Source organism: Sphaeramia orbicularis, chromosome 1 (assembly GCF_902148855.1).
Source record: "Sphaeramia orbicularis chromosome 1, fSphaOr1.1, whole genome shotgun sequence".
Classification (NCBI taxonomy): Eukaryota; Metazoa; Chordata; class Actinopteri; order Kurtiformes; family Apogonidae; genus Sphaeramia; species Sphaeramia orbicularis.
This window is the reverse complement of record NC_043957.1, coordinates 16,633,697-16,701,069: the sequence shown is the minus strand read 5'-3', so window position 1 is coordinate 16,701,069 and position 67,373 is coordinate 16,633,697. Positions and strand designations below refer to the sequence as shown.

The 67,373-nt window shown below is 37.9% G+C and overlaps 6 protein-coding genes across 7 annotated transcripts; 3 read left to right on the top strand and 3 right to left on the bottom strand.

Annotated features, from left to right (window-relative positions):
* Positions 1 to 6,880: 6,880 nt before the first annotated feature.
* Positions 6,881 to 12,420, bottom strand: atf4a (activating transcription factor 4a). 2 transcript variants are annotated; one of them, XM_030163125.1, is made up of 5 exons: positions 12,255 to 12,420; positions 10,777 to 10,956; positions 9,712 to 10,032; positions 7,745 to 8,807; positions 6,881 to 7,714 (listed from the first exon to the last, which is right to left on the bottom strand). In XM_030163125.1, the coding sequence occupies exons 2-4, from the start codon at positions 10,823 to 10,825 to the stop codon at positions 7,792 to 7,794; spliced, it is 1,386 nt and encodes a 461-aa protein (XP_030018985.1). In that variant the 5' UTR covers positions 10,826 to 10,956; positions 12,255 to 12,420; the 3' UTR covers positions 6,881 to 7,714; positions 7,745 to 7,791. The 2 variants fall into 2 exon arrangements, with proteins under 2 accessions (XP_030018985.1, XP_030018929.1); XM_030163069.1 differs by having other exon boundaries at positions 6,881 to 8,807.
* A 1,372-nt stretch (positions 12,421 to 13,792) lies between these two features.
* rps19bp1 (ribosomal protein S19 binding protein 1) lies at positions 13,793 to 21,797 on the bottom strand. The gene is made up of 4 exons (XM_030122788.1): positions 21,620 to 21,797; positions 20,221 to 20,394; positions 17,466 to 17,563; positions 13,793 to 15,265 (listed from the first exon to the last, which is right to left on the bottom strand). Exons 1-4 carry the CDS (start codon positions 21,672 to 21,674, stop codon positions 15,113 to 15,115), a joined length of 480 nt encoding a protein of 159 aa, XP_029978648.1. The 5' UTR covers positions 21,675 to 21,797; the 3' UTR covers positions 13,793 to 15,112.
* A 578-nt stretch (positions 21,798 to 22,375) lies between these two features.
* On the top strand, positions 22,376 to 29,767 carry LOC115410249 (3-mercaptopyruvate sulfurtransferase). The gene is made up of 2 exons (XM_030121844.1): positions 22,376 to 23,035; positions 29,197 to 29,767. The coding sequence occupies exons 1-2, from the start codon at positions 22,459 to 22,461 to the stop codon at positions 29,493 to 29,495; spliced, it is 876 nt and encodes a 291-aa protein (XP_029977704.1). The 5' UTR covers positions 22,376 to 22,458; the 3' UTR covers positions 29,496 to 29,767.
* On the bottom strand, positions 29,336 to 37,907 carry LOC115410323 (EPM2A-interacting protein 1-like). The gene is made up of 2 exons (XM_030121967.1): positions 35,766 to 37,907; positions 29,336 to 29,469 (listed from the first exon to the last, which is right to left on the bottom strand). The coding sequence occupies exon 1, from the start codon at positions 36,580 to 36,582 to the stop codon at positions 35,767 to 35,769; it is 816 nt and encodes a 271-aa protein (XP_029977827.1). The 5' UTR covers positions 36,583 to 37,907; the 3' UTR covers positions 29,336 to 29,469; position 35,766.
* Positions 37,908 to 39,057: 1,150 nt separating this feature from the next.
* Positions 39,058 to 67,172, top strand: LOC115438401 (uncharacterized). The gene is made up of 11 exons (XM_030162040.1): positions 39,058 to 39,172; positions 53,488 to 53,602; positions 55,646 to 55,843; positions 55,939 to 56,035; positions 56,135 to 56,237; positions 57,612 to 57,696; positions 57,783 to 57,910; positions 59,586 to 59,802; positions 61,656 to 61,746; positions 61,831 to 61,897; positions 65,621 to 67,172. Exons 3-11 carry the CDS (start codon positions 55,741 to 55,743, stop codon positions 66,581 to 66,583), a joined length of 1,854 nt encoding a protein of 617 aa, XP_030017900.1. The 5' UTR covers positions 39,058 to 39,172; positions 53,488 to 53,602; positions 55,646 to 55,740; the 3' UTR covers positions 66,584 to 67,172.
* On the top strand, positions 48,813 to 50,683 carry LOC115417500 (zinc finger BED domain-containing protein 5-like). The gene is made up of 3 exons (XM_030131460.1): positions 48,813 to 49,596; positions 49,741 to 49,829; positions 49,934 to 50,683. The coding sequence occupies exons 1-3, from the start codon at positions 48,813 to 48,815 to the stop codon at positions 50,681 to 50,683; spliced, it is 1,623 nt and encodes a 540-aa protein (XP_029987320.1).
* Positions 67,173 to 67,373: the final 201 nt, after the last annotated feature.

Genomic DNA, 67,373 nt, shown 5'->3' with positions numbered 1-67,373 from the left:
TCAACTTATTTTGAGCTTTATGAACATCTACAGTATTAAGTGTTGGAAAATACCTGATTTTTACTGAAAATGCAAAATATAGAGGAAGATAGTAAATGTTGGTAAATCACTTTAGAAAGGCTAAATAGAGACAAAAATTCATTTGAGAGCTGCGTCCAAAGTAGCACTGGGTCTTTATGGTTAAAATGGGGGAGGGGGTCTATGGGGGTTTAACTCTCCTTGGAACACGTGAACACGCTACAAACTGCAGATCTTGACGCTTCCACTCCAGCTTCATATTTCAGTCCCTGAGCTGCCCTTTGTGCTTGAGCATAAAACCATGTATTGACAATTTCTTGAGCCCAGAGATTTACAAACCTCCAATAAACTCTGAGTTTCTGTGAGCAGTTTTTAGCTCTCCCACACTGGCTTCATGTTTCAGCCCTGGAGGCTTTGACATAGTTCTTTTACAGAACCTGGACTTCACATTCATGCAGACCTCAGCTGTAGCTCAGATTCTTAACATGTGAGGATGAAACTTAGACTGTGTTCAAGGCAGACACACATTAATATCTATATTAACAAACAAACAGCTACAAGGCTATAATTACATACACAATCAAGAATATTCAATTATTTTCAAAATGTATCCCCTTAATATACTGATACAATTTTTTTTTAGATAAAAACTTAGTGAAATGACCACCACATATACATTGCTGCACAATATGATCATTAGGAGACATTACCATACTTGTGGTGGTACAGCGGTCTATTATTTGCAGTGACATGTTGAAATCACATTTGTTTCCACTTTCTTGTCTTTCTGCTCAGGACATGTTTTTACTGTTAACCCAAAAAGACCCAAGTCCTACTTTTGAAGCAGTTCCAAAATATTTTTTTTCCCTCTACATTTAACGTTTTTTAAGTAATTCATCACTATTTATTCTAATATTATCCTCTGCATTTAGTGGTTTTTCAGGGAAATCAGGTATTTTTCTATATTTAATTGACTGATGATGTAGATGTTCATAAAAGCTCTTATTAAAGTTGAGGGTTATTATATCAAAAACTGAAGAAAAAGTGACCTTTTCATTGAAGATATCAATACCTGAAAGTAAAAACAAGTGTCTTCATCCGCTGTTATTGATCCAACTCCATGAGTTTTACTGGTGAATCAATGTTGTAGAAGATGACAGTGTTTCCATCAGTGGCGGCTGCTCGTCTTTCAGACAGGGGAAGCTCATTGTCGGCTTACATTAAAAAAAAAAAAAAAAAAATTGTCAAGTTATTTAAACATAAATTTGGCCCTCCATTCCTTTTTAAGAAAATGGTCAGTGACCTTATCGTGCCAAGTAGGCGTCTTTCCAGGGACTTGACCAGTATACCAGTCAATGTCCAGCAGAGCTAGGCTGCTTAGATTGCTTTGGCCCAGTGTGTTGTGGGTGTAAGACTTCAGCCTTTTTAAACAAGAGATGCTCCTTTGACTCCGACCTAGCCGACAGGTTGATTGATTTAACTATCTACAAAACATATTAAACTCGAACAAGAAATGATTATATTATGTAACTGAAACAAGAAAATGCTAAAATTATGTTAAATTGAAACAAGGAAGTACAATGACTGTGTTTTATTCACAATGCAAGAAATGAATGAGTAATTTCGAAGTGGTTTCTCTGATTTCACAGCATAATGCGCGGCAGTATTAAACTGAACTGTGTCAGTGAAGGAGTCAATCTGAAAATAGCTGTCAATCAAGCGGGATTCAACCTTTTGACTGATCCTCCAATCAGCACGTGGGATTCTGGCGTCCAGCCCGGCCGACCTCCGCTCACAGCTCCATTCACCCCCAGAGACGCCCGGCGTCTGGGGGCGGGACAACATCGTGGGATTTATCCAATTACTGTCCAGTTTTGAGGCAATGAAAAAAACTGTTCCACTCAGTCCCATTGAAGTGCATGGACGCTGAGCGTCTACGGGCAAATGCACTGAGCAGAGATCGAATGAAAAAACAGCGCAACGGGAATGTATGAGAAGTGAACAACATCGCGTCCGTTGATTTGTGATAAAGCTGATTCTGAACAAACTCATCCTTGAGATGAACGTGTTCTAACACATTTGTAGTCAATAAAATGTCAACACAACCGTACATATTTAACCATTTAATTTTCGTAATTTTAGGGGAAGCCGGGCTTCCCTTGCAGTTTATGAGAAATCGCCACTGGTTTCCATGGTAACTATGGAGCCTCTGAACGTCCAAATGAAAAGATGACATACTGCATTTTACACCACTTATTTACATGTATTGATAGAATTACTGGATCATCAGGTATTAAACATTTTAGATCAGTATATGCTTTTGGTCACCGGTGCCTGTTTGGGTCTCTGTGGGTTAATTTGGACTAAGAAGAGAAAGTTGCAGATGGGAGGTGTGTAAATTCTAGTTTCAGGCTTTGGTTCATGCACCTTTAATGGAATAAATTCATATTTAATTTTTGTTAGATTCACCAAGACTGGATGTTCAGGAACGGATTTAAGTTTCTAGTTTTACCCACAAAAATGGTTTTGAAGCAAAACCACTGAGTTCAACATTGTGTTCCTTTACTTCAAAACATTTGACAAAGAAAATGTACACCAGCAGATTTTGAGGACACTCTGAGGTTTGGATGTAGTTGACATATGGTTGATAGAAGAGACTGAACATAACATGCTGCACACTTTTAATACCCCTCAGCCAAATATAGTATAGATTGTGTTGAAAGGTACTGCCCTATAATTAAGATTAGATTGTCTTTGTGTAAAACTTATTACATACATATTTATATTTGAAAGTTCTCAGATATTAAAACTGCACAAGGCCATATAACCTTGAAAAAGTAAGTCAAGGTCACCTGTTTTCAATATAGGCTTCTGCTCCATACTGAGATGCAACCACAGTATAAATTTGGTACAGATTTGTCAATGCATTCATCAGATAATGTGATTATCTGACAAAACTATTACAATACCCCTTCAGCCTGAAGTTGGACGAGGGATTAAAAACTATCAGAACTCGGGACAGAATAGTTAGAACCAGCTATTACATGATGATTTTCCATTCCATTCACTTGTTTCTAATAACACTGATCTACTTTTTTTTTTTACTTATTTATTTTTATAAATCATCTGCCTTACATTAAATGTATTAAATCTTACATACAATAATCAATAAGATAAATTGAAAACAAATGACAAATGTGCTGGTTAGCTGATATTTTCAATGTATATGATAAAGTTTTATTGGCTTATTTACATTTATCCAATAGATTTATAAATGTTTCAGTATAAAGACCCTGTAAAGTGAATGTATTGTAATGTGCAGACAGTGTTTTGAAGTAGATCTGGTCGCTCTGATACAAACATTCCTTTGGACTAAAACCCATTTTATCCTTAATTCTTACAATTTCACATTTTTGCCCAAGACTGTATTGAAAACTACAGCCAACCAGCATTAAGACTTTTTACTCATTAGTGACACAAACTTGGCAAAGAGTCACTACATTTATTCTTTTTACTTGTAGACCAGTGTCATTTATTTGGCATCTCATCTGTAGTCCATATTAAAGCAGCTTCTTTTATCTCTGCCGGCTCTTTATCTGTCTCCTCAAGGCGGTGAGGCGTCGCTACAATGGAATCTGTTGGGGAGGAGTGTGTGTGTGTATCTGTGTACTTAAGTGGTTTTACCGTCATTACTAAATTTACACAGCTGCTTGACACAAGTCAGGACATTAGGATGACTCTAAACTACACATCCTGGTTTACTTTCAGAGTTATTTGACTTTACTGCCAGGAACCTGCCTTAACTAAGACTTATTATAGAACACTAGATATTTGTATGAGTTTTGTGGTAGTGAATCGGGGGCAATATTTGTATAGTGTGTAATCCTAGCAGAAACACACAGGAAGACAAGCACCTCTGCCCAGTGTTAGATTTCCTCCTTTCCCCTCCCCTATCACCCACACAACATGTGAAGTGTCGTCTGCTTTAGAAATTACAAGGTCCTTCCCATGAAACAGTCACACAGCTGTTTCTCAGTTTCTTCACCCTCCCCTCTGACTTCCGACACATGGCACCTCACCGCCTCTATGCATGTGAAAACTGATCCGTTCTAACTTGTTTGGTGGGGCAAATGAGGACAGATAAAGATAAAGCCCGGGAGTGATTGTATTTATGTGGAAGACGCGTTAACAGGTGATGAATTTCCAGTCCTGGATCTCTACTTCTGCCCTCACAGACCAGATCATCCTTCTTAAAACGCTGTGTAACTTAAAGGTTAGCTTTGTTTATTTGTGTCAGTCTAACTCTAAGTACTCAACCCACTGTCATTGTTGAGTTACTCTGAAATATCATGTACAGTGTTTAGAGCAGGGGTGTCAAACTCATTTCCTTTCAGGGGCCACAGCAGTAAAATAATAACAAAATAACCTATAAACTAGAAGCACTCGGAGAGCGCAGACCTCCGCCAAGGCTGATCAGTACCCCACCCCACGCCAAGGAGGTTATGTTTTTGCCAGGGTTTGTTTGTTTGTCTATTTGTTTGTTTGTCTGTCCGTTAGTGTGCAACATAACCCAAAAAGTTATGGACAGATTTTGATGAAATTTTCAGGGTTTGTTGGAAATGGGCTCCCCCGTGGGCCCCCCCACCCCCGATCACCACCAAAATTTAATTATTTCTTCCTTATCCCATTTCCAACAAACCCTGAAAATTTCATCAAAATCTGTCCATAACTTTTTGAGTTATGTTGCACACTAACGGACAGACAAACAGACAGACAAACAAACCCTGGCAAAAACATAACCTCCTTGGTGGAGGTAATAATGACAACTCCAAATGTTTCTCTTTGTTTTACTGTAGAGAAATAACATTGAATTAGGAAAATACTGACATTTACAAACTATCCAAACAAAAACATGTGAATAACCTGAGAAAACTTACATTTCTTGAGAAACAACAGAGCAATTTTAACAATATTATGCTTCAACTTATCATTTATACATGTGCATTACAGAGGCACAAAACATTTAATAATAGGCAGAATATTGTTAAAATTGTGTTTCATTTTCTTTAGACATTTCAGGTTGTTTATATTTGTTCAGGTTATTCACTTTTAATTGTTGAAGGAAAGTTTGTTTATTTAGATATTTTCATCATTTAATGTTTTTTTTTTTTTTTGCACTAAAACACAGCAAAAAATTTGGAGTTGTCATTATTTATAGGCATAATGTAATATTATTTTTTTCACATTACACCAAGAAGGAAATTTGGAGTCAGTATTTATAAGATATTATGTTATTATTTTACTTGAGATCATATTGGCCTGTATGTGAAACCTGAACTAAAACAAGTTCAGTACTCTTGACTGTAAATATCCTCATTGTATTTAACTCTGATGGGCTAGATTGGACCCTTTGGCGGGCCAGTTTTGGCCCACGGGCCGCATGTTTGACTCCCTGGCTGAGAGAGAAGAATTACAATCTCAGACATGATTTTACAAAAATATGAGGGCCTGTAAAAAGTTCATGTTTTTATAAGATGGGAAGTGAAAAACATCATCACTGTACTTCAATAGTTTTCAAGTATCTGTACTTAGGAATGTTCCTTTAAATCCCAAAGACAAATATCTACTTTCCACTCCTTATATTAAAAATTACTCTAGTTTTGATACATTTGAGGGCAATACTTCCCAACATCAGTACTAACTTCATCTTAAATGACAAACACCTGAAAAACAGTCCCTTAGTGTATCTAATCACACAACTACAAAATACTGGGAGCAAAAATAATAACACTGGTCTACATGTTTAATAGAAATGATCCATGAGACAAGCATTCCTTTGGACTAAAACCAATTCTCTCATTAATTCTCACTGCATTTTGACCCCAAACTATTTCTTGGAAATTAAAGCCAAACAGTTCTAAAATGTATCTGTGACACAAACTTGGTTGTTGCAATACTTTTATTCTGGTGGTTTTTAACTGAGACCAGTTTAAGAAATTAAAAAAAAAAAAAGTTCTGACAAAAAATAATCTTGGCATTATTTTGTTTTTCAGTAATAAAATGTGTTTTTGTAAGATATTCCAGCTGACACCATGTTTAACTGAACTTTTTTTTCTAGTAGTTTCTTCAGTGCATGATAAAAATTAGTAAAAAAAAAACTGAGCACATGGAAAGTCACGTTTCTGACTCTAGATCAGTGGTTCCCAACCTTTTTTGGTTCGTGACCCCATTTTAACATCACAAATTTCTGGCGACCCCAGACGTTCAAAACAGACTTTTTTTTTTTTGGCTAAAATTACAGTTTTTGATCCTGTAATAGTTTGCTATACTTTGTTGAAAATAAATGTTAATTTTAGACATTTAGACTATATAATGTACATTTTTAGAAGTTTTTTATTTATAAATTATTAGAAATTTTTGACCACCCCCAACATTCAAAACATTCTATTGTTTAAAATTAAAGTTTTTGATCGTGTAATAGTTTGCAATGTTGCAAATAAATGTTAATTTTAGACATTTACACTACATAATGTAAATTTTTATGTTTTTATTTTCTAAATCAATGACTAGAAATCTCAGGTGACCCCATTTGAATTCCAGGCAACCCCATTTGGGGTCCTGACCCCAAGGTTGAAAAACACTGCTCTAGACTGATTGGGGTGATGTTATCGTTCATACTTTATCTCTAATTTTATGTTGGAATAATCTGGGGTTTACATTAAAATTACAAGATGTCCACTCCTGCTGAACCTAAACTAAATTTGTGAGATTAAAATGTGATCTATCAAAATGGTGAATGTATGGTTCTGTAGTTTTGTCATGAAAAGAAAATCCCACATGCATTAACAGCACTTCACAGGTGTCACTTGAGTACTGATAGATATTTATTAGAAAAGAAAAGCAAAGCATTTATACAAGCCACGCAGTTGAGCTAACAGGCTGTGAACTATGAGACATGATCAGGTTTTCAGTCTGGCATTAAATAACAAAAGCTACAATCTGCAAGCAAAAGGAGAGAAAACTATGTACACACACAAAAAAGAAAAAAATGTTGACAGTGTAACATCAAGAATTCAGTATTAGGCTGAGGCCCCTTTCTGGACTTGAAGCGGTTGAGAAGGTCAAAACAGGGTTAAAAAGTGTGGGTAAAAACAAGTTTGGAGTGTATGTGGCTCAGGAGTCGTTCTGGTCTGGCCATTGGCTCATCAAGTGTGGTCATAGTCTGAGGGAATATTTGAGGATTACACATACTATCAGGACCTACAGTGACTCATGTACTGCATGCCTAGTCTACAAGAAGAATACACACTCTACCTGTTTACACAAAGTACTGTAGTAAGACAGGGAGTACACATGGGGCCTAACAGGGGACTGAGAGACAAGCATGTACAGATGCTTCACCTGACACCTCCCAGCCCCCTGCACTACACTAATAATCTCATTAACCTGCACAGGCTTTCTGCATTTCATCCAGACGTTCCCTCTTCACAGCTCAGTGGCATGTTTCAAGCCCCGCCCCTTCCACTGGACCACCACTGCACTGTACTGTGGAAACAATACAAACAGCAGCCAATGATGAGAGAATTTTTTTTTGATCCCAGTTGAATAATGGTCAAAAGTTGTCCCATCATTGAAGGCTGTATGCATTGTTCCCAATGTCAAGTCCCATGGTGGACCATGTGACTGGGCAGGACACCCCTCGATGAAGGTACTGGCTTATGGGCACTGGAGGAGAAACCAGCCTATCACAATGCCTCATGCACGCTCTGGGCTCTACGCCACTGAGCTGGTCTTCCCGCGGCGGTGTTTCCGAACTTCCTCCATCAGGTCTTTCAGATACTGGATCTCCCGGTTGATGGACTCCGCCTTTTCTGTCAGTTCACGGTTCCTCTTCTCCAGTTCTTCGCACTCGGTGTTCAACTGCTCTTGCTCAACCCTTTTCTTCTGTCGGTAGCGTGTGGCCGCCGTCTTGTTCTGCTCCATCTTCTTCAGCTTCTTCTCCACCACTTTGGGAGCGCCTGACACCGATTTGACCCTGGGGGCCTTGGCTGAGGGGGAGGAAGTGGCGTCGGGCTCCGGCTTAGAATAGGGTTTGGTCCTGGAGGAACCAGCTGTTGGGGAGGGCGCCGATGGGGAGGAGGGGAGGTGAGATGGCGAGCTGCCCGCGGACTCAATGCCTGAGTCGCTGTCACAGTCGCTTGAAGGAGAAGGGGTCTTAATGGACTGTTCAGAGAGGGATATGAGGGAGGGCTTCTCTTTGTTGGTGAGCACAACCACAATGTGACCAGAGGTAGGAAGGGAGAGCAGGATGGGGCTTGTGGTCTGGAAGCTTCCACTGGGATCTGGGATAATGGTGGCGGTGAGGGATGAAACCGTTTTCTCTCCATCCAAAACATCCACTTCACTCCCCAGCTCCAGGGTGTAGGTCTGAGAAAGGGGGGCAGGAGATGGAGCTGGGGAGGGGGGCTCGGACTTCGTGACAATCTCCATTTCCTGAACGGGAGCCGCCTCGGTCTTCTTGGCCTCGGCTTCACTGGTGAACGGGACCTCCAGAGGGAGTGGGGGGATACTGGGCAGCGGCAGAGCCAGCTCGAGGCTGTCGTGTGGGGCGGGGATGGTTGAGTCAAAGGCGTCCAGATCCAGATCCATGTGGGGGTCGAGGGAGGCCAGGAGATCCTCAGGGGAACTGGGGGACTCGTCGGATGAGCAGGAGCCGATGAGTGACTCCAGATCAAATTCACTCAGGTCAATCTTCTCTGACATCCAGTCCATACCCGCAAAGGCATCATCTGTTAACAGAGATTTCAATCATTTACAATTTATCAACAGAAAGAAACACAAAAGACGGACTCAATGTACTTTAAGGGCTAGGTATTGAAATGTAAGACGCAATAACTCAAATGTAAAAGACACACCAACATTACATTTAAAGCCCCCCCCCCCCCCCCCAAAATGTTGTCTTTCATTTTGTCCTTCTTTCATTTTGTTTACTTTTAAGAGCTTGTGCAATATGCTATAAAATAAAAGGAGTGTAATCTGATTTTTTTTTTTACTCAAGTCAAACACTGTATGATGTGTGATTATTTGTGGATTTAAACTAGTCAATGTGGTCAGAACATGAAATGTTGGACATCCATAAATGTAGAAACTATTAAACTCCTAGAAACACTTTGAACAGACACCAATGTGCAAAACAAGTGCCATTACCAAATGATTAAGTTTGACATGTGCGTCACTGTAAGAACAGATAATGTAACCAGTCTGAACCAGTTTCAGCTACAATTACAACCACACCTTCACCCCACCTATTTCTTCTCATTCTGCAGCAACACATTGTCTGACTCATCTCCTACACTGCAGAACTGTGCAACATACCCCTACTTACGCCTTGCTACCCACAGGGAAACACTTTACCAGCACAAACCATCCACATAACTCATTTACTGCCTGGCTGTGAGCAATTAACATTCCAGACCTCACCATTACATGGAAACACTTAACCATTATGAGAACTTTCAGGGAAGTGCTGTGTTTCTGGCTTAACTTTAGTTTGAACATGAATCTCCTTTTTAGATAGATTTTTTTAGATTTTTCACTTTTCATTCATATTACTTTCACATGCACTTTACTCCTTTATTGATTGTGTTTGTGAATCACTTTCGTGTAAATGCGCTTCGTCTCATTTCCTCCCACCTTTGCCATCATCTGCGCCAGCGTGGCCATTGAGCAGATCGTTGGCGGTGAGCCAGGAGAGGGACGACGCGTCCGCGGTAGCCTTGGTTCCCAGAAAGTAGGAGGGATGATCAGGGGGAGGGGATGGAGGTGGAGAGGCAGAGGAGAGAGGAGAGGAAGATAAGCTCTGGTAGGGAGACCAGGATGATGCGTAGGTGGAGGAGAAAGAAAGGGGGGGCGAAGCTGGCGCCTTCTCCTCTAAAGAGGAGGAGGGAGAAAGAGCTTCTTCTTCATCTTGGTCCAGAAGGGGCCCCATGGGGTCAGCCATCAGAAACGAGGACCCTGTGGACATGACATCCCCAATGAGACTCTGGTCCGTATGTGAAACCCCTGATGATTTTAACTTAAATAACACAGATCGGAATATACCACATGGAATCAACATCTGATGCTGAGCAGCACCTGGAAATCTGCCATACAACCCTGAAGATATGCAGTATTAAAGCTGAATGTTGTATTTAGCATCCACAAAAACTACAGCAGAAATAAGGCTTAGTAATAATTTCAATATCTAGTCCAGAAACGGTTCATTTTGCAGTTTATCCCATTTCTCCAACTGTGTGGGACATTTCATTATCAGGCAATGTCGGTCACCACATCCCAGATCTAAACGAGTCATCAAAATCTATGACACAGGTAAAATTACATATACTCAAATGATATGCTAATATGATATATGGGTGGGACAAATAACGGGTGTAGTTGGACTGGAGAGCAATTATGCAGATCAACCAACCTAATATCAGAATAGACTGACCATACAGTGTAACCATTAGATATTCTGTTATGTACATACCACCCCAGATTACATATTACCACCCCTTCTGTGAACGTAGGTTGCAGGTAATTTCATGATTGTGTTGAAAAATTAAACAACGGTTGAGGTTATCAATAACAATTATCTTAAAGTGGTCTTTTCCATTCAGACGAAGGAGCTAAACTTTGTAATTTTCAGTTTTTAGAATCACTGAGCGCTCTCTTCTGTAACTCCTGTGATTTGATAACATTTATTGCCCCAACACCAACCTAAGTACAGGGCCCCCACGTCCTCCAAGGCCAGCTGAGAGAGTGCCATGACTGCTGCTGCTCAGTGGTATCCGTGAAAGGGTGAACAGAAACAAAGGCGAGTCTGATGACGTTAGCAAGTCGAGGGGTTCGGTACTGCTGTCGACGGCAGCAAAGCTGAGGGTGGTTGCCGAGAGAGACCTGAAGAAAAGAAACAAAAGAAAATGGAAACATATTTTAGGGTGTAATGAGGAGTTAGAGCATTTTTAGACCTGGTGAGACATGAGGAACTTTCAATATACCATTGAATATTGAAGATCTTGGTCGGCACCACAACAGACATAACATATTCTTGAGATTTCCAGACAGATGTAAATATGGTGCTTTATACTTCATACTGTATCATACCATGAGGTCACATTACATGACTGCAGGGGGATTTTAATGTGAAAGTGCGAGACAGAAAAGGGGGGTTAATTAATGTAAGTGTGGCAGCTTTAAATGGAAAATGTCAGGTTGGGCAAAAGTGAACTTCGATCAACATCCTCCATCTTCTCTGTATCAAAACCTAAAGCGTGTGGTTTGTTAAAGGTCTTTTCTGATTTAACAGCTAATTTACATGCTGATACTTTTGTCACTTACACAAAAACATGCTCAAAAAACTACAGATTATGCTGCATTGATAACTCTACATTACATTGCAAATGTATATTGTTGATGTTGACATGTTAAGTTTATTTGATTTAGCATTTCAGTTCCAAAAATATTCAAAAGCATTCTTAAATATCTTCACATGTGGGTGGCAACATCTTATCATTGTTACTGGAAATGTCGCCTCAGTGAATGTACTTCCTGAAACATGTTCACATTTCCTGATTGTAAAACAAATAATTACACCTGTACACTGCGGGAGGAGCGGAGGCTAATTTTAACCAACACGTGTCACTCAAGTGTCAAAACTACGCTGACAAGAAACACCACGCCCTCAACCGGAGGATAACATTTCCTAATTTGGTCATACTTTGGCCGTTAACCCCGCCCCCTCCTCTGTGAGTCACCGTACGACGTGGGCGCCATTTTCACAACAGAGACGGAAAAGGAGTGAAAAGAATAGTGCGCGCCATTTTGGACACGCCACGTTGTCGGTAGTCAATGTACACAAACACGACATTTGTTGATAGTTACCGAACAACTCTCTTTTAGATTGCGAGTACAGAAAGCACCATAAAATGGGGGCGAAGTTTTACTGCAACTAAGAAGCATCACCGTGTCAGTCCAAACGGCTGCTGTATGTAATCCGACACCGGCATTCCAAACCAGGAAATCTACCACCGCCATTTACCTTTTAAAGTTATTAGTGTAGTTTTAAGGTAATACAAAATACACAATATAAGAGTGTAGCAAACAGGTCTAACTTTACCAACATCTGTCAATAGTATTTTCGGCGGTTGAGGAAGAAACACTAAACGAGAGGTGGAAAAAGGCAGGAAAATACTTACGCCATTTTGCCAGAAATAGCCAGTGCACTTCGCCGTTGCACTGCCAGGTTTTTGCCGCTGCAGGGATCGCCGCCGCACGCCTTCAGACTGCCATGTTAGCGCGGGAGAGCTGCCACAGAGTGTCGATATTAAGCGTGAATGTTATGGCAAGGAAGAACAAATGTAAAGCGGCGCCGAGGTATATAAGGAACCAAAGCACCGCCGATTGTATCCCTCCGCCGGCACGCCCCAGGGAGCGCTTGTTTCTGTGTGAAGTGGCAGTCCGGGTGGGAGGCGCTTCATCCACAGGCATTAAACAAACACTACGAACCGCGCTGTAAAGCCCAGCTGTAAGAAAAAAATAATAAATAAACGCACTGATGTGAGCGTTTGGTCTGATCGTATGTGTGATTGGTTGGATGCATACGTCTATACCAGATGGAAAAATAGGTCCATATGGAACTTTAAGCACGAGGCCTCCTACGTCAAATGTAGGTCAAATACAGAATGTAAACATTGGGGAAACACATGGCTGTTGTAGGTGTGTAGCAGATGTCAGCTACTGAAAAACTAAAAAATCCAACTTTGTTATTACATAATAGCTTCCACGTTGACAAATACTTACGTTCAGCTCCGTTTATTCACGGATTTGGAATCATATTTAATACATTCATACCTCATGCATTCGTCTGCTTAAGTTTATTTGGGTTATTCGACAAAAAAACTATCACTTTTGAGGATGTAAAATGTCTTAATGTATCTCCTCTTCTAACAATGGAAGATCACCATACTGTACAACTCACTGGCCGAATAAATACAAATAAATAGACACACAGATATGAATTATTATATATTTAATGGTTTTTATTATGTTATTCTATTATTAATTCAACTGTTGTAGTTTTATTTTGAAGCACTTTGTGACCATTGTCTGCGAAAGGGGCTATATAAATAAATCTTACTTATTTATCACTATATGTCAGAATAAAGCAGGTAACACCAATGACTTCAATATGAAAATAATAATAATAATAATAAAAATAATAATAATAATAATTCTCAGGGCTTATAGAAGACATTGAACTTAATTTTCTTCAACGATCTTCAGGAAATATGTAAAATTATGTTGAGTGATGTGAACAAATGTCATTTTTATTTCTAAAAAGGAGATTTTTGTCACACGTTAACACCTGTTGTACAACTAGAGGCGAAAACTGCATTTACATCGGCTGCATTTTATTATGTCAATTACATCTTATACTTCATGAACCTGGTTTTAAGGTCACATGGTAAGACCAGGACTGCCCCCTGGTGGTCACAGTGAGCATTGAAATCCCCATAAATGTCTTTCATCAAACTGAACATGATCAGGAGTTTTAATCTATTGGATTATTGAACAGTTTTGGAAAAAATTAGTGCAATACTGGTAAATACATATAATAACCCTTGTACATTAACTCTGGCCTTGTTTTTGTAATGTAGTCTCTAGTCTGTTTTTCCTCAGATATTCTTAATTTATATCACATGAAAAAATTGGGTTTCTGCAGTCATTTAGTTTTTTCCTTTATTACATTTGTAAAGCAAACTCCTCATTCATTTTTATTTTGTTTTGAAAGAAGGATCAAAGGACCAGAAATCTTTAAAAATAATTGATTTAATGTTACAGCTAGAGTCACTTGAGGAGTGGCGCTGTCATTTTTCTGATTTAGTTTTCATATTTATATATAAAATGAAACCTTATTTCTATCAGAGTTCCTACAAAACTCAGACCACAACTTTATTTTGAGAAAAGGCACCAGTTAAGCCTTTTAACCCCCGACCATTTAATACACAACAGTTCTTCCTTTCCCAATAGCTGTACAAGTGAATTTCATCATATATTTTTCCTTGTGTTCCTCATTTAACTTTCTTTATCATAAATGTTAGATTATTTTTTCTTTCTTACTGTTTGGATAAAATTAATTACCATGACCTTCCCTTTTTTATTAAAATTACCTCTAATGAACACACCCCTTTACATACCTTGTTTCTAGTTACCAAAAATCAATAGTGTGTTTTTCTTGATTTAATTAAATTATTAAACTTCATAGCTTAATATGATAAACGTCACATTTGCTAGAAAAAAGTCTGAAGCTCTCTGAGACAAAAGTGGTGATTATGCGTGACAAAAACCAACAAAATAAGAAAAAAGCTAGAATGTTCTTTGACTAGGATGTTGTAAATTTAGGAAAAAACTCATTGATAAAAAAAACTCAAATATTCTCTGAAATGATAGTCATGAACTAATTTATGAGGAAAAAAAGAGATCTGAGTTGTAGGTGATGCATTTACTAGAAAAAAAACATATTCCCTGAGATTAAGACTGTATATTTTTAAGGAAAATGTTGTTTCAGAGCGACACAAAACAAAACAAAACATAAAACATGTTCTCAGACAGATTCATAACGTTCCCATTTTCTGAGATCTGGGGAACAGCCATGTATGAAATTAAAAAAACAAAACAAAAAAAAAACTGGGGTCTTGTTGTGCAGCTGAAGCGTTTCATAGTTTGTGTATTAAAGAGTTAACCAATCAAATTTTGGACCATTGTTAAAGTATCTCTGCATATTTTGTGCAACATGTAAATATGATGTGGATAAACAAATGAGTTTAATAATTTTTCTGCAAACAAAAACTGCTTATGTCTGCAGCATAATCTGGATTGTTCAAGAGTATAAACACACATCTCTCCATCCTTTGTTCTCATCTTGTTCCACTGATGAATGAGTTCTGTGAAGTGAAACCAACACGCAGAACAAAAATCCACTTTCATCCACAAACAGCGATCCCGGCGCTTCCACTGGTGGTCAAACTGTTCTGTCTGTGGGTTTGTGTGAGCTTCAGTTCTTCTTCTCCTCCACAGTCCGACCAAAGTACTCCTTCTGAAACTGCTGGAACTCCTCCTCGGTGAAAAGAGACTGCGGCTCTTTGGACTTCTTGGTTGGTCGTTCTGGTCGATTCCTGGACTGTCTCCCTGGATGGTGGTTCAAGATCTAAAAAAAAAAAAATAAAATGAAAACAGGTACATATAGGTTAACTCTCCTGTCAGTGCCCCTGACCTGCTGATGAAGATCTGGAGTTGGTCCCCGAGCGCCTTCAAGGGCAGCTCACTACTCCTATTGTCTGCTAATGCTAATGCTAGGTACTGTGTGTGTATTATGGACAAAATGCAGACAGAATTTCCATAAAGGATAGAAAAACAAGGTAATCTTACAGAGAAAGAGGTTAAACCAACACTGTTGCCAAAAGAAAAAAAACAAAAAACAAAACGCCAATTAAAAAAAAGACCTTATAAATTCACTTATAAGTACATTATAACAGAGGATGTTTTCTCCTTGTCTTGTTTAAGTTTAGAACTTTTTTTCTTATTTTATGCATCTCTTTTCATGATTTCTTTCCTGTTTTTTATATTTCAATGTGATAGTTTGGAAAGAAAGGCTGCATCTGTCACTTATTTACAAATATTAAATACAGAGAGGAGTGACATGAGAATTTAACAAAACATTTAGTAGGCTTTGATAAGAAGCCTATTTAACGTAATTACCAAGGCTTTACTGTACCTTCATTTTTTTTTGTTTAAGGACAAATTTCCATGAATGTGTTGACGACATTTATGTAAATTTCGACTTGTCCGAAACAAACTAAAACCATGAAATTTGCATAGTTTTTACGGGAAGAAAAAGAAGGTGAGAGGAACAGAGGGAACATGTAAAACATCAGCGATTGTTCACTTTTCCAGGCCATGATGGTGATAAATTTTGACTCTGGACCAAGAGGAAAGTACCACTAATAAAAGTGTGGCCAATACACAAGTATTTTGTGTATGTAAATGTAATACCACCAAATGTTTGACAATTACGTGTAAAATAAAATGGTATCGCTTGGACAATCTGCATTTAGCATTCTGTTGGACTTTGAAGCTGCATCTTAGGGCAAAGACACACCAGTCAGATTTTTGGCGGTCAGACGTCATCGGGCAGTCTAGCAACGTCGGTGACACGAGTCTGTTTTTTGTGTTCTGTGTGATCGGCTTTCGTTAATGCCGTTGCTATTCTTTTCATTCGATTCAACATGTGTAATCATGTGTAATGTGTAATTACCCAGTCATTCAGTCTGACCAATCTGATTGGTGGAGGGATAGCCCTTGACCAGTGAATCAGTGAACGAGAAGACCAGAATCTTTCTTCTTCCACAAGAAGAAGCTGATAACGCCAGTATCTTCTTATTACAAGCCATCTGTTCAATGAGTACAACAACAGTCCTTCTTGACTACTCAACACTCTCTGCTGACAACGACAACTGATGACAGTGAGCTCTGTGTTTTGGTCTAGAGAGATGTTCTGTCATTTTCTGTTTTACATTTTTTGGACCACAATACAGAATAGCGCCGCCGGCTGTTATGGAGATATTACGTCTCGCACAAGCGCAGAACATACGCTCAAGTTAGTAGTCGATTTGGTGTGTTCTTCACACTTTTTTGACCGTGTTGAGTAGACTGGAGCCGACTGATCAGTAGGGCTTCCTTTTCTGGTGACAATCAGCAGTCGATTTGGTGTGTCTTGGCCTTTAGAAGTTTTTGGAATGTACAGGGTGGGGAAGCAAAATTTACAATGAACATTTTGTTGTTTTTTCTCAGCAGGCACTACGTCAATTGTTTTGAAACCAAACATATTGATGTCATAATCATACCTAACACTATTATCCATACCTTTTCAGAAACTTTTGCCCATATGAGTAATCAGGAAAGCAAACGTCAAAGAGTGTGTGATTTGCTGAATGCACTCGTCACACCAAAGGAGATTTCAAAAATAGTTGGAGTGTCCATAAAGACTGTTTATAATGGAAAGAAGAGAATGACTATGAGCAAAACTATTACGAGAAAGTCTGGAAGATACTATTAAAGAAGAATGGGAGAAGTTGTCACCCGAATATTTGAGGAACACTTGCGCAAGTTTCAGGAAGCGTGTGAAGGCAGTTATTGAGAAAGAAGGACACATAGAATAAAAACATTTTCTATTATGTAAATTTTCTTGTGGCAAATAAATTCTCATGACTTTCAATAAATTAATTGGTCATACACTGTCTTTCAATCCCTGCCTCAAAATATTGTAAATTTTGCTTCCCCACCCTGTATAATATTAAGCCCATCATTGATGATAGTAAGTAATGATAAGTGAATTTCTTTTTCTTTACCTTCAATGTGTCAGAATCTGTTGCTTTGCTGACATTGGCCATGAAGTACCGGAGGTTTACGCTCATCTGGCTCTTCTTTTGCTTCTTCCTGAATTCATCTATGTTTAAAAAAAACAAAACAAAAAAAACAAGCAGATCAAATCCAGGTAAAATGTTGCTGATGTAATGATGCTGGTGTAGACAGGAGGCTTTAGTGCAGTTCTGTTGGTTCCTCCACTGATGTTTGAAACAATATTAAACCACAACACACAAGCACGTATGGAGCTAAAGCACAAAAATATCCAGGAGCAGCATGAACCATGTCAGCGCTGCCGTGTTAATACAATGAAGATAAAAATACAATTTGTGAAAAAAAATATGTGCATCTGTAATGAAATAAAAAGGAATTGATATGTATAACTTATGTTGTGCTGGTCATTACCTCCGCCAAGGAGGTTATGTTTTTGCCAGGGTTTGTTTGTCTGTCCGTTAGTGTGCAACATAGCTCAAAAAGTTATGGACAGATTTTGATGAAATTTTCAGGGTTTGTTGGAAATGGGATAAGGAAGAAATGACTAACTTTTGGGGGTGATCGGGGGTGGGGGGGCCCACTGGGGGCCCACTGATCAGCCTTGGCGGAGGTCTGCGCTCTCCGAGTGCTTCTAGTTCTTTCATAATTTACCATTCAATTTGTTAATGAACTATACTATTATCATTATTTATGCATCTACAAACAGGCAATGTGACACAACAACATGATTTTTCACAGTAAGAGATTATATAAATACAGTTAAGACCAGCTTCCGTTAAAACTGAAAACAGATTTTACACATAAATTAACAGTGTGTGCAGTGAATTAATAGCATCATTTCAATTCCAACATGTTGACACTGATATATTCACAATAGTCCTGTATGACATAACAACCGTCCCTCATTCCATCATATTTAATCTGTCAAGTGTTTGATTTTAATTATTTTATTTAAAAAGAGATTCACTGTGTTCATCGACATTTACATTTGAGGTGAACTGTCCTGACACGATGACTCCTGCCCTGATGACTAGACTATTAAAAATCCACTTGCAAAAACAGAACGAAAAAGCACAGATTTGATTCTGAGGTAAAAGTAAATGTATGATGTGTTATGAGTGAATGTGATGACTGGAGCTCAAACTAACTACAGTACAACGAAGCTAATAAACTAATATAAAAGAAGCTTTAAAAGTGAGGGTGATCTCCCTCCTCCACTGTCTAATGACTATGTTTGGATCATGATGTCTCTATGGATTGGATATGTACCATCTATATTATGAAAGCCAAATGGTGGATGCTTGTATGAGTGTCTGGTGATTCACACAAAATCCAGAAAGAGCTGACTGCTGCAGTTTGGTATATTTATGCATTTTTGGTCAAGGAACAGACTAGCAAAAACAGCAAGTTGATAGGATCAATATTTCGGGAGATATTAGTAATTCTGAAATACAATAGCCCAGGGGTGTCAAACTCATTTTAGTTCAGGGGCCACATTCAGTTAAATTTGATCTGAAGTGGCCCGAAGCAGTAAAATAATAACATAATAATATATAAATAATGTCAACTCCAAACTTTTCTCTATGTTTTAGAGCAAAAAAAAAGTAAATTTACATGATGAAAAGGTTTACATTTACAAACTATCCTTTCAAAAGATGTGAATAACATGAACAAACTGAAAAAATAGTGTAATTTTAACAATATTATGCTTCAGTTTATCATTTACACATGTTCATTATAACTTACAGATCACAATGGATCAACAAATACATAAAACATTTAATAACAGGCAGAATCTTGGTAAAGTTGCACTTCAGATGTTTCAAAATGTTCATATTTGTTCAGGTTATTCATATTTTTGTGAAATTATACTTTGTTTTAGTGTAAATACATGAAAATATTTACAAATACAAACAGAAACATTTGGAGTTGTCATTATTTATATGTTATTATGATAGTATTTTACTGAATCCTGCCCACTTGAGATTGAAGTAGCCTGAATGTGGAACCTGAACTAAAAGGATTCTTAATATCTTCAGTGTAATTTTTGCATTTTACAAATTAATCCCAAGGGCCGGACTGGACCCTTTGGTAGGCCGGATTTGGCCCCCGGGCCACATGTTTGACACCTGTGCAATAGCCCTACAATCACGTTGCTATACCCAGAACGCTTTGGCGGTGACTAGTGGACAAATGAGGTACAGCATGCGTGAATACACAACAGCACAAAAACTACCACATCTAGAACCCGTGGATCCCCCACAGGTCAGCGCGTTAGTGATATTGTATGAATAAAGAACTGAAGTGGACTATTAGATGAAGAATTTAGGAAAATGTATTAATTAACATCAGCTGAGATTGAATATTACATACATACTGTACACAGAACTGCATATTCTGTAATCATTCCTCACCAAAGGCTGCAAAGTTAGCGATAATTGGTTCCTAATTTCAATATAAATTGTCGAGTTAGAACTGAGCAGACTAACATTACTTTCTTTCTAGTTTGGACATTTCCCAGACACATTTAAACACAATACAGCTAACAAATTTATGGCAGCGTAACTTAAGACCTACAATATCAAATTTTATACCTTTTAAAGATTTTTTGTAAATTCAAGACTTTTAAGACCCCACAGGAACCCTGTAAATGTACTTCATAAAGCACCCTCTTCTCATCCAGTCTGATGGTTTGGTCCATGTCCAAAAGCAGAATTAAAACACAAACACTACAAACACACTGACCCACTGCAGATCTGATCCTCTTGTCTTTGACGGTAGCTTTGCTTTTTCCAGGACCGAGGCGACCCTGCAGCCGTTTCACCTGTTTGGTGACCCCCTGCCTCTTCGTGCTCACCAGCTCCATCACAGAAGCCGAATTCGGGGTTGACTGCTTCTTCTTCTGCACTTTACTGGCATCTGGATCACAGAAAAACAGAGTCTTTCAATGAATCTATGGACAGTTTGGATAACCAACATAGAATCTTGAAATACAAAGTCAGCAGTTAAATATTATTATTCTCACATTTAGTAGTATACATTTCAGCTAAACAAATACAGACCTGGTTATGCTTCTGTGTTTGGATGTTCTTGGCTTGTTTTTTACCACAAGTCAAAAATCATAAATTAACCTTCAAGATCTGTTTAATCATCAATAATATACACTAACCTAGTTTTGTTAATCCACAAACATGAGCTCAGACTGATATCATTTTTAGAGTGATTTAATGGTAAAAAATTAGGAGTGCAATAGTGGTGGTTTTTTAATGCTTTCTCTGTATAATATTTTAATGTCTCAGACTTATCATGCTCATGCCTTTATGAGATGCTTACAAAAAGGGATTGAATTTAATGTTGGACGTTCTGTTTCTGAAATGGAACACTGATTTGCACAGTGGAGTAAATTTATGTTAAGTTGTTTTAATGTTATTTGAAGTTAAAACTGTTTAACAGCATATATCTTGTATCCGTATGATGTGGGGTTCAGTTAACTTTGCACTGAAACAGCCCGTAAAATGTCTTTAAAAAGCCTACTTTGAACTCACATTTAATAGCGTGTAATTTATCATACTTGTGTATCGGTAGTGTTATGTTGAATCAGCACTTACTCCTAAAATCAGTCTTTCTCAGGCAAGTCTGCACTTCTATTGGAGCAAAGAAGACTTCTGATTGATTTTCCCATTTTTTCCCGACATAAAAATCCCTCATCACATAAGAACATTAGACATGTGAAACTATGCATTTATTAGTGTGAGGGAGTTGCATTCTAACAATGTTGAAGGCCAGTACATGTAACCTGCATAGTATGTTTTTTTGTATATTTTTTTAGAAAAAGTTAGGCAGATGTTTAACTGTATGTCTGACACGGCTAACAAGTCAAACAAAATCACACTCCTTCCCCATGTGATTTGATGGGATCTGCTCACTGTAGTTCAAACGAACAACAGTAAAGGCATAAATATGACACAACGATCAACAACAATGACTTTTCTGTCATCGCCTGTTTGTTTAAAGGAAAGAGGGTCAGAAATGTTTCAAGTACGGCACTGATGCTCCGAGCTAGCATTAGCCCGGCTAACGTTAGCCGGGCTAATGCTAGCCGGGAACCGTCACCAGAGCAAAATGAGTCAAAAACTAAACTGACCTTTAATATCATCACTGAGCAGCTCCAGACCTCTTCTGATCAATGCCGCCGACATCCTGAACAATCAGTTTATACGAAATTATCTTCAGGTATCTACAAGTTTCACCGGCAACAGTCTACTTAAAGATCCTGCACATGTGAATCTATCAACATCCGGCAAAATTAGCATGTGCACGGATGGAAACGATCCGACTGGAAACACCCACTGTGAGTATATGTTTCCTACTGGGCAATTTAGAGACAGACCGTCTGTCCAATAGTCTAATGTAGTAGTAGTAGTAGTAGTAGTAGTAGTAGTAGTAATAATAATAATAATAATAATAATAATAATAATAATAATAATAATAATAATAATAATAATGTAAAACTGTATTTACTTATTACATATTTACTCATTAAATAAACAGACAACTGAAGGAAGAAAACTGGATAAAGTAATGAAAATAAGATAAAACCCCGTCAACTGCCTATAACCAAACGCAACATTTAATTTTGATAGATCTGGTCTGTGTTGGTGCAACTGAAGATCTCAATTTCAAGAACAGCACATGTTTGACTCTGGATAACATGAAATATTTCTTTGATCAAAATAATCTATAATCAAAAATAAATGCTGCTGAATATTAGTTGCTAGTGGGAGGTGTAGTCCTGTTTGTGTTCTTGTGCTCAGGTCACTGCCCCCTTTCACTTTCAGCTGTTGTACGTTGAACTGGGGGCGTGTTGTTACGCGTTATAAACCCCGCAGCCTCTTTCTGCTCTTCAACCTTTGGTACCGTGTCAGTTGGACCATCTTAAACTATACTACTCTTTGTAGTCTTTCTACCTCTCCAGAATTCCCAATGGCACTGCAAAGAGCTCTGGTCACCTCTAAATGGCTCGCAGGAACCTTAAAGGCGCACGGGAAAATGCGCATCTTGGACAGCTCCTGGTATTTGCCCAAATTACGGCGCAACGCGAAGAGCGAGTTTAAGAAGAAGCACATTCCTGGAGCAGCTTTCTTTGACATAGACCAATGCTGTGATAAAACTTCTCCTTTGGACCACATGCTTCCGTCAGAGAAGAGTTTTGCGGATTATGTTGGAAAACTGGGAATAGAAAGTGATACGCATGTGGTGGTGTATGACGCCAGTGAATTCGGCGCGTTCTCTGCGCCGCGCGTGTGGTGGATGTTCCGGGTGTTCGGCCACAGATCGGTGTCGGTCCTGAACGGCGGTCTGAGGAACTGGGAGCTGGAGGGTCAACCTACGAGTGACCAGTACACCAGACCTGCACCCAGCGAGTTCAAGGCCTCCTTAAACCGCTCCTGGATCAAGACCTATGAGGACATCCTGGACAACCTGGACACCAAGAAGTTCCAGGTGGTGGATGCGAGGCCCACAGGCAGATTCCGAGGACTGGACCCGGAACCCAGAGACAGTGAGTAGCAGTGATGCTCTTTTATGAACAGATGCTGATGTTCTGGGACTGTGAGGAGGATGCGCAAGTCACTCACACACTTTGTCATTCATTCACTTTATGTGGCAGGAGCTTTCTTCAATTTAGTGACAAATTAACAGACGTCTTTGCATCAGTGTGTTGAATCAGTCATCCATAGAGGACAACAGCTTATATAAGTTAAGGCACATATGAGACATTTTAAAACACAACAAATAAACCCATGTACAACCACTTAAAGTGATCAGTCAATATATTGGTAATTAATCAAAGTTTATTAAAGCCATGCATGTGCTGGTGCTATGGATGCCACAATAGTTTATGGCTCTGGACAAATTGCGAGGATGCTGCAGAATGTAAAAAAAAATAACTGGTATAATTTGGTAGTAAAAGCATGTATTTATTAATTTATTTATCAGTGACATAGTGGACATATAGAACATCTTCATTAGAGTATATAGCATTGAGCTAGTTTGCAGCTACTGTCTAGAGGTCGACCAATATGGGTTTTTCTAAGGCCAGTGCTGATTTAAAAAAATTTAGTCAGGCAATGGGCGATATCTACAACCAATTTTTGAGGCCGATTTTTTTTTTTTTTTTTTTAAAGCACACTGGCTGTAAAACACAATTAAAACACTCAGGTAATTCCAATTTTTATGCAGCAATATAAAATGAATTAATAATGCACATGCTCATAGAACTCTTTTAACATTTATTGAACTTCAAGTGCAGCCCACACAGGAGCTTGATCAAATATCTTGTAACATTTTTACTACTGATCAAATATCAGCTTTAAAAAAAAAAAAAGAAAAGAAGGCCGATATTGAAAAAAATCGATATATCAGCCCGATATATCGGTCTATCTCTATTACTTTCCCTGGTTGGACTTTTCAACAGAGAAAGACATTTGCAGAATAAACAACAACAATATAAAAACAGTAAACAAACAATATAGAAGCCTATGCACACCACGCACACTCACACACATTTACTCAAAAACATTACATTTTAAGTGGGTACATTCTTGTTTTGTTCTCAGCCAATTTTTAACCTCTGCTGTTAATATTTTGAAATTTGTTATCATGAAACTTTATTGTTTTTATTATGAGATACCTATGAGTACATCAGTATCAGTGCAGGCAGCACATGCAGAAGAGTTTTATACATTTTTATTAATGATATTGTGTTATATGAGTTTATTCCTTATACTGTGAAATGGTGCTATTCAGAAATATATAGAATATTTCCCTCCGCCAAGGAGGTTATGTTTTTGCCAGCGTTGGTTTGTCTGTCTATCTGTCCATGTGCAAGATAACTCAAAAAGTTATGGACGGATTTGGATGAAAATTTCAGGAAATGTTGATACTGGCACAAAGAACAAATGATTAAATTTTGGTGGTGATTGGGGGGGGCACTGATCTGCCTTAGCGGAGGTCTGTGCTCTCCAAGTGCTTCTAGTCATATATAGAATACTTGAGTCAACAGAGTTTTGGCCTCCTGGAAAAAAAAAAAAAAAAAAAAAACAACCAATCAAACAAACAAACAAACAAACAAACAAACAAAAAAGCCCAAAATCATAAAATCAGTACTGTTCCTTTCCAGATCTTTGTTGCTCTGCAAAAATTCCAGAAGAAACACATTTGTTTGTTGATAATCATTAAACTTAAAGTGTTATTAAACTCAAATCCTCCATAACACTGAACAAATCAAGATACATTTTTTAGGCTTTTTTCGGCTCAGCTCTTGATAAGACACTTTTCAGTACTCAGTCGTATCCATGTAAATTGATTGGACTCATAAAAGTATTCAAATTCAGCACATACACTTACAGCACATGTTTTCATTGTGCTTGGTTTCACTTGTTATATTCTTTAAAAAGAAAAGCAGGAAAGAACTGTGAGAAAGTCAGACTCCAGATTACTGTGAATAGAACTCTGAGTGAAGAGTTTAACTCGATTTGTCTTAATAAGTGAAGTATTTGGCTGTAGCTAAATTAACTCAGCCTTCTTGATTCAATCAATCAAATGTATGAGTGGATGTTGGTTTTAGGCCTGATGTGCAGACACGGTATGATTGAAAGAAGTGATATGAAGGTCAAATGGTGATGACACAATAAGGCAGAGAAGAAAACTGGGACGACTGAAGCACAATGTAAACAGTGGCTGCCATGTGATAACAAATACCTCTGTAGTCTAGTCCACACAAACACAAACAGTGGCTTAATGGTCATAAAGTCACTATTGGTTTGATTTAAGGAGGTGACTGATCACTGCTGAAAACTGAAAACCTGGAAACTAGCTCTGTGTTATGATACTTTATTTATATATGTTGATTCATGTCAGAGACTTAGTTATGAGAATAGTCACTGTTTAAAAGTCAAATATAACCTTCCATGCACATATATAAATGGAAATTATACATGATAAACCAGTAAAAAAAGCATTAAAAAATAAAAACTTCATTATAAGTTTAGTTTAATTATTCCAATTCCAAAAGCTGAACAACTTTTAATCAGACATGAATAGCATGTTTTATTTTGAGTTTGTCAGTGTCTACAAATTAGAATAGACAATAGATAGAATTCCATTATAAAAACTATAATTACATTATAGTTTTAGAGTATGACTTGAGCTCTGTCTTTATTGAAAGTGGATTCAGAGTTTCCTCAAAATGGAGGTCGGTGCATCCAAAACTTCACACATTTTCATTTATCCGGTAAATAATAGACACTTATCAACTATCATAAGAGTGTCATAAGAATGAAGTGCAGTTCTTGGATGTTGTAGGTTCAGTACAGTGCAGGCATGTAATGGTAAAAACAGACTACCTCACTATATCCTCGGCTTCCTTTGACGTTAGCTTTGTGTAGAGTTTACTCAGGACAAACATGTTGGGAGTGCAGGTAGGTAGGTCATACTCACTTAGCCAGGCATTTTTTCTGCAGCCACTGAAGCATGTGCACAATTGACTGCAACAGGTCAGCTGAAGACAGCGGCCATTTTCTTCTGATGTCATACTCGGTGTGGGAAACTGAAATGTTGTTACCAAAAGCATTTAGTGAGCCAAAGTCCCGCCTCTTCCTGTTGTGACCCAGGGGACATCAGTGGTGATGAACAAATAATTTGTTCACATTGTTGATGTTTTTGGGTTTAAAGGATCAGTTTACAAGTCAAGATTTATTATTTGGTTTCATCTGGCAGGTTTTTGTCATAGACCTTTATCTATCTATCTATCTATCTATCTATCTATCTATCTATCTATCTATCTATCTATCTATCTATCTATCTATCTATCTATCTATCTATCTATCTATCTATCTATCTATCATTATTTTTTTATGTTGTTTGTCTTTTGCACCATCTTTATGCTTGCACATTTGTTTCCCCCTGCGCTTTCATGTGTTGTTGCCTTGACCTGTGAATTTCACTGTTGTGGGATCAATTAAATCTAATCTAATCTAATCTAATCTAATCTAATCTAATCTAATCTAATCTAATCTAATCTAATCTAATCTATATGCAGTCCATTGAGCTGCTTCACACAAAACAAGCTGTCACTTTTCTTTATCAAATGTGGCAGTTTTCTGGACATGTAAAACTATATTCTGATTAGACAAACATCATATGTAACATTAGCGGCACAAGTAAAATGGAATAAAAAACAACAAAAAAAGATGTGTATCTGACCTTTGATCCTTTGATCCATATTTTCTCCAAAATGAGGTCCCATGGGACACACCAGAAGGGGCAGGACTTTGGCTACCTATGGGGACATAAATAAATACTGGGACATCAATGTGTTTAATTGAGGAGCTCACACACTATCTGTAATGAAGCTACAGTGAAGGAACAGGCCGTAAAACAGACAGATTCTAAATAATAATGTTAGCCAAGATGTGTTTAAATGTTAATGGTAGTTGTTGCAGAAGTTCAGTGGTTATTAAATAATCTTTTAATATGAAATATCATCCCATACTACATCCACTGTGTTTTCAATTGCTGATTAATATGGAAGCAGTGATATAGTGTTATATCATTTGAACGCAGTGACGTAACATGCATATCTTTTGGATAACAGTATTTTTTTTTTTTTTTTTAATTTCCATTATGTTGAATCATTTATTTGGAAGAGACAGTGTACATTAATTAATTTCAACCAATGTAAATTTACCAAAGTTAGCTGAGGGCTAATTTTCACTGTCAGGCCCTTTCCCTATATGTTAAAAGGCGTCCTAGAATAAATACAACAAAAATACTACATGTGAACAGAAAACTTAAAATACAATAATATACAAAAATACATTTAAAATTACATTACAGGACCATGATCAGTAAGAAAAGCCAAAAAAAAAAAAAAAAAAAAAAAACTAAACTGGGCATCACGTAAATAAGTTCTGTAGTCTGTAAATGCTTGCTGTCTACTCTTGTATATATTTTTGACCTCTACGGATAGAGACTCTATGTGCCTTATCGTATTCCACACACTCCTGCAGACGTACAATAGATAGACATAATTACACACAGACAAAGGCAGCTCATGCACACAGGTGAAACTCCATTTGTCAGAGCATGATCAGCAGTAAACTTTGACCCCATTGAAAAGTACAAGGCTGAGGAAAGTGACCGTCAACATACCATGCTGATCTTTAAAGATATGCACATATATGATGTTTCATAACATAAATGTTAAAGGAGCTATGTGTAGTATTTCTACTGTCAAATAAAAAATAAAAAAATCTAAATTACTGTTACAGTGTTTAGAATAAAGAGCTCTGAAGTTCTACTAAAGACACCAATGTATTGGATTAAAGTGATATGAAATGAATTTATTTCCACTGATGAGCACAGGGATTTATGTGACCACTAGAGGAAGTTGTGGTGGTGAAGAAAAACAAAAAGAAGAAAAGAAGAATGCCACAGGAACTTTGACCAAATTAATAATATTAGAGATGTAACGGTATGAAAATTTCATATCACCGTTATTGGGACCAAAATTATCACAATTATCGTTATTATCGTGGTATTGTTGAAATATGCCCAAAAAGTTCAAAAAGTACTTATACACACACTGAAATAATGTAACCGAATTGTATTTGGGAAAAAAAACAAATAAAATAACACACACAATGTACTTTCTGTTGGCAGACACATTAAAATATTAACATGTAAACATCAAGCATACAAATATGCATTAAAGATGGCACCTTTTGGCCATAAGAGATATCTGCACTAGGGATGGGAACTGATAGGATTTTATCAATATCAATGCAATTATCAATTCTTCTTCTCAATCCAATTCCTCATCAATTCTCCTATTGATAGTTTGTAGATTTAAACATATTCATAGTGTAATTTTACTTTTTTCCACTCTAAAACATGGAGATATGTTTGGAGTTGACATTATTTATAGGTTATTCCAGTGTTTTTCAAACTTGGGGTTGGGACCCCATGTGGGGTCGCCTGGAATTCAAATGTGGTCGCCTGAAATTTCTAGTAAGTGATAGAAATAGAAAATAACAGCTTACTAATAACAAATATATGGTGAGTTGAGAGAGACAATCACAATACATAAAAGACATGACAAACTGTGAAGCTGAAACTGAAGCACTGTGGTACTGCTTATCTTTCAAATGTTCATTATGGTCGGTTTCAGATGCTGCAGCTCTTTCATAATTCAGTTTGAGTTATTGTTTGTTCAGTATTAATTGTCAGCCTTGTAAATCCAAGCCGGACTGACTGTACATATCCTGACCAAAGAAAATAAAATCGTCATTTTGCGCAGTAATTTCTGCCTCCATCCATAATAACATATATTATATAGACTAAATGCTGTCTAAAATTAATGTTTGTTTACAACATAATATAGTTATTACATTACATGATCAAAAACAAATTAATTTTTAGAAAAAAATGTCTCCATTTTGAATCTGGGGTCACCAGAAATTTGTGATGTTAAAATGGGGTCATGAGCCAAAAAAGGTTGGGAACCACTGGGTTATTCTCTTATTATTTTACTGGTGCTTCCCATTTTAGATTATATTGTGCTGTATGTGGCCCCTGAACTAAAATGAGTTTGACACCCCTGGTTTACAGTATTTATTTAATTGGGTCAAATCTCTGAAACTCTTTGTTTTTTCTGTGCAGACACAGAACCAGGCCACATCCCCGGTTCCATCAGCATTCCCTTCCACTCCTTCCTCTCCCAGTCTGGCCACTTTCTGCCCAAAGAACGTCTCCAGGCTCTGTTCTTGGAGGCCGGTGTGGACCTCAACCGGCCCATTTGCGTCCTGTGCGGCTCAGCTGTGACCGCTTGTCATGTGGCCCTGGCGGCCCACGAGTGCGGTCACCAGGGGGTTTCGGTGTACGACGGCGGCTGGTCCGAGTGGTATACCCGCGCCGTGCCAGAGAATGTCATATCTGAAGGACGAGGGAAACATTTATGAATGGAAAGAAGAAGGAGGAGGCTGTGTCAGAAGGGACTGGATGACATGTAAAGAAGCATTATGGTCATTATTTCAGAAAGTCTACAAAGGCTTAAAAAAGAAATCCAACCATGGATCACTGAGGAACATGTTTTCAATCCAGACGCATAAAAAGATCTCACTGAAAAGGGCATTTTTCTGTAAACACTGAACTTAACTTTTTAATCATCTGTGAAACTGTCTGTTTACTATGTTTATTATAATGTCAGAATAAAGTAGAACTGCACTTTAAACCACAATGAGAGTTATTGTATTCTCACACATACATATTACTGAATAAAAACATTTTCAGAGCTTCAAGGAAAACTGAGAATCCAATGTGCTTTCTTAGTTTCCTGTACACTGAATATGGAATTACTTAAAAATACGATATGCGTCAGGAAATATGGATTTGTGTCCAATGTAAATTAATAAGCACAAAATAGAAATAGTGCACTTGACAGTATCTGCACTTATATAACCTTATAAGTAAATGTAAATAAAACCTTGGTTTAGTGGAATGAGGATGTGAAACTCGTAATTGTTTCCTTCCTCTTTTGGATGAAGAGACTTGCTATACTAAAGTTATGTCTGAGTACTATTCACCCACAAATTTTCCTCTATGGATGATGCACAAACTAGACAGAAAGGAGTTTACCATGTTCATCAGGGAGTAGCCGTGTCGTGTTGGCCCAAACTGGTGAGTGTGTTGATCAGATAATGTCATCATTTCTGTTATCTCACTTTGAACATGCAGTTTGTCTGTCGTTAGGATGAACTTTGAAGGCATCGCATGGTAGAGTCAACATTTGTCATTCAGGTCTTGAACACTAGTTTATCAAATTAACTGTAAATCCTAAAAGAATCACCTATTTTTATGTACTGCCACAGTTTACTACTGTCCTGTTTAGATAGAACCTTTCAGCTCAGAAAGCTATCGAACATTGTAGAAGATTTTGTTTCATTTTTAATTTTTTTTTAAAAAATGTTCTTATACAGGTCAGGTCCTAATTCCTAGTTCAAGTACAAATAATCAAATTTCATGTCAGCAATGATAGTGAACTTTAATAATTGAACAAAGTCTAGATTTTAATACTGAAATGCCTGAATAAAATCTGATTACATTGGCACAATTTCCACATGAAGGCGCTAAAGGACCAGACAAGTTCATTGTAAGAGCAAACGTGTTTCCAGTTGTGGCAGTGTCTGTGTTAACATGCGCTGAAAAAATAGTAATTGTTTAGTGGAACTGTTAGAACAAGAGTCTTACATGTGTTGTGCTCCCATTTGTATTTATCCAGGTTGTGACAAAAGATGAGCACATACTTTGCCAAACAAAAACTTTACCACTGAAATCATTCATCTATGTTTTATTCAGAGTCCCTGATGCCAATGCTAAATCAAGGTATCATAAAACATTTCAGAAATGAAAGTAAAAGGAAAAAATATGTTAAGATGTAAAAAAAGTACAACACTTTGACCTCTGATATACCTGAGTTAGCATTCTGTCACCCCCATGTGGTTAGTTTTTGCCAAAAGTTTAGACTGGTTTAATGTTGAAATTTACATCACGCCACTGTCGAACATACTCATAATAAGACACGGATCATTCCACAACTTCAGCATTTTATCAAACAACTCAGTCAACAGGTGTATCTGCTGATGTACAGCGAGAAAAGCGGTGAAAGAATGAGGCTTTGAGGGATTCTAGTGATGGAGGTCTGTCAACCACAGACATGCTTTCTCAGCTTCAAGTGCAGTCAGACAGGTGCACTGCAAAAAAGGGGTGTCTAAAAACAAGATAAAAACACCAAATATGAAAAAAAGTACTCAAAACGTGAAATTAAAGGTCCATGCAGGAAGGTAATTTCACCTGACAAGATTTCTTGAATTAAGATTGATACATCTAGAAATACATTTGTCTACAGATGTATTTAAAAAGCTCAATGCTGGTTTTAAGATGAAATTTCTTAAAAAATAACTCATAAAATAAGTGAAATATACTAAATATAACCAACTACATATTTTGTTTTCTTACTTTTAGCAAGTTAACTTGAAGATTAAAAAAAAAAAAAATAGAGAAAAAATACTTAGCATTAGTGAAGAATGACTTAGCTCTGTCTTAATCCAAGTTGGTTTATCTTGAAACAAAGCTTACTTCATCTTAAAACTAAACCTTAAAACCTAAAGCCTGTCCTTATTTCTAGAATATACATCTGAATGGTTTCTACATAAATCACAACCAGAATGACATGTAGGAGCGGTCAACATTTATTTAACACATCATCAGCAGTGAGTCCGGGTTGCTATGCATTCTTAAAAATCCATCAATCTAACAGGTAGTGTACAAGATGGAGGACCCAAATGTAACACGCTCAGATAAAAATCAGAGATATTTTCTATCATGAGTTCAGTGGATTCTGATACAGCACTCTGACGCAGACAGGAACACAGACTGGAATACAACTCAGGGAAACAGAAAGCGGATCTCTTAATCGTATAGACAGAAGTAGTGATGTTTTGTCTGACACTCTAGCCCTGAAGCTCGCATCGAGCAAAGGGGGCATGTCCAAATAAAGCCTGTTTCAAGGCCTGTATTGTTTTTCAGAGTATTACGTGACAAAAGACAAACAAGGCCCCGTTTGCTGAAATCACATGACTGCCTTGTTATGGGATTCACTTTGCTTCATCAGTTCTGTGAGTGAATGTTTTCAAATTCTAAGGCTGGGGAAGTTACATCAAAAAGAAGGAAACGCCTGAGCCCCAGCGCTGTCAAAATGTTTTTATTCCTGAATAAAATTCAATAAAGCACCCCCTTTTGCCTAATCTCAAGCTACAGGGATCCGGTTCTCAAAAAGAACCGGTTCTCGATTCCCATCCCTACATACGAGCACATTCTGTAACAAATACAGCCACATACTGTGTGTGTGTGTGTATATATATATATATATATATATATATATATATATATATATATATATATATATATATATATATATATATATATAATACTGTAAAGATATACCCCAGCTGATCAATTATTGACACTTTGATATACCACCATGATCTGGATAGATTTATTTCATTTGGCTTTACCATACCTCAAATGGAGATTTTGACATAATACTTGAATAATTATACTTAGAGATCCACTAGGCCACATATAACACACCAGCAGATGTCAGTATTATGAAATGAGCTGTTTAAACAGGGCTTAGTCTGATCAGGCTTTTGGTGAAGCATTTGGCCCGAAAGATTCGACACATTCACAGGGCCCTCTGTCTTTTTCTCTTCCTTTACCCTCTCTCTCTTTAACCACAACTGGTCAAGGCAGTCGTCCATCCTCCAGGAGTTTGGGTCTGCTCCAGGTTTCTGTTGTTAAAGGGAAGTTTTTCCTTCCACTGTCACCAGTCACTAGTGTTTGTTCGTGGAGGATTCTGTTGGGTTTCTGTAAATTGACTTTGAGTCTGGTTTCAACCAACTCGATATGTAAAGCGTCATGAGATAACTTTTGTTATGATTTGGTGCTATATAAATAAAAATTGATTGATTGATTGATCAGGTTTCTGGGGCAGAGACAAAGACGTGTTGCCAGACTCAGACGGGGTTAGAACCAGGAAAACAGATCCAGAAGAACACTGGATAGTCAGGCAAGAGATGAGAACAATCTGGCAAAGAGTAGCTGTGCCAGAGCTGCTTCAATGCTTTCCAGCTGATAAGGCACACCTGTTAGCGACAGGTGGACCTGATGCTACTGATGAGGAGAGGTGAGGGAGAGGACGGCAGTTGGAGTCCCAGGTGAAACTGTTTGTAGTTGATGGAGTGTGGCAAAGTGAGACTGCAGCAAGCAAACTGTGACACATTCTTTACAATAAAGACATTTGAATCATTTTTTCACAATCGACAAAAGAGAAAAACACACTTTCATTCCTCTCAGGTATGCATCAGCATTTTTTAAAGTCAAAAAATACCATGGACTGTATGATGAGTTATGGTTAAGGCTGTATAATTTATCTTTCACATTGTCATGTGAAACATGCTTGAATTCAGAGCAATAATAAACTCTGTTTCTTTCAGATGCTTTTTGTGTGACTTGAATCGAGCAACTTAAGTTTGTTACTGAATCTTAAAACAATATTTATTTTGAAGAGACTTTGAGAGACAGGTGTAATATATCTTATTTTAACAGTTATTTACCTTATTTTAAGATTTTCTGCCTATTTGAGACAAAAAAGATAAGGTTGTGCTCAGGGCCGGACTGAGACTCATTTTCAGCCCTGGAGTTTCATACCTCAGACCGGCCCACTTTAGATCCCGACCGATTATTATTAAAATCATGCAATTCTAACCTTACATGTTAGGTCTACACACTGTTCTGCAAAGCCTTCTAATTCAGTGTATTTTCTAAAATATTTCCAATTCAGCGCAAGTAAAGGTTGCTTCACAATGTGGATTTATTTCAACAGTGAGTGCACATTGACATCTCCAACATTATTATTCCTCACAACACAACAATAACAAAATCTATATTTTTTTTCTTATAAGTGTTAACATTTTTCAAACCTTTAAAATGTTTGAAATGAAATTAAAGTATAAAAATATTAAAAATTAAAAAAATAAATAAATAAATTAAGCTTGCTGCACTTTCTAATAACTATTATTTTTGTATCCTCTGCAACAAAAGATTTCCATCACAACTTACTTGTGGTTTGTTCCATCGATGCTATTGAAAACTTTTGGTACAGTGATATTAGGGGTTTGATGAGGATGATAAGAAAAAAATATGTGTATCCTGTGACTGAGGGTGAGCAAAGCAATCAAAGCTAACAACAGACTCCTCTTCATCTGTGTCATTTGTGCCTAGTGGTTCAGGGTTGTGCTGCTGAGCTGCTCCTCTGTCATCAGTAGACTCTGCTCTCCCTTTCACTCTTCCTCCAGTTTCTCTAGACTCGCCTGCACCTGGATCACAATAAAAAATAATATCTACAGACATTTTGACTTACTGAACCAGTTCAGATCTTTACACTGGCTAAATATGCAGGCTTATTTAATATGACTTTATGCTATTGCCTTTCAGTTGTGGGCTTTGTGTATTTACTGTCTCACTTTTAATAATAAAAATTAAAATAGGTCAGGACTATGGTTTGGGTATAGAAAGTGGTTTTACGGGAACTAATGCTTGTTCACACAGTCTGTTCCTGTACCTTTTCCTTCCATACTGACAGGAACAATCCCCTCATCACTACTGGCTCCTGGCTCTGCTTCTGACACGAAAGCACAGTTTAAAAATGCTCATAATTGTCAGCACAAATCTTCTATTTTCAAAGCCTTGGTGTCAGTTTCATTCATGTAGTGCTGAATCCTGGAGCATCTCAGAGCACCTTTCATACTGAACAGGCCTACACCATACTCTTCATTGGAGCCTATTTCTTCTAATCCTCTTCCCTCTCTGAGCAGTCCTACCTGCCCACTCTGGACTTGTGGGCTCATGGCAGGTGCTGGATCTGGTTTCTGAATCTGAGAAGCTACAAGACAAAGTTTCCCACTTTCGTGGCGTCTCATCATACTATTATTTAAATGACATAACGTTATGTTCCACGTCACAATGCCACACAATTCACTGACTCGATAATTAACTAACTTGAAAGGTGGTTTACCCGGTTCATCGTCCTTATTAGTTGTTTCCAACCGGGAAGTCGTTTTTGTGAAAAAGTTGCAGATTTTGTCACATTTGGCTGTGTTTGCTTCCAGAGCTTTCCTCTTTTTAATTCTTGCCTTCTCCACACCACCCTTGCTCTTTCTATTATCCATGTTTCAAACAGCAAACACAGCTGACCATCGACATAGCCTACAGAGCACAGATCGTAAAAGCTCCACAGCTACAGTATAGAGCAGGGGTGCCCAACCTTTTTTGTCCCAAGAGCTACTTTTCAAGTAGCCAACCTCCTGAGATCTACCAGTCCAGTGTCAACATCGCAAACCCCCACAGATCGTTTCCAGCCTGCAGTAACTACCCTCACAACACGTTTTGTTGTTGTCACACAACCATTAGACATCACATCACAAACCCACCCTCTCTCAAACACACACACACACACAGACAAATTCCTCTCTCACACACACACACACACACACACACCAATCTGCATGATGAGCAATAGCCATAACTGACCTTAATATGAACCAAACAGAAAAATAAACCAGATACAAAACAGGTAGATCTCTGTTTGAAAAAAGGAAATCACTTCCTACCTTAGTGGGAGACCTGGCACTGGGAGGAGGAGGCTAGCTTTTCGTAGTTAGGAGTGTAGGAGCTGGTTGCAAGGCGTAGGCAGGCTGCAAGGTGATCATCAGTCATTGTTGATCTGTACTTGGACTTGATGATGTTCATGTGCGAGAAAGCAGACTCGCACAAATAAGTTGATCCAAAAAGAGCTGTCAGGTTCAAAGCACATCTTCTGAGACTGGGATACTTCTCTGCCACCAGTAGTTTCCAGAACACTACATGCTCTCCAGGTTGAGCGGATGTTGATCTGGCTTTCATCTCAATGTCATTTTGCAATGTCAGAATCTCATCCTCAAGAGTGGAGCTTTCAAAGTCAAAAAGTGATTTGACTTTGGCGGCAATGTCACCTACATCAATACTTGCACCAAATGGATAACACATATAGCTGGCGATAGGCTCGATGGATGCAAAGTCAGTAAAACGCCTCTCAAACTCTGATGAGATGCTCTGAACATGCTCCTCATAACGTGCACTGTCAAGCTGTGCCACACCTTTACCTTGACGTTGTAGTTCTGCTTGCATGTGAGGGAAGTTGCACAGGTTACCAAGCCGCAGCCTGTTTGACATCAGCTTTAGCTTGCTTTTAAACGTGCTCACTGAACTCATCATGTTGACTACATCTTTACCCTTACCCTGCAGCTCTAAATTCAATTCACTGAGCTCGCCGGTGAGATCAGTGAGGAAAGATAAATCTAAAAGCCACTGGTGGTCCTCAAGCTTTGTATGGTAATCCATGTGTTTTGAAAGCCTCAGGAAGTCCTTGATTTCAGGCAACAGCTCCATAAATCTGTCCAAAATTTACCTCTGCTTAACCACCTAACATCCGTGTGAAGCAGCAAGTCTGTGTGCTCAGCATCATTCTCCTCCAAGTGAGCACGGAAAAGCCTTCTCTGCAGACTCCTGGCCCGAACTGAACACACAATTTTCATCGCAACATCCATCACTTCTTTCATATTTAAAATCTTTCCACACAAAACTTGCTGGTGAATTATACAATGATAATTCAGGATATCCGGGAAAGATTCACTTTCTTTGCACAGTGCAATGAACCCACTGGTGCGGCCCACCATAGACGGCGCCCCATCAGTTGTGATGGAGATCAGCTTGAAGAGCGGCAGTTTTGTCCCGCTAACAAATCCCATGAAAGCATTAAAAATATCCTCACCTCTGGTGTGTCCTTTTAATGGCAAAATGGTGAGTAGCTCTTCCTTGGTGCTCATGTCTTCAAAAACCATTCTGATGAAAACACACAATTGTGCCACATCCACCATATCAGTCGACTCATCAAATTGGAGGGAAAAGCACTCACATGTATCAATATCCTTCCTGAGTTGTTCCTCCACATCCACAGCCATTCCCTCACACCGCCTTGTAGCAGTATTGCGGGAGAGTTGCACTCCTTTAATGGCGTCCACGATCTCTGTTTTATTTTTAAAGTGATCAAAAAGGCTATCCGCTGCCTCGAGAAAGGCTTCCTTCACAATATCGCCGTCTTTGAATGGCTTGTTATGTTTGGCAAGGACGTGACTGACCCGATAGGAAGCAATAGTTGCGGCCTTACTCTGGGTCTTCGGTGTGGTGAAGATTGACTGCCGTGCTGCAAGCTGTGCTTTCAAATCCCGCACTTTTGTGGCACGTAAAAGTGTTTTTGCAGTAGCTCCTGTGTACCGTTTTGAAATGCCGCTCCAGATTCCCTTTCTTTGCCAATGCCACCGTTGTATTGCAAATCAAACAAACAGGCTTTGAATGAGAATAAACAAAAAAATAATCTTGCTCCCACTCAGGGTGAAAATGGTAGGTCTTGGCTCGTTTCCCCTCAGCCATGTTGACATTTAGGGGTGTGTAACCGCTGTAGTCGCTAGCTGCTAGCTACTGTTGACAGCGGTCAACTTCCTGCAGTGTTACCAACTCATCGGTAAGGAAAGTAGCTATTGGCTGTCCTAAAAGTCGCTCAATGATGTCATCAGGGCGTGTGATTTACTTGGGGGGATGTTGTTTTTTTTTTCTTTTCTTTTTTTCTTTTGTAATTTTTAGTTTGATTTTTTTTAGTTTATTTTAGACAAAGAAAAGTTTACATTTACATCCAGCCCTGACTTTTATGACATGACTTCCTGTCATGTCATAAAAAAACTTTTTTTTTTTTTCCTACACACCTCGCGGTCGACTTGGGATCAGTCCGCGGCCTACCAGTAGACCGCGATCGACTGGTTGGGCACCCTTGGTATAGAGCTACTAACCGTATGCAAGGAGATGTTACGCCAGGTCACGGTGTGTCCGCAAAAAAAAAAACAGGAAGAAAACAAACAGTTTACTAGTAGAGGGGGTGGGGCCCAGGAACAGCAGCTGCAGATTACGTGGTCAACTCAGTGCTATGACTGAACACCGGCCCCCAAAAAATAAATAAATAAAATATTAAATACATATTTAAAGTGAACTCCGGCCCTCACGGCCCAAATATTATACCGGCCCACCGGGAATTGTCCCGGTCCTCCCGATTAGCCAGTCCGGGCCTGGTTGTGCTTGATTTAAGATTATAGTGTAAAGCTGAACACTTAAAATAAGAAATTAACTCCTAAAACAAGATAAATTATCTAACAATTCTAAATCTAAGGGAATTTTTGTCTTGGTAAGAGCCAAATAATTTGCAGTGCTTTGAATACAGGAGGCATTTTACTGGTCTCACCCCCATCCTCTATCTTTCCTTCAACTCTTTTGGAAGCTCTTTTATCTTTTTTCCATCTGTTCCACTCTGCCCAAACCTCCTGTTCACATTTAATCCAACCTCCCCTTTTCCGCTGAACAGTTAGGAGAAATTGTAACCCTATGTGAGAAAAGAGTCAGATTAATGCTTTATTTGTGACCTTTTAAGTGTTAAGTGGAATATTCTTTTAATTGTGCTTCACAGTAATTTTCATTTTTACAGCTCAAGTTTCAGTAAATGAACAAAGACTCCATTCTCTTTACACTGGCCGTTAATTTTATGGTCTTTTCAGAAATATTTAGGGGATATTTGAAGGTTATTTTGGAAGGAAGGAACGTGACAAAAAACGGTAGAAAAAAAAAAAAAAAAAAACACGCTGGCCATAAAAATAGTTTGCCCACAGTCCTATTTTACATATTTCTGCAAGCATGGTTAGCACTTCACCCACTAACCACAGTTTTTTTTTTTTTTTTTTTGGTTTGTGAAATCTTCCTCTGCGTCATCCAATAGCTGACATACAGCGACCTGGTTTCAGAGGGAAACAGGCCTACAACTCTCAGAACAGTCAGATCAGTCAACAGATAAGGACAGAAGTGGTGAATCCTTTTGATTGAATGTGATAATAAACGGCAGAAAAGGAAAAGAGCACTTCACCTAAACAAGTTGGCACAGGTAGGCTTTAAAATACAACGAAGAGTAAATGAATGAATGAAAGAATGAATGAATGAAATGGTGTGTGGCAGGAAATGGTGTTAAAAGGATGATAAAGTCTGATTTGTTCATGAGCTGCTTTAGGAAACAGACGTGGTTTCAACATAAGTATCTCAGACGATAATGGTAGTAATGTTAGTGATGATGGTGATGATGATAGGGTTGATGATGTAACATTTTCACAATGAGACATAAGCTACTTAAAATTACAGGGATGTTCAAGGAAGCGTTATCAGCTTTTTTATTCTTCTAAATACATCCTGAAAACCTAGAATTCAACTAAGAATTACAATTTTGCAGCTAAGTTGTGCCTTTTTTTACTTGGTGAAATGTCACCTAATAGTTGAATTCTTCTAAAATATGTACTACTATAGAATAAATACAAATTTACTCCGTTTGTAAATCTTTCCAAAGAAACAAACACATAAAACTCCTAATAATTTCATATTCTGTATTAATCCTTAAAGACCTAAAGGTATTTTTATGGTGGCTTCCATTTGATTGTCTGCATTTTGCATCTTTTTGGTGAAAATCAAGTATTTTGCTATATTTAATTGACTGATTATGTAAAAGTTCAGATTAAGTTCAAAGGTTAGTATATCAAAACAAAGAAAACTGTAGAAAATGTGACTTTTTTTTAGCTAAATATATTAACATTAACATTACCTGAACGTAAAACAAGTGTCTCCATCCACTGTCATTGATCCAACTCTGTGGGTTTTACTGGTGAATCAATGTTGTAGAAGATGACGGTGTTTCAACGTTCACTACAAAGCCTCTGAATGTTCAAATGGGTCATATCTGATGATGATGAAAAGACGACAAACTGCATTTTACACCAATTATTTACATGCATTTATAGGATTAATGGATCAACATGTATTAATCATTTTAGATTAGTAGATGCTTTTGGTCATTGGTGGCTGTTTAGGTCTTTGAGGGTTGACAGTGAGTGGTAATTTGAACTGTAGTGTTGGAAAAGATTAATATCTATGGAGAAGCATATAAAGAAAAGCCAAAACAGCTATGTGAAGGTGGGAAATGAGATGTGGTTGGTTATATGTGGGTTGTTGAGGTAAGAGACAAAGGGGAAAAACACAAAAATCATGTGGGAAAGTGAGAGGGGAGAAACCAAGTAACTCAAGAACAAAACAAAAAGAAAAACAATAAACCTCACAGTCAATTATATATGCATCTTCAAAAAGGTTAATTAAAATATCACAGAATTCCCCTTCCTATGTTATATATGTAATCTGTTTTTTGTATTGTATTGTATTGTATTATACACTTTCTTCCAGTTTTCTGACATCCTCATAGCTAAAAGAGTAGTAAAAGCTACTAAAGCCCAGTAACTTTGACATTTCTTTTTATAGTCACTCCAGATATAAAAAAATAAAAAATAAAAACACCACAGCTCTGATAGGGAGTTACAACCCTGAATCACAAAACATTTGGATGGATATTAAAAAAGAAAGCAGTGATATCAAAATGTACTTTGTATTCCAATGTATACAGGTTTCATATAGTATATGTACTACTAAGTTGACTTTATTTGTACCCGTAGGTAGATTTGTTTGCAGTAAGCTTTCACTCACTACCAGTCGCTGCGTGTGCAAGCGCCCAACACAAATCCTTCTTCGTAAATTGCAGTAAAGTACAGAAGATAATGCATAGCACAAATATAAGACATCATACAGTTTACACACAGTACACGTGGACACATGCTGGAATTTTTTCATTCAATATATGGTCTTAACGCACTCTTCCTGCAGAGTCTTTATGTGTGCAGTAGTTCAGAGTCTTCACTGCCATATCTGGTGCATCAAGTTACTCTAGGTTTGTGACAGTTCTTCTTGTCATAATGAGGTCAAGGTTTGCGTTTATCTCACTCAATCTTGCTTTACACCAGATGACTTAAAACACTACATACAAATACAAGAAGAACAAGTTCTGCAAATTACTTTTTTCCAAAGCTCATCTTGAGGTTTTTCACCTTAATCTCCATTTACCATCTATATTATAAAAGCCAAGTGGCCTCTGTGTGCATTTGTGTATGTGTCTGGGGATACACATAAAATCAAGAAAGAGCTGACCACTGCAGTTGGGCATACTTGCGTATTTTTGGTCAAGGAACAGACTAGCAAAAATGGCAAGTTGATAGGACCAATATTTTGGGAGAAATTAGTAATTTTGGAATATAATAGTCATACAATCACATTGCTATGGCTAGAACACTTTGGTGGTGACTGCTGGACAAATGTGGTACATCATGCATGAATACACAACAGCATAAAAACTACCACATCTGCAACCCATGAGTCCCCACGGGCCAGCATGCTACTTTATTCTAAGGGTGTTCTAGTCTCGTCAGTTCATGTGTGTTTACCATATAAATAGGTTGCAGAGATCGTTACCGTCTTTACTCCAGTAGAAGTACAGACATTTGGTAAAAGACACTGGTTGAAGTAAAAGTACTGATTCAACTTTACTAAATTTGTATACATGCAAAAAAAGTACCAAATAAGCCTTTAAAAGAAGACATTTATGCTGGCCTTTCTGTGCAAGCCAAGTGAACTACATGCATCAAAGAATTCTAACTGAAAACAGAGTAAAAAAGAAACAATATGCTGAAAAAAATATTGAACATTAACCTTCCAAGTCCTAAACTGCTGCTGGCAACCACAAGCATTTACTGATGTAAAATACCTGCTGATCCACTAATCCAATCAATCCATGTCAATAATGTGTAAAGTATGGTGTAAAGTATAGTTTGTCATCTTTTCATGATCATCAGATATGACCCATGTGGATGTTCAGAGGTTCCGTAAGCTCTTCTACAACATTGATTCACCAGTAAAATACACAGAGTTGGATCAATGACAGTGGATGGAGACACTTGTTTCTATGTTCAGTTTTATGTTCAAAAGTTACTGTTTCCTCTATTTTCTCTGTACTGATCTAATAACCTTTGAGTGAATCAAATATAGGAAAATACCTGCTTTTCACTGAAAAATGCAAAATACAAAAGATAATACTACAATAAATTATGATGAATAGATAAAAATGAATTTGGAGGTTGCCACAAAAATAATTGCAGGTTGTTAAGCCTTCAGTCCACTTTAGTTTCAACAACAGTGCTTGAAATACATGACTACTTTAACTTTTTATAGGGCACTCACAGAAATACTCTGAAATTCAAAATTTTAACCTTAGTGTGTTATTGCAGGACATAACAAGACTTAATTACTTTTGTGAAATTTCTTTTTTTGTTTTTTGTTTTAACTCTTTCATGCATGAATTATGAGAACCTTAGTTGAGTTTTTTTTTGGTTTTTTTTTTGAGTGTTTTTATTCCTCCTTAGGCATGAAAAAAACAATGAGAATGAGTTTTTTTTTTCATAGATTTGCAAAAATGTCCGCTCAGCTACACCATAATTTTATTCTTGAAGCAAAGAAACATGTATTTAAAACCCAATATCATAAAGTGATATGAAAACAGTGAAATGAAACCATGTTTCATGCAGCTAATCTGATGTTTTCTCACATTTTAACATTTTCTAATACTAGTTATTACTCACTTCATGGAAATGATATGCAAAAAATAACAATTAACAACTGATTTCCACTCAAGAACCAATCAAGAACAGCAAAGTTACAGTAATGGTATGAATTGCAGTTTATGAAATGATGCATAAGTGTCCACTGTGTTGGTTGATATGGAACTAAGACAACTAAACCCATGAATATACAAGAGAACAGCTGTAGAATAGCTGTCCACTGTAGTTACCACTATGCATGAAAGGGTTAATTTTCATGTAGAAAATAAAGGTCATTGAAGTTACCATTTGTAGGTCCTTGCCCATTAGTGGCCAAAAACAATAAAACAAAACAAAATAAAAAAAAAAACCAAAAAACAACAAACAAGAAGTATATATAAAAAATACAAGAAACACACATGTAATGTGAAGGGAACATGTATTTTCTAACATTAGACCAACATAAATGCTGATCCAGACCCCTGTCCAAATCCACCTGATCCCTTTTAACATCATTCCTTATATTAGTACCCTTACTTCATGGTACCGAACAAAGCAGGTACACTCACTGCTAATGCAGAGGTGGACCTTGCAGACCCTGTAGACCACATTGAACCTGAGATTGTTGCTTCACTTGAACTGTTGCTGTCACTGTCTGTAATGTGTGTGGAAACTACCAAAAATAGTCACTTGCATGATAAAGGGTTAAAAAAAAAAAAAAAGTCAGAAACTACAGGTATAAGTACATTTTCACCTTTTATGTCATTTTATTCCTGCTTTTTGGGGGAGGGAGGATTGTGTTTTGTATTTGTTATTGTTCTATTCATTTAGAAACACAATAATGCAAAAATAAACTAATGGATAATTCTTTTAAAATGCATTAAGTTTAACCCTTTCATGCATAAGTCACTCCAGTGGACAGTTATTCTCCAGGTGTTCTCTTGTATATTAATGGGTTTAGTTGTTTTAGTTCCATATCAGCCAACACAGTGGACACTTACGCATCATCTCATATCCTGACATTCATACCATTACTGTAACTTTGCTGTTCTTGACAAACCTGATCTGCACTAACATGTTTGAGTGTAAATCAATTGTTATTTGTTAGACAAGAAGGGTTTTTTTTTGCATATTATCTCAATGAAGTGAGGAATTAATAGCATTAGAATATGTTAAAAATGTGAGAAGACATCAGATTAGCAGCATTAAACATGTTTTTATTTCATTGTTTTCATATCCCTCTCTGATATTGGGTTTTAAACACGTTTCTTTACTTCAAAAATTAAACGCATGGATATTTTTGTAACTCCACAGGAAAAAAAAAACCTTGATCGCATTGTTTTTTTTTCATGCCTTAGGAGGAATGAAAACACTGAAGAAAAATATCTTGACTAAGGTTCTCACAATTAATGCATGAAAGGGTTAAAGCAACAAGCCTGCCTTGAAAATGTGAGAAGAAGATTAAAAATAACAAAATGCAAAAGAAAAAAAGTATGAATAACTGAAACCTTAAACACAGTAACAAAATATTTGCACCATGTTACTTCATGCTCATACATCAAGATCAAATCATACATACAGTTTTTGTGCATTTTCCAGCTTGTACACATTCAGGAACATCATGTTGAAGTGAGGGAGAAGAGCATGAGGGACAGATGTCAGTGTTACAAGCTGCAGATATCTGTAGAATGGGTGTTCAGGCATAGTAAAGTCTTATTCTAACTGTCTTTAAGAAATGAAAAAGTCACAGAAAAGATCATACATTGACATAATTCGACAATAAACCTGAGCTCAAAGTCTTGACAGAATAAACACACATTGTCTTTGCAAAAGTTTATCTTATTAAAACATAGTTGAGCCTTATGTAGGAGTAAAGAATATACTTTTTTTTTTTTTTTTAGGTTATTGTTATTGGAAACAGTGTCGCGGTTGCTTTTCTTGGAAGATAATGGGTTTCGGAAGTGGTTTCTGTCTAATTTATGTGTTGTTAAGTTTGTCGGTGAAGCAGAAGAAAGAGAGAGGCAGAACAATGTCAGGTGCCTCATGGCGTTGGAGTGCAGGGGAAGTCCAAAAGCAGAAGACCGAAACACAGGACAGCAAAAGAGGTTAGGACAAGGTTAACTGTTCAACGGGTAAAAAACAGACAGAGATGACAATGTGAAATGTGACTGAGTACAACTTCCCCAGTGATGCTTCTCTGATCAGTGGCTGATGTAAAATGTTACTGACTTAAATGAGTCATTAAAAACTCCCGTCCTCACTGAAGTTGTGTAAGTTAAACTCATGACTTTGTTTGGGAAAGTTAGTGGACTGTCCAGCAGCTGATGAGCAGATCTGTCAGAGATGTCGTGAGGTTTGGTTGGTTGATCATCACTATATCACAACGATTATATTAAAAAAAAGGCTAGTTTTCAATCAGAATACGCATTTTAAAGACATATTCAGTCAATGGTTAACATTTTGTCCAGTTTGTTTGAAGAAAATTAAGAAAATAAGCACAAAATAAATATATCAGACTATAAATGCATCTTTATCTTCTGTTATATTGTATTCATCTTGCTATATTCTTCATCTTTCTTTTAATATTTGTTATGTGTGATATGAACCAATGGATTCACCAAGGAATCATCTTTTCTATGGATTACTGAAAATGACCATAAATGGATGAAAGGAGTGATATTTTGCTTTTTTTAAACGGAATTATGCATTTTAAAACACTTCCCTATGGTCTACATAAACTGTAAATGCTATGCTTGGGTCTGAATTCTTCATTAATTCAACTCCACAGGTCCATCTTCAACCCTATTTCTGAGTAATGACACCAGAAAGGTCATTTTGAGCATTGGCCCTTTAAATCCAAATGAGCCACTTCAGGCCCCACCCCCTCTAGGTTGTTGGTTGTGCTGCACTGTTCCATTCAACCAACAACTGAACATTTTAGGTAATCGGCTCGAAGTTTGGACATATTTTCAGTTTTTACTACAACCGCTGCTGATGACAAACAGTTATGGCGTAATCTGAGAAATGTTCATTGGAAGTCTTGACCTTATATGTGCAAATGTCATGACATAACTAGTTATAGACATGACAAATTAAGCAGGAATTAAAACAGGGTGTAGAAATCCACTCGATTTTCGCCAAAATTAATATAAAGATAGCTTTGCAGCACCTGGAGGGTTCAAATTCAAACTTTATGAACTATTAGGGTCCAAATACACAAATAAATGTACCAAAGACTAATAAAAGTGGGTTTAACAAAATACAACCCTTTAAAACAAAAGTTAATGAATGAGTTTTTAACAATTACCTTTGTCCTGTACTACCCACAATGCACCTCAACAGGATCTTCTGCTGAACACTCCCAGAAAAAGTGTAAATATAAAGGTTAAGATTACACAGATGATACAGTAGTATTTTATGTTGCTCAGAGAAAGAGGAAATGACATATTTGTTATACAGGAAGTGATGTCAGTGAAGTTCCTTAAACGGAAGCAGTTACACCACTGACAAAAAACGGCTCATTTGTCTGTGGTTCAAAACTCACACAATGATTATATTTACATGCACAAAACATTCAGATGTTACCATAATGTGAAAAACACAAATTTCTAACGTGCTGTTACATGCAGTCATGTACAGTACAGGCCAAAAGTTTGGACACACCTTCTCATTCTTTGCATTTTCTTTATTTTCATGACTATTTACATTGTAGATTCTCACTGAAGGCATCAAAACTATGAATGAACACATGTGGAATTATGTACTTAACAAAAAAGTGTGAAATAACTGAAAACATCTCTTATATTCTAGTTTCTTCAAAGTAGCCACCCTTAGCTCTGATGACTGTTTTGCACACTCTTGGCATTCTCTTGATGAGCTTCAAGAGGTAGTCACCTGAAATGGTTTCCCAACAGTCTTGAAGAAGTTCCCAGAGATGCTTAGCACTTGTTGGCCCTTTTGCCTTCACTCTGCGGTCCAGCTCACCCCAAACCATCTCGATTGGGTTCAGGTCCGGTGACTGTGGAGGCCAGGTCATCTGGCGCAGCACTCCATCACTCTCCTTCTTGGTCAAATATCCCTCACACAGCCTGGAGGTGTGTTTGGGGTCATTGTCCTGTTGAAACATAAATGATGGTCCAACTAAACGCAGACAGGATGGAATGACATGTCACTTCAGGATGCTGTGGTAGCCATGCTGATTCAGGTTGCCTTCAATCTTGAATAAATCCCCAACAGCGTCACCAGCAAAGCACCCCCACACCATCACACCTCCCCCTCCATGCTTCACGGTGGGAACCAGGCATGTAGCATCCATCCGTTCACCTTTTCTGCGTCGCACAAAGACACGGCGGTTGGATCCAAAGATCTCAAATTTGGACTCATCAGACCAAAGCACAGATTTCCACTGGTCTAATGTCCATTCCTTGGCCCAAATAAATCTCTTCTGTTTGTTGCCTCTCCTGAGCAGTGGTTTCCTAGCAGCTATTTGACCATGAAGGCCTGATTCACGCAGTCTCCTCTTAACAGTTGTTGTAGAGATGTGTCTGCTGCTAGAGCTCTGTGTGGTATTCATCTGGTCTCTAATCTGAGCTGCTGTTAATTTGCGATTTCTGAGGCTGGTGACTCAGATGAACTTATCTTCAGCATCAGAGGTGACTCTTGGTCTTCCTTTCCTGGGGCGGTCCTCATGTGAGCCAGTTTCGTTGGAGCGCTTGATGGTTTTTGCGACTGCACTTGGGGACACATTCAAAGTTTTTGAAATTTTCTAGACTGACTGACCTTCATTTCTTAAAGTAATGATGGCCACTCGTTTGTCTTTACTTAGCTGATTGGTTCTCGCCATAATATGCATTCTAACAGTTGTCCAATAGGGCTGTCAGCTGTGCATCAACCTGACTTCTGCACAACACAACTGATGGTCCCAACCCCATCAATAAGGCAAGAAATTCCACTAAGTAACCCTGACAAGGCACACCTGTGAAGTGGAAACCATTTCAGGTGACTACCTCTTGATGCTCATCAAGAGAATGCCAAGGGTGTGCAAGGCAGTCATCAGAGCTAAGGGTGGCTACTTTGAAGAAACTAGAATATAAGAGATGTTTTCAGTTATTTCACACTTTTTTGTTAAGTACATAATTCCACATGTGTTCATTCATAGTTTTGATGCCTTCAGTGAGAATCCACAATTTAAATAGTCATGAAAATAAAGAAAATGCGAAGAATGAGAAGGTGTGTCCAAACTTTTGGCCTGTACTGTATGTATAGAATGTATTATGTCTCCTATGTATGGAGACTTATGGGACACCCTGTAGATAAAGGATCTGTAGTGTCACTTATTGCTAAACTGCCATTTTGATACCAGTCTGTGATTTAGTCACTGCCACATTGGCCAGAAGTGGCAAAAAGGGGCGGGGGAAGATCTCTCCTGGGTGTTTAATTAATTAATTAATTTATTTTCAGGTCAGAACATGTTGCAGGTAGAACTGATGTTTTGGTGTTGGGGCCTGAACTCATTTTAGGGACATACAATAAACAAATTCACTGTCATGGTGAGCTGTCACTGGACAAAGAGTGTAGGTTTGCAGAATAGACAAGTATTTACTGGGACAAAAAGAAAAATGTAGTTTGTACAGTTTGCGCTTTACTGTTATGAGAATATGTGCAATGTAAAACAGGTACTGATACTCTAGATCAAGGGTGCCCAACCAGTCGATCTGATCCCAAGTCGACCGTGAGGTGTGTAGGAAAAAAAAAAAAAAGGTTTTTTATGACATGACAGGAAGTCATGTCATAAAAGTCAGGGCTGGATGTAAATGTAAACTTTTCTTTGTCTAAAATAAACTAAAAAAAATCAAACTAAAAATTACAAAAGAAAAAAAGAAAAGAAAAAAAAAACAACATCCCCCCAAGTAAATCACACGCCCTGATGACATCATTGAGCGACTTTTAGGACAGCCAATAGCTACTTTCCTTACCGATGAGTTGGTAACACTGCAGGAAGTTGACCGCTGTCAACAGTAGCTAGCAGCTAGCGACTACAGCGGTTACACACCCCTAAATGTCAACATGGCTGAGGGGAAACGAGCCAAGACCTACCATTTTCACCCTGAGTGGGAGCAAGATTATTTTTTTGTTTATTCTCATTCAAAGCCTGTTTGTTTGATTTGCAATACAACGGTGGCATTGGCAAAGAAAGGGAATCTGGAGCGGCATTTCAAAACGGTACACAGGAGCTATGAGAGGGATTTCCCTGCAAAAACACTTTTACGTGCCACAAAAGTGCGGGATTTGAAAGCACAGCTTGCAGCACGGCAGTCAATCTTCACCACACCGAAGACCCAGAGTAAGGCTGCAACTATTGCTTCCTATCGGGTCAGTCACGTCCTTGCCAAACATAACAAGCCATTCAAAGACGGCGATATTGTGAAGGAAGCCTTTCTCGAGGCAGCGGATAGCCTTTTTGATCACTTTAAAAATAAAACAGAGATCGTGGACGCCATTAAAGGAGTGCAACTCTCCCGCAATACTGCTACAAGGCGGTGTGAGGGAATGGCTGTGGATGTGGAGGAACAACTCAGGAAGGATATTGATACATGTGAGTGCTTTTCCCTCCAATTTGATGAGTCGACTGATATGGTGGATGTGGCACAATTGTGTGTTTTCATCAGAATGGTTTTTGAAGACATGAGCACCAAGGAAGAGCTACTCACCATTTTGCCATTAAAAGGACACACCAGAGGTGAGGATATTTTTAATGCTTTCATGGGATTTGTTAGCGGGACAAAACTGCCGCTCTTCAAGCTGATCTCCATCACAACTGATGGGGCGCCGTCTATGGTGGGCCGCACCAGTGGGTTCATTGCACTGTGCAAAGAAAGTGAATCTTTCCCGGATATCCTGAATTATCATTGTATAATTCACCAGCAAGTTTTGTGTGGAAAGATTTTAAATATGAAAGAAGTGATGGATGTTGCGATGAAAATTGTGTGTTCAGTTCGGGCCAGGAGTCTGCAGAGAAGGCTTTTCCGTGCTCACTTGGAGGAGAATGATGCTGAGCACACAGACTTGCTGCTTCACACGGATGTTAGGTGGTTAAGCAGAGGTAAATTTTGGACAGATTTATGGAGCTGTTGCCTGAAATCAAGGACTTCCTGAGGCTTTCAAAACACATGGATTACCATACAAAGCTTGAGGACCACCAGTGGCTTTTAGATTTATCTTTCCTCACTGATCTCACCGGCGAGCTCAGTGAATTGAATTTAGAGCTGCAGGGTAAGGGTAAAGATGTAGTCAACATGATGAGTTCAGTGAGCACGTTTAAAAGCAAGCTAAAGCTGATGTCAAACAGGCTGCGGCTTGGTAACCTGTGCAACTTCCCTCACATGCAAGCAGAACTACAACGTCAAGGTAAAGGTGTGGCACAGCTTGACAGTGCACGTTATGAGGAGCATGTTCAGAGCATCTCATCAGAGTTTGAGAGGCGTTTTACTGACTTTGCATCCATCGAGCCTATCGCCAGCTATATGTGTTATCCATTTGGTGCAAGTATTGATGTAGGTGACATTGCCGCCAAAGTCAAATCACTTTTTGACTTTGAAAGCTCCACTCTTGAGGATGAGATTCTGACATTGCAAAATGACATTGAGATGAAAGCCAGATCAACATCCGCTCAACCTGGAGAGCATGTAGTGTTCTGGAAACTACTGGTGGCAGAGAAGTATCCCAGTCTCAGAAGATGTGCTTTGAACCTGACAGCTCTTTTTGGATCAACTTATTTGTGCGAGTCTGCTTTCTCGCACATGAACATCATCAAGTCCAAGTACAGATCAACAATGACTGATGATCACCTTGCAGCCTGCCTACGCCTTGCAACCAGCTCCTACACTCCTAACTACGAAAAGCTAGCCTCCTCCTCCCAGTGCCAGGTCTCCCACTAAGGTAGGAAGTGATTTCCTTTTTTCAAACAGAGATCTACCTGTTTTGTATCTGGTTTATTTTTCTGTTTGGTTCATATTAAGGTCAGTTATGGCTATTGCTCATCATGCAGATTGGTGTGTGTGTGTGTGTGAGAGAGGAATTTGTCTGTGTGTGTGTGTGTGTTTGAGAGAGGGTGGGTTTGTGATGTGATGTCTAATGGTTGTGTGACAACAACAAAACGTGTTGTGAGGGTAGTTACTGCAGGCTGGAAACGATCTGTGGGGGTTTGCGATGTTGACACTGGACTGGTAGATCTCAGGAGGTTGGCTACTTGAAAAGTAGCTCTTGGGACAAAAAAGGTTGGGCACCCCTGCTCTAGATATTTATCTTTGTAAACAACCATCTGTCTTCTTCTAAAAATTTTGTACTTCTTTGTTATAACAAGATAACTGCTCATTCCATATTTGTACTTGGGAAAATATTGTCTCAGACTTATCTATAACTTTCAAAGAGTAGTTTATTGATAAAATGTTCATGTGAGCAGCGATAAAGTCCTAAAACTCACTGAAGGCGGCCTTACACTGTTTGATTTTAGAGATGATTTCTCACTCGTACGACTATTTTTGGGATTGGGCCAGATGCGCCTCTAATCGTGTGTCATGCTTCGTGGAGTGTACATGGGGTAAAGAGAAGCGATTAACACCTCACGACCACCTCACAACCAGCAATCGTGTGTTTGCAAGGAAAACAGAGCTGTTTGAAATCCTGCTCGGTCCTTGTCACGATGTCAAAGCAGTGCCACGAGCCGATGGGCCTCAAATTCTCACACTGTGCATGCGCAAACACAGAAGCTAACAGTAGCTGGCTATTGGCCTAGTGTAATTTAGCTTTTGCAGCTTACCTCTAGTTCCCGGTGTAGGATTGACAGCCCATACTGTCCACGTCTGGTCAACCAATTCCTGCACCAAACACGTCGTCATCTTTTCTTCTTTTTTGATTCCTCACAGATAATGGCACATATTGCCAAAGCAGCTCGTTGGTTTTTGTTCAGCACTACCATTTCGTGACTCATGCCAATACACAATCATCTATGCACTTCCGGATTCCTTGGTATTTTAACGTTGTATTTCCAGATACAACACTCGAACGTGTCGTGCGTCCTCTGGTGTATGGTCCTACAGTGTGAGCAGTCAGGTCGCATACGAGCATCAGTGTGAGAACATGAATCGTGAGTCTGACTTTACGATTGATTCGCACAGTTTGAGATGGAGCTACGTGCAACGATCAAAATAATCGCACAGTGTATGGCCGCCTTTACAGAATGTTTAACAATGTTAGCATTAGTGTGCCTCCCAGATAATGATGACGTCTATTTAAGTCTTCATTACTCCAACAACCAACCAACTGCCCTCCCCCCAGTACTTAGTATCCCGATGGCATATAGGTAACCATTTCATCTTTCTTTCCTTTTATGAAGTGTTTTTCAATTAGCTGTCAATTGTATAGACGGCCATTTTGAATTTTCTCAAAAACTCACTTCCTGTTTGAAAAATTTTTGAACACCCCTTCTAGGATGTCTTAGAATCACCCAAAGAAAATTTGTAGCAAATTTCACACTTCTGTCCACCGCGTAGCAATTTTTCATGTAATTCCCCCTACCATTTGCCACTTTATAAATCAGGTGTTTTATATTAAACTGTGGCTCTGTAAAAATAGCATCAACACTTGTACTTTTCTGCCATCTTATCAGATCTAACAAAATGAATAGAATTGAAGAAAAACAAGAGGAAAAATGAAAATGGACTGTCATACTATGTGTTGGTGCTTACATATCTACTACCTATTAAGTAATATCTAATCTAAACCTTTTGACTCTACTAACATCATTTTATTGCAGAACACCGTGGCTATAACATGATCTTTTCGGTTCTATTTCTCTTTTTCAACCTGTAAGAGAGAAGTTTAAAGTCAGGACTTGTAAAAAAAGAGGATGTGACTTCAAAATATATTCTGTCTGACATTTGACATGTTGACCTGCTTCCTGTTGAATAAATAACGGTTAACTTCAATTTTTTACATGTCTCACTGTACAGATAAGTTACTAATTACAATTATAGAGAACATGAGCTAAAATCTATCTGATTAATGCTGTTTTAAGAACAAAAGAAGCATTGTAAGCAGGATGTGCAACTCTAGAACATGTTGTTCTCAGAAAAAAAAAAAAAAAAAAGCCAAAACACTCTGACCTTTATTAAACCACAAAAAACAGGTGACTGGGGAATGTACTAGAACATGTGAGGAAGGAAATGGAAACAAGCATAAATGTTAGTTTCATGTTGGTAAAAGGTTGTCAGAATATAGTTGGTTGTTGTGATAAAATTAAAATGCTTTGTGTGCTGCAATGAGTTAAAGTTAATTAATGCATGTAGGGCTGTGGGTGTCTGTGGTTGGTTTTCAGTGGGCTGTAATGTCCCCGCAAATCTCACTTGAGTACATCCGCACTTTATTTTCCATCATGTTTGTGAGTTTGTAGGTCATGATAGGACAGGCTTTCAACACACAGGCTATGTAGAAATATTGCATGTATGTGAGCAGTGAAGGAATTACAGACTACAGGGAAGTTAAAGAAGGTAGTAAAATATGTTCCATAAACCAAACCTACCTGTCTGAACACCTAGAGAATCACTTTCAAGGTAATAGAGGCTAAGAGAGGAAGTGACTGTTAGAATGACTCATCACAAAGTGGAAATGAGTCACAATTCCAGTTCTTATTAGTGGCCTTAAAAAAAAAAAGTTTGAGCATCACTATTTTTTTTCCTGATAGGGGCAGTTCCTCATGTCCTGTGAGACGATACATTTTAGTGGTGTGACCTTTCACAAAGCATCAGATGGAAAGAAAACACCAAACTGACGCTGATCCTGTGCAACTTCAGTAGCAGGTAGGCCACAAGTTTAGTTATTTCCATATTTTATTAAACTACTTTTGAGGTCGTTCAAGTCTTTTCATGGTTACAATGTAAGAGGAGACACATTTTAACCTAAAACTGTGGATAATATTGGATATAACAGATGCAGAGGCTTTTTGAAGGTGACGTTAAGTTGTAAGCTTGTGTTACAAGTGTTGGTTGTGGAAAGTGTATTGTTTACATGATGTGGATTTGTCCATAATGTCGGACATTCAAAAGGACAACTTTTGTAATGTTTCACCATTCCTGTATTTCCTCCTGCCAAGCAGGTGAAAGATGTTGAGAGTTTTCATTTGTTGTAGCATGAAATTTGTTTCCTCTGCGCTCCAAAAGTGAGGCTTTGCTGACTTTTTGCTGCTACGTGCCATGTTTGTTTACCTTTATCCTTAGGCTCACGTTATCGCTGCGCAACTTCTATTTATAAAGATTTTTTTATTTTTTTTTTTAAACATGCACAGATATAAAAAAACCCAAAAGAAATCAGATTGACCTGTATACATGCATGAAGACATCAGAGTATCGGGGAGAAATCTAGGTGTGTTAATCTGATTCCTCATAATCAGATAAATGCCCGGTATCGGATAAAGCCTTTCAGATTATCCTGTTCACATGATCGCTAATAATCTGAAAACTCCAGAAATCGAATAATGATCAGAGCACTGATGTGCATGTAAACAGGCTCACTTTCACATCCACTCATTTATCTCCATCTTTTGTGTTTTCAGTCCGTGGGCATCTCCTGATGGTGGTGTTGGGTCATCCCATTCTCACTCCCACTCTAGTTATCACTGATCACTCCCCACTCAACACACCTGCTCTTCATCACCACTCACTATTAAAGTTCACTCTCCCCTTCATTCCCTTTTGGTTTGTTTTATGTATCTACCAGCCTACAGTTGTTGCTGTATTGTGTTCTTTGCACGTTTCACCACGCGTCCTGTTTTCGGGTTTTATCTCTTTGCCTTTCGGAGCTCAAGAAAGAGCCTTTCTGTTAAACTCGTGAATCTGCTTGTGGGTCCTTCATCCATCATGACAGACATAGTGGACCATGTGTAACCAAAGGAAAAGAAATAATGCTGTGTGGTAGTGTTGTTGTCAAGACACTGCTGAAACCGAGGGGTGTTGAGACCAAATGAGTCGAGTCTGTGACAAGACTGAGACCACAAAAAACTGGTTTTAAGACCAAGACCGATCTCGAGAGCTACATCACTAGAGGACTGCTGAGGGCTGGCATTGTCCATTGAGAAAATGTTTTTAAAGTGGATGCGTTTGACTGGTTGCATTTGAAGATTTAAATAATGATACTATTCTGTGATGGTGCGTTTTTTGTACAAATCCCATCGACACAGCTATGTCCAAGACCAGAGAGAGTCGAGACCAAGACAAGACCAAAGGAGTTGAGTCCATGACAAGACTGAGACCACAAAAAATTGGTCTTGAGACCAGTCTTGGTCTACATCACTACTGTGGGTTACCGACACTGGGATATTCAGGAGGCAAAAAACAAAATATCAACGTGACATAACAATAGGTGAACCAGGAGTAGCACACTACTATTGGAATAAAATGAGAAATTAATATTAAAGCATAACCTAATGTTTACATTATATTTTTGCATTAACAGTCTTTCTCCTTCAGTGATTCATCTGATTTTTAGTCAGATACAGGGAAGAGTTTCATTAAACTGGATGATTTAGGAGAAGGAGGAGAAATATATCATCAGATTGGACAACGTACCTGTACATCTCCATACTTTTTGTCTGTCTGCATTATGCTTCAAATGTGATATCACAGAATATTTTAAGCTTATGGACATATGTTCACTTGGACTCAGTATAAATAGCAAATATTTTGGTGGCCGAAGTTCACAAAACATAGCCACAAAATTCCAGATTATGAAGGATATCTAACGCATCTGACTAAGCCTTCAGTTCTTGTTGTACATGTCAAGTTCAGATTCATGATTCTGAGTCTTTGTCAACATTCAGTTCAATAACTATAATTGTCTTTGTACAGAATGAAGAGGAGGAGGAAGCAGTGAGTTACATCCTGAAGAAACAAATCCATCCAGTTTCCCAGTAAGCCAGTCAGTTAGATGGAGATATCCAGTTATGACGATGGAGAAAAATAAGAAAACGCTTTTGTTGGTGCTTCATGTTGCTCTGTTCCAAGTCTGTGTTGTTCAGATGGAGAAATGTCAGAGCTCTATTACAAGTAAGTGACATTTTAACTTCTGAACCTTTTCCTAATCATCCTTTTGTTAATCGATTGCGCACTCTAACACACTTATCTCCATGATTTTTCCACAGGTCTCACCTGCTACAATGACTACAGGCATAATATAACTTGCACGTATGCATCTGACCATGCAGATAATGTCTGCACAATACACGCTGACATGATCATGTAAGGACAATATAGATATAAATGTAGACATAATGCAATGATAATGCACTGAAATAACACTCTGAATACAACAAATACAAATAAACAACAAATGTTCAGTCCATCCTTAAAAGGTGACAGTGATTCCTGTAAACTGGAGCCCTTTGATGTTTCCAGACCAGAGCTGAAGAAATGTTCCCTGATCTTAAATCGGCATAGCACAGTGAGTCTTGAATATATGTTAATATAATAAGATTTAGAAGAAACATTAGAGGGAATATTATAGAGATTTTGGAAAATTTATTTGCTTTCTTGCCAAGAATTCAAAATTAGCAGTGATTTAGCTTGGCCCACAGCTCACTAAATAACATGGTGTGATTTGTTTCTTTAATCCATAAAAAATCAGGTGTATAAATACCAATTAGCGGATTCATAGAGGGTTAGAAGTCAGGATGTTACTGTGGCTGATTGAGGAATAAAGCGCCAACTAAAGTTAAAAAACTTGAAAGCTCACATCTTTACATTTAGGTTTTTATCAGTGGCAAACAACTGTGGCTTCAACATGAGGCCACAGTAGTAACTTACAGTGTAATATCTAAAAATGCACTGCCAAATTTAAACATACTGTACTCAGCTGTATTTGTGTTGTACCAATAGGACCATTGGATTATGTTTTGTTTTTTTTAATGCATATGCTTACTGTGTCACCAAGTTAGCATTTAGCATTAGCTCACCCCTGACCACAAGTTCTGTGCTTTTGTCAAAAAGAAAAAAAAAAAAAAAGTTTATCTCTGGCTACAAAACATGCAAACTCCAAGCTTCAAAATGGCAGTACTGTAGTAGCTCCATCTACATCTTATGTATAGTGTATGTACGGACAGTCAAGGGTGGTCTGTCAGGGTCTCTGCTGGCCTTAAGAACCACTGATCTGCATTTAAACCCTACATGTTTACAGTTTTTCCATGAAGTTCTATTAAATTATTCCCAATAGTCTATTGTCTTGATTGGGTTTCTTGATGCCCAACTTATTGTCATAAGGCCCATTAGTCAGAAAAGTAGTTTGAATTTAGTTGATAAATCTAACCCTGACCTTTTTTTAACTAAGAGGCCTTCTGTCAATAGGGCACCTCCTGGGTTTCTTTTCTATTGGTTTCACTGCTTCCAGTCATGTATATGTATGTAAGAGTGTTTGTCCAACCATATCTTTTCTCTGAACTGCTGTTTAGGTGTTTGTAATCTGTGATTTGGCCATAGCTGTGTTGACTTTGTAAGGGGTGACCATATTTGGACACAAGTGCAGAACTAGCATGAGGGGACAGAGATGAGCCCATGCTAATCGCTATCTTGCTATGTGTAACAAAGTCATTATACATTGTTATTAATGGAGCCTCTTAATCACAACTACAGAAAGAAAATGTGTTTTGTTAGGTATAGCAAGTATCTGACAGTTCAAACTAGCAGAGCTGTTGGTATGTCAGATCAATTACTTAGTCATATGCATGCTTTTCTGACATACACTACTAGAATCTGTTTCCGGCACATAATCCTTACCTTAAAAATTGTTTCTAAGGTCAACATTTTTTCTTATTTTTTTCAGTTTAAGACATTTACTACATTTTCCCTCAATCTGACCTGTGTCAGAGGACAAAATTCAGACATGTGTTACAAGCCAGTTAACCACAGTGAGTATAATAGATAATGTTGTCAACTTTTGACCATTGTCTGTTCATTTTGACCTGAAAATGTGTGTCTGTGTGTGATAATGTAGTAAAGCTGGATCCTCCAGAGAAACCAAATGTCACTAATACCACTGTCTCATGGAAAGCTGTAATGAAAAGAAAAAAATTAAGACCAGAATTTGAGCTGCAGTGGAAGCGAGAGGATCAGTCATGGAGTGTGAGTATATGCGTTTTTGTTTTTTTTTTTACTTTTATATAAAGGTAGGAAAATTTCAGTGTAAAATTGCTATTGATAACTGAAGTATAATGCTGCTACCAAACGTATAATGCCATGCTGCTGAGACTGAGCCTTATAAAGAACCGTGAATGTGATGAATTGTCATCAATGTCTAACAATTGGTCAACAACTGAAAAGACAATACCCTAGTGAAAATGCAGAGGGACATCATGTCTGCCATGAGAAATTAGTATTTAACAACTTCCTCGCTAACATTGATAGTGAGCCTGTTTACATGACCATAAATATCAGATAACTGTTAGTAATTAGAAAATTATAAAACTCAAATCTGATCCGTTCACGAGCTTCAGAAATATGATAACTGAAAAACTCTGGTTTAGACTTTTCAGTCTGTTATCAGACTTATTTGGGAGTATGTACATAGATAGGAAGGTAGAATCAAATTACCTGTCATTGAGCCCATTTAAATGCACACCAATACTCTGATCATTATCCGATTTCTGAAGTTATCAGATCATTTAAGTGATCATGTAAACAGGATGATCTGATGGGTTTTATCTGATAATCATAGTAAACTGATTATGAAAACTCAGATTAACATACTTAGATTTTTCCCCAATACTCCGATGTCTTCATGCACGTATACAGGTTTGTCTGATTTATGTAGTTCTTTACATCTGCGCATGTATAAAGAAAACAAAGAACTATATAAACAAAAGTTACGCAGCGAAAATATGAGCCTAAGGAAAAAGGCAAATAAACAATGAAATGAAATGGATAGCAGCAACATGTGATCTATTTTGTAGTCTTACGTCATAACGTACGTACACACTCCAAAAGAAATCAAATAATGGACTGAAACCAGTAAACCAGGATTTTTTCGATTATTGCATTTCTGAAGTGCTTGTAAACACATCGCATGTGATTACGGCAATTACTGGATTTTTATGGTCGTGTAAATGTCTCAATGTCATCGACTCACGTTTAACTATGTCACTGCTGTTTTCTATTTTTTCGGGGGGGGGGGGGGGTTTGTACACATGCACAGATGCAAAAAAAAAGAAAATAGTTAAATCACATTAACAGGTATACATGCATTAATACATTGAAGTACTGGGGAGAAATCCAGGTGTGTTAATCTGATTGCTCATAATCAGATTATACTGCTACCTGATAAAGCACATTAGATTATACTGTTTACATGATTACTTAAATAATCTGAAATCTTCAGAAATCAGATAATGATCTGAGTTTGTGTGCATGTAAATAGACTCACTGCCATGTAATACTATATAATACTGTACGACAGAAGAGACATAAAGATATCAATTTAAATAAAAATCCTAGTTGTCAGTGATGTTATGTGTTTATGGTCTCTACATCACAACAAAGAATTTACATCACTTATTAAGTTAAAAAACATGATTAAAGATAACATAATTAACAAATATAAAGATAGTAGACTGAGGATAAGTAGTTGGTGAGAAGTGTGTAAATGAAATGAAAGGATATTGTACCACTGATGTTTTCTTTTTTGTTTATTTTGTAATAAGAGGAAAAGCTGAAAGGGAAGGCCTAGCTACACCTTTTTCAGACTGTTTTTGGATGTATAATACATACACAATGACTCATCCATATGTTCTGTCTTTATTAGGATCCCTCTGTGCAGAAGGACACGAAACGATGTGATGTTGACTGTGCAGCAGAGCTAAACCCAGACACACTGATACAAGATGAGAGCTACAGGGCGCGTATTCGAGTAAGACCTGAAATTCGCATGGATGACGGTTCTCTCATCCCGTCAACATGGAGCGACTGGAGCCCCACTGCATCATGGGTGTCACTTGTAGGAAGAACTAAACAAAAATCAGGTAAATGTTGATGGATTTTAAAGCTTTAAAGGTGGTTGAGCTTAAAAAAACATGCAAGTCTGAAGGAAGTAACACATTGTCCTGTCACACTATCAGGGCAGGTTAAAGGATAAAGTTACAAAGTTTTCTTTCTATTATAGATTTATTATTATTATTATCAATTTTTTTTTACCTTTCTGTGATATGCAGTATAAATATTCCATTGTATTAACAACAGGGGAAAGTCATGAACCAGATAATACAGACACCAAACTTACCAATGAATTAACACTATGCCTCATTCATTGTATCAGTCAGTGAATATTGTATGAACGTTGTCGTTTTTACACATCCTTATTATATCACATTTTCTTCTTCAGACATAAACTCAGGCAGTCTGCCAAAATAAAACTGTGTCTTACAATCTTCTCATGCTGCATCAGCTGATAGTTTACATTACAGCTCTGATTTTAGACAGAAAACAGCCACAGTAAAACCACAGATCACCTCCGTTTTCTGTACGTTTGTGTTGTCAATAGCTACACCAAAGATCTGTTTAGAATTGTCCAAAAAAAGGCCAGAACTTTCACAGCAGAGATAATAACATCACTTACTAACGTTATACCTTCATAAGCCTCCCGATCAAATTCACCCATGTAGAAGAAACACTGCCATTTCAGCATCAAACTCAATTATTTTCATTTAGAGCTGTCTCCAGTGGAGAAAACAAGAATGGTACTTCTATTATTTAACGACTAAAAGTTGATTTCTTCAACTTTGGTCAAAAACCCCTCGACAATAGGTTTCCTCACCATGGCAAACTGATAGAGCGACTCACTGCTCCCTGTAGTGGTCACATGTATTCACAATGACACACTGGCCTGTGTATAGAAGGAAATCTGTGCCATCAGATATTGCATAGCTGTAGTTCCCAATTATTTTTTTAATAGTTGTATTTCGTAATTTGACATTTTTGCAGTTGAATTCGTTTTTTTGATTAGTTGAATTTCTTTTTTTTTTTTACACATAGTTCCATAATCTGAAATCAGATATTAAAAAAAAAGTTTTTTAATTCAGTATTCTCAAATACAATGCATTTCAAATTAAATTTAAAAAAATTTAATACAGTACAGACATCTTGACCAGACAAAATCAATGACGTAATGAGCCACTTGATCTAGCTTTCATCCAATCATGTGTCGCACCGAAGATCAGGGGGTGCTCAGGTAGCGGCATACTGATTGCATCAAGCATGTGAATGGCTGTGCCTGTGAAGGTACCTGAGGGTCATGTGATCTTTGGTGGCTCGTTACTCCATTGGTTTTGCCTGGTCAAGATGTCCATGCTATATTGATTTTATTTTTTTATATTGAATTTTAAACACATTGTATTTGAGAATATTGAATTAAAAAAACTTTTTTTTAAATAACTGAATTCAGAATATGAAACCCAAAATGAAATTCAATTATTCAAAAAAAAAAATTAAAAAAAAATATGCAACTATAAAAAATTCAAATTACGAAATACAACTATTACAAAAAAAATCTTGTGAAATATAACTATTCAGTATCTGATGGCACAGATTTACTTCCATACCTGTGGCTATTCATAAATTCAGTTCACTTCTCTACAGAACCACACACTGACATCTATGGCTTAACATCAGAATTCTGTATTCTAAATACCCTCATGGTACTTTCACGAATATTTTAAAGTTGAAACATTACATATAAGTCCTTCAACTGTTGCTAAAGTGTGATCTCTTATGTCATTTATTAACCTCATCACATGTATAAAAGCGCCAGACTCAAACACAGTTTAATGATGTTTTCTCCCTTTTCTCCCATGACTCATTCTTTATTTCCCTTCGTCAGATGCAGTTGGTGTTGGGTGGTTTATTGCAGCAGCTGCAGCTGTATTTGCCTTGTTTTTGGTTTTATTTTTTAGGACTGACAGAACCACCTGGTAAGTACAGGAAACCAAATACATTTCTGTGGCTACTCAAGAAGCAAAACTACACTGTATAAATGTCACTCTGTTTTTTATTAGGGTTTATGTGATCAAGTTAATGAAAGGACCACCCCTCCCATCCTCTCTGCAAGATGAAAAATTTCAGGTGAGTTTATTGATTTTTCAGAGTGATTGTTTGCTGCAGGTAAACATTTGCAAAATGTCTGAAAAATGTTTATTACCTCCACCAAGTGTAACGGCGGAGGTAATAAATGTTTTCTTTGGGGTTTGTCTTTGTCTGTCTGTTTGTTTGTTAGTAAGATAACTCAAAAAGTTATGGTTGGATTTTCATGAAATTTTCAGGAAATGTTGATACTGGCAAAAGGAACAAATGATTAAATTTTGGTGGTGTTGAAGGGGGGGGACTGATCTGCCTTGGCGGAGGTCTGCACCTCCGAGTTCTTTTCTAGTTGTAAATGGGATGTCAAGTATAAAATTACACATAATTTAAAGGAGTGATATTTAGCTTTTTTAAAATGGAATTATACATTTTAAAACATTTCCCTGTAGTTTACATAAACTGTAAATGCCCTGCTTGGGTCTGATTTCTTCATTAATTAAACTCCACAGGTCCATCCTCAAACCTATTTCTGAGTAATGACACCAGAAAGATCATTTGGAGTGCTGGCCCTTTAAATGCACATGAGCCACTTCATGTCCCACCCCCTCCAGGTTGTGACTGTGCTGCTCTGTCCAGTTCAGCCACTTGTGTTCCTTAATGCAACCAACAACTGAACATTTTAGTTAATCGGTTCGAAGTTTGGACATATTTTCAGTATGGACTACAGCTGCTGCTGATAAACAATTATGTCGTACTTGGAGAAATGTTTGTCTGAAGTCTTGACCTTACATGTGCAAATGTCATGATGTAACTAGTTACAAAACGTAATAAATTACACAGGATTTATAACAGGTTGTAGAAATCCACTTGATTTTTGCCGAAATGAATATAAAGATAGCTTTGCAGCACCTGGAGGGTTTAAATTCAAATTTTATGAACTGTTTGGGTCCAAATACACAAATAAATGTACCAAAGACTAATGAAAGTTGGTTTAGCAAAATATGACCCCTTTAACACTTATTGAAAAACAATAACAGACTAAAAGAGAACTATAAATATACAGTACAAGATATGTGACTTCCACTGAAACTTCTCCCTTTTTAAACTAGCACTGAAGGAACTTTTAAATACAGCACAAAAAGTCCCGCACCAAAATTAAACACTTCACACCATGACAAATAAGAGCTAAATATTCAGCCCACACTTAACGTGTAAAAGCAAATGGAAAAAGTAACTCATCAAATGACACGCGATTTAGGCTATTCAGCAAGCTGCAGATACTTTATTTAGGGATCATGCATAATGTTTAATATAGGGTTATAGTGTTTCTCAATCTTTTTTGAACAAAGGCCCACATCATGAGACTCTTTCTGCTGCCCCTATCCCCCGGAAAAAACTTTTTTTTTTTTTCGGGGGGGGGATATTCTAAAAGTAATATGACAAACCTGTATATGGTGGGGTATATAACTCTGTAGATAAAGCCCCCTTCACCTCATCATTTCCCACCTGCCACCCCCTGAACATATTTGTAACCGGGGAGGTGGGCTCTATCTGTAGACTGTGTGTGTGTGTGTGTGTGGGGGGGGGGGGTAGTAGTATGCGCCTCTGTTATACATTGGAGCTTACATGGGGTCTTTATGTGGGGGTACCACCCCCATTGAGAAACACTGTAATAGTCCAGCCACTTGCATTTCAACATGGGGGGAATCTGCTGCATCTCCTTTGTACTAATAGCCAGTGAGTCCATGGTTTTTCATGATTTTATTCCCCTCCCATTCTGTGCTCACACCCCTCCAGGAGAGTGTCCACCCGCCCCCCAGTTGATAACCACCAGTTTAAAAGAAATACTAAACACATGATTATCTGACTGATTTTTCTGCCCCACATCAAATAATAGTTCACATTTTAAATGAGTTGCATTCTTACTCCTTTTACTGCCTCAGCTAATAATTTAAAGTTTGATGTCACATTAGTGCGCAAACAACACAGATTTTTTTTTTTTTTTTTTCTGGTCTTTCTGCTTGTTCAGTGAAGTTTTGCCAGTCTTAGCAGCTAGTATTTTATACTAGTTTAGGGGACATCTGTTTTGGTCATATGTGTATCATCAGTCAGCCGCTCCTCATTCTGGAGGACAGGGTTAACTTGGTTAAAATAGTGCTCGCTAAAGCTGTTCACTAACCTGCTCTCTGCATATATTCTTTACATTATAACTCACTGTAAGTGCGTACAAAAAAAAAAAAAGCCATAGGGATTTGGTTTGATTGCTTTCATTTCTGTTTCATCCTAACTGTCTTCATTTTCAAAGCAAATTGAAACTTAAACCAAAACATCTTCAGATATCACTGAAGTCTAGATTAGATTAGATGAGAGTTTATTGATCCCACAACAGAGACATTCACTGGTCAAGGTAGCAACAGAATAAAGTGCAAGAAAAAATGTGTGTGCATTAAGAAAAATAATAATAATAACAGTAAGTAATAAAAAGTCTATAGGTTATATACTGTATGCATATTTACATGAACACTCTAAATGCAAAAATACATTGTGTGGTTTGAAAATCCAATTATTTGAAACTTGTCTTGCTCATTATCTGTAGTTGCTAATTGGTGGTTGCTCTTTTTTGTCAATGTAGAAGCACAGAATAAAACTTAAATCTACCATACATTTATTCTAGGATTTATAAAGGTGATTATCTATGCTTTCATGTACATCTTATATCTGTATCTTATATCTGTGCATAATATGCTCACCCAGATACCGGAGGGTTAAACAGTGGAGGCTGAATATTAACCTAAATGTGGACTCACTATTTAGCAAGAAGCATTAGTCTGTTGCTGATGTTTTTCAAAGAGTTTACTAATTACTTACAATAAATTATTGCAAAGTACTTGCAAATCATAAGGATGCCTTTATGTTAGAGTAGTAGCCTTTCAAAATGTTTACTTAGAAGACCACTCAGGTCATGTGGTGCAGGTCTGCTCTGTGTTCCCAAAGTCAGAACTAAACATGGAGAATCAGCGTTCAGTTTCTATGCTCCATATATCTGGAACAAACTACCAGAAAATATCAGGTCTGCTGAGAGTCTGAGTTCTTTTAAGTCCAGGTTAAAGACTCACCTGTTCACTGCTGTCTTTGACTAAAAGACTTTTTAAATTTTATATTCTCTTTGAAACTCTGCACTGCAACTTTTACTTTAATATGTGTGTGTTTTTATTTTTATTTTTATTTTATTTTATTCTATTTTATTTTTTTATTTTTTTATTTTATGTGTTGTTTTCTTGCTTGCTGTTTTTGATCACCTTTTATATGTTTCTTTTATAATGTTTTAAATGTGTTTCTTTTTGTTTCTTTTATTTCAATGTCCTGTGTGAAGCACCTTGAATTGCCTTGTTGCTGAAATGTGCTATACAAATAAACTTGCCTTGCCTTGCCTAGAAGTGACTGTGAGGGCAAAATTATGACACAAGTTGAAAAATACTAACCTCTTACTTTACATTGTGAACATAGTGCTAAAGGTGACACTAAAAGTAACACAAGAAGTCCCGCACCAAAGTAAGGCACAGAAAAATGTGCAACTCACATCCTGTGATATGTGTGATGAGTAAAATAACCCATCAGTCAGAGGACATGTGGTGTTTTTGATCCAAAAGATTTTAGACAAGTAATTCTAGATAAAAAAACAAACAAAAAACAAGTATGTTTGTACCCAGACCCAACATCTTATATCTGTATCTTTTACAGTTCTAACTCTGATCTTCCCTTTTGCAGAAATGGCAAAGCTCTTTCTTCACCAGTGAGTCGTACCTTTCCTTCTTAAAACCTCTGGATATAGATTCTGTAGAGGTAACCTGCGCTGTGGACGACATCGCCCCATGCAAACAAGAGCTGCTCCCCGTGGAAAAGAGCATCAAGGAGTGCTCCCAGGAGTCGTCTAGTTCCAGCTTCTCCAACCCCAGTTACTCTCAGCTGTGTCCTGTCCGTCCCATCTGTTCGCTCTCTGCAGGGAACCTGGAGCCCTGCGCTGCAGACTCGCCTTATGGGCCTGCAGGGGGTGACGGCCAAAGTACAAACCCACAACAGGACGTGGAAAAGCAAAGAGGGAAAGGCATAAACATCATGCAGTTGCTTTCTAAAGCCAATAATCGTGAGGCTGTTCCGGTGATCTCAGACTATGAGAAAGTTGAGAAAGTCCAGGTTGAGCGTGACAGGCTGCAGAGTGTAGATTCAGGCATGTGCAGTGGAGAAGAGGTGAGTCAGGAGAGTCTGGAGCCGGACAGCATCACACAGAGCCTCGAAGAAGAGCCAGAAAGCAAGAAACAGTGGGAGGAAGGGAATGGAGACTGTCTTCAGAAGTTATTTGGTCATTCAAACAGTGGAGATAGTTTTAATAAAGGGTCGATTGAGGTTTGCTCTGATTATGAGCAAGTCCAGAAGCTGCAGGTTGAGATCCCTGATGACATGAGTGTGGATTCAGACCAGGGCATCAGCAGAGACCAGCAGCTCAGTCACCACCACATCCTGTCCACTCCGTCCACATGCTCTCGGTCTGATCCTCCTACTGTCTTACTCTTACCCTCTTTCACCCCATCATCACTAAACTTCACCAGACCAGGGTCCAGTCCAGGTCCTGGACCACTGGCGGCTCTGATAGACCGGACTGTGATGTCACATAACAGCTCGCTGGAGCCCTCTGCTGACGGATATCTGCCAGTGACGCAGGAAGAGAACTAACGTCACCATGTTCAGAGGAGTAACAGTAGTACTATAGTGTCTATATTTATCACACAATCACAGTTACTATCTCATTAATATCATGTGTATTGGAGTGTCTGTACATGTTTAACATATAAGCGTCCGCTGTGAGGATTTAGGAGGATGACGCAGATATGTAAAATGGTATATATAATCATGTGTTCATATAGTATGGCTTTCGTTACCTTAGAATTTGACATTAATTTGTCTAGTGGGAGTGGATGGAGTCCATCTATTACTAGTAGCTTCATTTTGTTCTTTCCTGTTTTGTAGGTGTTTGTTATAATGTTAAGGTGTACTTCTATATCTATGTTTGTGTATGAACCAGAGTTATCATCCACTTAAACAAAAAGTCAAAAATGGACAAGTAAATACTGATGTTATAATTAATGATATTATTTTCCATAACGGCCAAAAGAGCCTCTTAAATCCTCTTGAAATAGTGGATATTTAAAGGTGGCTCATCTGAAAGGGCATGTTTAAGTAAATGCTAAGCTTGATATTTGACTGAATGTATTTTTACAATATTTGTAAAATGTATGTCGGAATAAAACAGCTGAACTGCAAATCACAATGAGGGGCTGTTTGCAAATGAAATTGACCATATATATATATATATATATACATACACACACACACACAGGGGTTGGACAAAATAACACCTTAAAAAATCAACAAAATATAATTTAACATGGTGTAGGTCTGCCTTTTGCAGCAATTACAGCCTCAATTCTCCGAGGTATTGATTCATACAACTTGTGAATTGTTT

Bases quoted from the DNA above. Each gene is read 5' to 3' on its own strand.
- atf4a (XM_030163069.1), bottom strand. From the start codon at position 10,825: ATGGCACTCTCTCAGCTGGCCTTGGAGGACGTGGGGGCCCTGTACTTA. The intron at 10,033-10,776 runs GTTGGTGTTGGG...TCATGTCCACAG, and splicing joins CGTGGGGGCCCTGTACTTAG to GGTCCTCGTTTCTGATGGCT. The intron at 8,808-9,711 runs GTGGGAGGAAAT...CTCTGTTAACAG, and splicing joins TGGCGCAGATGATGGCAAAG to ATGATGCCTTTGCGGGTATG.
- rps19bp1 (XM_030122788.1), bottom strand. From the start codon at position 21,674: ATGTCGGCGGCATTGATCAGAAGAGGTCTGGAGCTGCTCAGTGATGAT. The intron at 20,395-21,619 runs GTCAGTTTAGTT...TCTGTGATCCAG, and splicing joins GCTCAGTGATGATATTAAAG to ATGCCAGTAAAGTGCAGAAG. The intron at 15,266-17,465 runs GTAAAGAAAAAG...TTTTTTTTTTAG, and splicing joins CAGATTCTGACACATTGAAG to ATCTTGAACCACCATCCAGG.
- LOC115410249 (XM_030121844.1), top strand. From the start codon at position 22,459: ATGGCACTGCAAAGAGCTCTGGTCACCTCTAAATGGCTCGCAGGAACC. The intron at 23,036-29,196 runs GTGAGTAGCAGT...TTTTCTGTGCAG, and splicing joins GGACCCGGAACCCAGAGACA to ACACAGAACCAGGCCACATC.
- LOC115410323 (XM_030121967.1), bottom strand. From the start codon at position 36,582: ATGGAGCTGTTGCCTGAAATCAAGGACTTCCTGAGGCTTTCAAAACAC.
- LOC115417500 (XM_030131460.1), top strand. From the start codon at position 48,813: ATGGCTGAGGGGAAACGAGCCAAGACCTACCATTTTCACCCTGAGTGG. The intron at 49,597-49,740 runs GTGGGTTCATTG...TTGTGTGTTCAG, and splicing joins GTCTATGGTGGGCCGCACCA to TTCGGGCCAGGAGTCTGCAG. The intron at 49,830-49,933 runs GTTAGGTGGTTA...TACCATACAAAG, and splicing joins ACTTGCTGCTTCACACGGAT to CTTGAGGACCACCAGTGGCT.
- LOC115438401 (XM_030162040.1), top strand. From the start codon at position 55,741: ATGACGATGGAGAAAAATAAGAAAACGCTTTTGTTGGTGCTTCATGTT. The intron at 56,036-56,134 runs GTAAGGACAATA...ACAAATGTTCAG, and splicing joins ATACACGCTGACATGATCAT to TCCATCCTTAAAAGGTGACA. The intron at 59,803-61,655 runs GTAAATGTTGAT...TCCCTTCGTCAG, and splicing joins AAGAACTAAACAAAAATCAG to ATGCAGTTGGTGTTGGGTGG.